The 72089-nt window shown below is 41.4% G+C and overlaps 2 protein-coding genes across 4 annotated transcripts; one reads left to right on the top strand and one right to left on the bottom strand.

The window, feature by feature from the left end:
- The first annotated feature begins 13964 nt into the window (after positions 1-13964).
- LOC136679081 (angiopoietin-related protein 4-like) lies at positions 13965-19679 on the top strand. 2 transcript variants are annotated; one of them, XM_066657364.1, is made up of 7 exons: positions 13965-14669; positions 15658-15768; positions 16042-16126; positions 17415-17528; positions 18009-18107; positions 18441-18716; positions 18796-19679. In XM_066657364.1, the coding sequence occupies exons 1-7, from the start codon at positions 14178-14180 to the stop codon at positions 18975-18977; spliced, it is 1359 nt and encodes a 452-aa protein (XP_066513461.1). In that variant the 5' UTR covers positions 13965-14177; the 3' UTR covers positions 18978-19679. The 2 variants fall into 2 exon arrangements, with proteins under 2 accessions (XP_066513461.1, XP_066513462.1); XM_066657365.1 differs by having other exon boundaries at positions 13968-14669; positions 18012-18107.
- A 2545-nt stretch (positions 19680-22224) lies between these two features.
- Positions 22225-45418, bottom strand: LOC136679117 (uncharacterized). 2 transcript variants are annotated; one of them, XM_066657424.1, is made up of 4 exons: positions 44539-45418; positions 44340-44432; positions 43699-43933; positions 22225-23208 (listed from the first exon to the last, which is right to left on the bottom strand). In XM_066657424.1, exons 1-4 carry the CDS (start codon positions 44683-44685, stop codon positions 23123-23125), a joined length of 561 nt encoding a protein of 186 aa, XP_066513521.1. In that variant the 5' UTR covers positions 44686-45418; the 3' UTR covers positions 22225-23122. The 2 variants fall into 2 exon arrangements, with proteins under 2 accessions (XP_066513521.1, XP_066513520.1); XM_066657423.1 differs by lacking the exon at positions 22225-23208 and adding an exon at positions 34281-41008.
- Between the last annotated feature and the right edge of the window lie 26671 nt (positions 45419-72089).

The raw sequence follows: 72089 nt of genomic DNA, 5'->3' as shown, positions 1-72089 counted from the left end.
CTGACTCAGTGATGGGGAAGGGCCCCAGAACATCCACTCCTACCCGCTCCATTGGGGCCCCCACCATGTACCGTTGCAGTGGGGCACGGGACCGCTGAGTTGGTCCCTTCTGGGCTGCACAAGTGTCGCAGCAGTGCACATGTAACTCTACATCTTGTCTGCAACTAGGCCAATAGAACCTTCCCCTCAGGCGGTGAAGGGTCTTAGCATTCCCATAGTGTCCCATCCCCACTGAACCATGGACAAGCTCGAGTACCTGAGGTCGTAGCGATTGGGGCATTAGCAGCTGTAGTATGTCTTTACCCCGCCCTGGGGCATGCCATCTCCGGTACAAGAGGCCATCATGGATCTCCAGGTTGCCCCACTGGGAGTAATAGGCTTTCACCTCGGGTCCTTGTGCTGACACCCCCTTCCACTCGGGGCGCTGTGCACTCTCCAGCCTGCCCCTCACCTGAGCCAATACTGTGTCTGCCTCCTGGTGCTCTCCCAGTTGTTGCGGAGTCAGAGGGAGCCACCCATTCCCACTGGGGGTAACCTGAGCAGCTGCTACCATCATTGCTAATTGGCCCCGCTCTTCTTGCCGTTGGCAGTGACGACACTTTTCCGCTATGCAGGGACGTCTGGAGAGGGCATCAGCATTGCCATGCTGACGACCTGCTCGATGCTGGATCTCAAAATCATATGCCTGGAGTACTTCTAACCAGCGAGCCACTTGGCCCTCTGGATGCTTGAAGTTTAAGAGCCAAGTCAGACAGGCATGATCGGTGCGAAGGAGGAAATGGCTACCCAGCAAGTAGGGACGGAAGTGCCGTACAGCCAATACTACTGCCAAAAGCTCACGTCGAGTGACACAGTAGTTTCTCTCAGCTCTGTCCAAGGTGCGACTGAAATAGGCCACAGCACGTTCCCTACCTCCAGACTGTTGGGACAGGACAGCTCCAACCCCTACGTTGCTGGCATCAGTGTCCAAAATGAAGAGTCGTTGGGGATCCGGATAAGCCAAAACAGGGGCCTTTGTGAGAGCCTCTTTGAGTTGGTCAAAGGCCGTGGCGCACGTGTCGTCCCAACTGAAGGGCTGGCCCTTGTTGGTCATGCAGTGGAGAGGACTGGCTATGGTGGCGAACCCTCTTATGAACCGGCGGTAGTAAGATGCCAGTCCTAGGAAACTCTGAAGCTCCCTGACATTCCTGGGGTACGGCCAGTCCTGAATTGCAGCCACTTTGGCGGGGTCAGTGGCTACCCCATGAGCACTCACCACATGCCCCAAGAAGGTGGTCTCCCTCGCCAACAGCTGACACTTTATCGGGTTCAGCCGCAACCCAGCTTGCAGTATAGCAGTGAAGACCTCACTCAGGTTCGACAGTGCTGTGTCGAAGTCGTTGGCATGCACCAGCAGGTCATCCAGGTACACAACACAGCAGGTTCGGGGAATGTGTGCCAGTACTCTTTCCATCAGTCTTTCAAATGTTGCCGGAGCATTGCAGAGTCCAAATGGCATCACATTGAACTGCCACAGTCCTTGTCCCAGGGTGAAGGCAGTTTTTGGTCTAGCTTCAGGGGCAAGCTCTACCTGCCAGTAGCCACTGCGCAGGTCAAGGGAGCTAAACCAGCTGGAACCTGCAATGTGGTCAAGCGCATCATCTATCCATGGAAGTGGATAGGAGTCCTTCCTGGTGACAGCGTTGAGAGGGCGGTAGTCTACACAGAAACGCCAGCGGCCATCCTTCCTCCTCACCAAGACAACTGGGAATGCCCACGGACTGTCAGAAGGTTCGATCACACCAGCAGCCGCCATCTCGCGGATCATATCCTCTGCCACCTGTCGTTTTGCAAGGGGTAGCCGGTGTGGGCGAAGGCGAATAGGCAGAGCAGAACCAGTGTCAATGGTGTGTTGGACTAGCCCAGTCCGCCTGCAGTCTCTGTCGCTGGCAGCAAAGATGTCTATGTTGTCATCCAGGAGGCACTTTAACTTGTGGAGCTGGTCATGGGTCAGGCCGGCCCCACTGCGTTGCCATAAGTCATGGACAGCCATGATTGTCTCAGCAGATGGGAGGATAGCAGACCCAGTTTTTGGGGCTTGGACGAGAGGCGGCGATGCTGGGTCACAGGCAGTAGTCGATGTAGCACCAGGATCCGGAACTAGCTGGGGCGTGGCTGCATGACAACTTGCTTGCCGGCTTTTGATCTTCTTTTTACTTATTTGGCCACGCTGGAGGGCAAAAGTCTTTGTGCCAAGGGTGATGGCCGGCCTCGACACATCAACACAGGCCTCCCAGCGGCTCAGCAGGTCCAAACCGATGATGCACTGGTCCTGGATGTTGGCGAGCCAGAACTCGTGTGCCAGCTCCATGCCCCCTGCCAGGATTTGCAGTAATTTCCTCCCCTTCATGCCAGTCCTCTCTCCAGTCACTGTCATCAACTGGGTGTCGGTTGGTAGCCACCCACCTGCACGTGAGTCGAGTGTGCTAGGGAGGACACCAGGTCGAATGAGGGAAATAGTAGATCCTGTATCAACGAGGGCTCTGCAAGGTTGGCCATCAACAGTACAAGGCAAGTATAGCCCTTTCTCATGACCTAGCCGGCCTACCAGCGTGCATCGTCCTTGGAGGGGGGTGGTTAGACGGAGTGGTGGTCCCCTCACTAGGCCACTCCGCTGTCGTTTCCCTGTGGCTGGGTAGCCCTGGCCTTCGGAGTTGGTGCAGGGCAGTCGCGTGCCACATGTCCAGGCTCATCACATCGATAGCAACGGTCTATTATTCGCCATGGACGTCTTCGGGCTGTCCTGGGTTGAAGCTGGTAGACCTCTGCTATTTCCTCCGACCCCTCACTGTCAGCTGCTCTTGCATATGGGTGGTGGGCGAGAGCTCTCTGCTGGTTTGGTCATGAAGAGAGCACTAACCCAGCTCGTTCGGCTTTGTGGAGGGCTTCGCTAAGAGACCGGGGCATGGCAAGGCGAACATGTTGGCGCAGCCGCTCCGGGGACAGACCTTGCAGAAAGGCATATAGGCTCAGCTCCTCCTGGCCAGCCGGGGGGAACTCCGGATAGCCACGCCTGGCATACAGCTGCACGTCTGCGGCAAAGGTGCCTAGGTTCTCTCCTTCTTGGCGACAACGTTTGGCTAGTTGTTCTCTGCTCTGGTTGATGGAATGCTGCTTCCCAAACCGCCTCTCCAGTGCCATTGTGAGGGCACGCAGGTTTTGCTGCTCCACTGGGGCCAGATCAAGGAGCACCTGCAGTGCACCCCCTTCCAACGCCAGGGCCAGGTGTGTGGCAGCCTCTTCGTCGCTCCAACCACTGTGCCGTGCCGCTAGTTGGACTTGTGAAAGATAGGGCTAAAGCGGTGTCATCCCATTGTATTTGGGTAGCTTGGCTAGTGTCTTGGGCATAGCTCCTGCCTGATGTGAGCTAAACATAGGCGCTAGCATAGCTGTTTCGCTAGCAGGAGAAGCTGTATCATTAGCTACTAGCTCACCATCTTCTGTGCGTTGCAGGCTTTCACCCCTCCTCCGTGCCTGTGGGGGGTGGTGCCGTCGCGGTGCGCTGGCCCCATCTGGGAAGCCTTGAAACGCTGATCGTTGGCTCGGCTTCTTTGTCGCTGTATCACATCTTCCAGAAGGCGCAGATCCTGCTGTATGGCACGTTGCAGTTCCTCAATCTCTCTCTCCATTCTGGGAGGCACTGTCATCCCACTTCTGACACCAGTGTGACGAGCACCAGAAGAAGAAAGAGACTTCTTTAGCTTTTCTGCTGGTTTCCTGTGCCCACCTGGTGGTGTACCACAGAAACTGCACCTTTATTGACACAACCCAAAGCTTAACAACACAGGAAAATAGCCCAAGGTCATTAATTGCCATACCCATCTCGGTCATGGTGGCCACCCAAAATAACAATGCATAACTGACACCACAACCCATAAACAACAGTAAGAGCAGCACAACATCACTGATTAACTGAAACCATTAATAACTAGAACATCTAAGAATAAACAAAAACAGTCCCATGAGTCTCTGCACCAGTGGCACCTCCCATTGGCTGCCACAATATGTATTTTGGTATCGCCCAAATGTAGTTAACATCGTTAATGTTACGTACGTTATTCTATAAACTGCTATACGTTACATACATAATATTGAACCGTTTTTTTTTTTCAAATGACAAACTTTATAGCTAGCGATAACCTGTTTAACTCTAGCAAGCTCCTTTTTTTCTCTGACAGAAAACATTTAAATGACATGACAATCGCTCATATATGAGTTATTTTAATTTGAGTAATTATGTAGTTTGATGGCGTATTTTACAAGACGATGTGAGCATTTTTGTGGGTTTTTGTGTCACACAGAACCGCATACCTCAGTATAAGAAATAAAACTGCTTAAACACATTAAGATACTAGCTAAGTAGGTTAAAATACATTCTCAATCTCGGTGCTGGTTTTTGGTGTAATGTAATGTTTTAAATATATAATTCCACATACACTAATTCTTTGTTAGGGAGTATCAGTGATTTTGGGCTAGTGATTTATGGGTTGAAGGAGGTTATATTGAAAATGATAGAAGGCTATTTACTGAGAGAAAAACTATGAACATGAACTAATTAATTTTCTTTATGTAATTATGTAAAGATGGACTGCAGTAAGAAAACTAGTGGGGCATTGAAAAATGCAGGTGGCAGGGAGAAAAGCAGATAGGAGGTTAATTCAAGTTTAGATGAGATCTTTAGTATTGGTTGTAGCATAATCATTTGTATAATCGTTTGTAATATAACCTGATAATCTGTTACATTTGAAGTTCTGTAGTTAATGAATCTGCATGCATAAGCAGTTCAGTTTTTCATTAAATATTTTTATAGAAAATATATTGAAGAGAACAGAACATGTACATAATCTCTATATGTTTAATTATAAGCTGGAATTCAACAAGGAGTACAACTGAGGTGACTACACTTGAGCGTTCTTTCACTTCACTGCATGTCCTGTAGATCCCTGTTTTCCAGGCTGCTAGAGATGAGGATACAGCTGATATTTCCATCATTCCTGAGGGCAGTGAGGTATTGACAAAGTGTGACACAGCAAAGGCTTGCAAACTGTTGATCAAACTGATGTGTGCCATGAATAAGTGTCAAATGTGTACTTCCACACATTTGAGGAAACTCAAACTGTTTTAAAGTACCTTTCTGCATTTTGTTTTTTACTTTCCCAAACCTACTGGAGAACTTTAAGCGATTTGTTATATGGCCTTAGCATAGTATATTTTTAAAGAAAAGTCTGAATTTAAATGGCAGTTCTTAGGGTGTAAAACCAATTGTTTTTTTGAAAAAGAGTTTTTGAATGTTAATTGGATTTAGGAAATCATGACACTGCCAATTTCAAATTTCAATGCCAATTACAAATGTATTTTCTATTTATTGATTTTATGTACTGTTTGTATACATTGCAATTGCTGTATGTTTACACTGTTTCAAGGTTGTATGAAAAGCACACTTACTAATATTACATTGTCAGATATGTTGTCATTGTGGTGGTACCCTCAATTGTACATATTTGTACATTTAATTAGGAAACATGATTATATTATAATTGTAGATTTTAAAATGTGTTGATTTCATACACCGTTTCATCTTCAGGACTTTTATTATGTTTTTTTGTTATATGACATTTCCATAATGAAATACTACAAACATGTATGTCTCCCTCTGGAGAAGAGAACGCAATGTACCTATAAGAAACAAAACTGGACTTTTAAACACTTGTACCTTTAGTGACCAATAATGTACCTTTTTTCCTGAGTGTAAAAGTTATTTAATAAAGCAGTTATTTCACCATGAACCTGATTGTACCGTTTTCTGAGGGAAGGGAGGGGTGTGTGTGTGTGTGTGTGTGTGTGTGTGTGTGTGTGTGTGTGAACTATTACAACCGATAATGAGCCAGATCTGGGCCGAGTCTGGCACTAATGGCGTGCTTCTGGCTCAAACTCGGCCGTGGTCCGGTTATCGCGATTTAGTTATGGCTTGCCGGACTAGGGCCGAGTCATTTGAGCCGCGCCTCAGCCACAACACTTGGCCGAGTCTGCGCCGAGAGTTTCCCAGCCTCGGGCCAGAACTATCGGCCCACTTTACGGCCGTATATCACGGCCGAGACAATGCCGACTCCGCGTGCCGGCATCGGGCCGGGTGTTTTTGTTCCGGCGTGTGTGATTCGGCCCGAGTGTGGGCCGATACAATTTTGCTAGCTGGGACAGCTCTTATTTTGGTCAGTTTAACCATTACTGGCTCATGGTTATAGATTTTTCATTAAAAAGTTCAATAGCTTTTCAACCTTTGATGATATTGTTTCAAAACAAATTGTATTTGATAAAGTGCCACCCACATGACATACTAGGGCCGATACAATTTTGCTAGCTGGGACAGCTCTTATTTTGGTCAATTTAACCATTACTGGCCCATGGTGATACATTGTTCATTATAAATTTCAATAGCTTTTGAACCATCATCAAAAACCCATCACCACGGGCCAGTAATGGTTAAATTTGACAAAATAAGAGGTGTAGTGGTGGCACTAGATCAAATACAATTTGTTTTGAAACAATATCATCAAAGGTTGAAAGGCTATTGAAATTTTTAATGAAAAATCTATCACCATAAGCCAGTAATGGTTAAATTGACCAAAATAAGAGATGTAGAATGTCCTGTGGGTTGCACTTGATCAAATACAACTTGTTTAGAAACAAAAACTTTATCGGAGTAACAAAGAGGGGGTTCTGCTCCATTGAAACAGGCGGACGGTGAAAGGACAGGTCAGTCGTAGCATTAATATTTAGCGCAGTAGAGACCACCAGGTAGAGAACAATAATTTCTCTCTTACAAGAGCCGGCTCTTTGAACTGGTTCGTTCGCGACCGACACATCACTACTGGTTATTGACGTTGGTCAGTTGTAGGCGTTGGTAAAGTTAGCTACGTTCATTATAATACAGAATAGTAAATGTAGAACATGTAATGTTAGCTACAGAATTACAAACTGCATTCCAGTTTATGAATACTTATTTGGAGTGTCAGGTGTGAGTGAGGGGCAAGAAGGCGGGAAAAAGATGGGGAAAGGCTTTGCTGTGAAATAAGGGTCCATTTTTTTGTTTTACTTTGTGCAGTACTGAGAATTGTAGGTTACTGTATTTTGCTGCAGAATTATGAGCGCCATTCCAAATCTGATTTGGGACTCATTTTTGTTATTTAGTTTATAGTCAGATTTTGAAGGGAAGAACCTATTTGCTAGCCAGGTATGCAAAACTAGTAAATGAATTAGCTTGGCTTAATGTGTGTGCATTTTAATTATTTATCTGTGTTTAGTTAAAATATTGCTTTCAAAGTGTTTAAAAACAAAATGTTGAGCTACCGGTTCTGTGATCACAAATGCAGTGTGTTGGTTTATGTAATGCATGTACTATATGTTTTAAGTGTGTAGAGGCTTGTCGTGCCATGACTTTCATGAAGTTTGGTGCATTTAAGGCTCACATTTATAGGTATCATTAAAAACAGCAAAACTGAAACTAGACCTAGGCTATATCATGTAGATTTTAATTTGATATGTCATTGAAAACTGCAATGGTAAATGTGAAGACTTATATTCTCATCATTTAGGCAAGTGCCACAGCTGCTGATTTGAAACCCTTAACCTGTCTATGAGTCCTCACATGATTATTCTGGGTAAATTGCAATATTTGTCAAAGTACTCCAGAAAGACAAAAGTTTAAGACATATTTGAATTATAATTACAGTGAAATTTTTGACCAATGCAAGATGGTTGCTGACAGCGGAAGGACAAGTGGCCTGTGTTTGCTCAAGCCTCCATTAGTCTCTGGAAAGGCAGCCCTATTCTTCTTGTACTACCATTTTAATCTCCAATATCGACAGGAAACTTCATGTATAATTCAGTTAATCTAGAGGTAAAAATTTTCATTCTTTGTATTTTTCTTTCTTTTTCTCTCTCTACTTGTGTTTACTTCCTTCTCTGCATTAAACTAGTCTCTATTTCATGTTATCTTACCTGTAGTTAAATGTATTACTAAATATAAAAACCTTGAAATATGATAACTTTACAGATGTAGAAACCCCATGTATGAAAATGGATAAAAAATTCTAAAATTAACTGAAGGTAACTGCTTAGAAATTTTGACCCGTTTCTGTTGGATAATTCTTTATGAAATTTTTATGAAGAGTAGTTACTGTTTATTCATTCATTCATCTGCTGCAACCATTTAATTCTAATCAGGCTCATTATGGGGATCATTTGATGCAGTTTAAATTTGTGCTTTTAATATATGAAATTAAAGGTCAAATACAGGATTTCCTGATCACTATGATATATTGACAGAAGTGCATAGCATATCAATCTACACTGTGAATTAATACTGTTTGTATTAATATCTTTCCCTGTTCACTGCAAAAAGCGTGAGCAAGTGACAACTAGGGCTGGGCAAAATCTCATATCTCATATCTCAATATGCCTAAAAGAAATGAAGCTATACGATATGATATGGCATTATGAAAGCCTTAACAAAATACAGTGTCAAAGTATTAGTGTTCATTTTTAACAACAAATTGGACATGCTGCATTATCTAACCCGAATTATCAATATAATTCACGCTTTATCTCATTAATTTCCTCTAATTACTTGCAGAGAATTAAACATAGCACAAAAAGTAAGGAAATTTGTGTTTGGTATATTATTTCTTTGTCGTAACAGTAAGGAACATGCATTTGTGAGATGAGCAGTAGAGTTGAGTATGTGGGTTGTGCCCATGAAAAATTTGTCAAATCTTGTCTGCCAATGCAAAACAGCTTAATTTGTGTGATGGTGTAAGGCGGCAACTCCCTCACTGGAAAAATGAGGCAATCTCAATGCAGAAAGATATCGAGATGAAATTCTGCAACCAGTGGCAATCCCATATCTCCACAGTCTGGGACCGAACTCTATCCTCCAAAATGACGTTTGCCCCCACAGAGCAGTGTTTATCAGACTACCTACCTCCAGAATTTGGGAGTGGAGAGGATGGAATGGCCTGCCAGTTCCTGACTTCAACGCCACTGAACACTTGTAGGATCAGTTTGGGTGTGCTGTTCGTGCCACAGTGACAAACACAACCACGTGTGTGACCAGGCTGCTGAGCTGCATGAAGAGGAGGTGCCAGGCTGTTGTGGTTGTGTATGGTTCTTCTACATGCTACTGAGACTCCTTTTTGTTAAAGGAATAAATTGTTAAATTGCCAATAGGTTTTGTTTCTTCAACCTTCAATCAGCCAGTCACAACCCACCAAACAAGTCAATGGCAGAATAAGCTGTTTGGCATTGGCAGAGAGGATCTGGCTAATTTTTCATGGACACAAGCCACATACTCGGCTCTACTGCTTATCCCACAAATGCATGTTCTTTACAAATGTGGCACCATTTAAAAGGGAAATTAACAGGCTTCCAACAGTATAAGATTTATCGCTGAGAAGCATTGTTACAACAAATAAATAATCTACCAAGCAACATTTCCTTACTTTTTGTGCCATGTTTAGTTTTAAAAATTGTCCTGCCCTTGATGCCATCTGATCTTCCCTTACTGTATCCTCTAAGCTTTGTGTACACAATTTTCATTGCAACTTTTTTGTTCCTTTATTTTCACATGCTATGTTACTAATTATGGAATTTTTTTCTATAGATTCCTCATTGGTATAAATCCCGAGGGGTGGTCAACGTCAAGAGCAACCAAGAAGTCCTGAACCATGCATCCGTGTTTATCCTCACTTTTAAAGAGACTGATGGACTTTGAATATAATATTATTTAAAGGGTCATGTTCAACGCAAAACAGACTCTGTGTCTTGGCTGATCAGTAAATATAATTGATAGTTGAAATACGAAGTTTTAGTAATCCTTTAGTAGGTTTTTATAAAAATTTTCATGATGTATTACGGTCACAATTAGTGTGATCTGGTAAGATCAAAAGTCATGTAATATAATGTAATATTTTACTATAAAGATTTGGGCACCTTTCTTGTAATCCATCAAGGGCAATAATGTAATTTGATATTGTGAAGTATTTTGGTTATAAAAAAATTAAAATATCACAAGGGGCAAAAATATTAATTCCAGTAAAAATGTAAATGATTTGAACATGTTATGTAGTACCTGAAATTTGTCCTCATTTTGCATATATTTGGTTTTAATTAAGTGCATTAATTAGTAGTTTTGGACTTTTTTGTGTATGTAATAGTTATATTTTTACAGTATTCATGCTTGGCAGTTTTTGGATTGCTTTTCTTATTTAATAGTAACACTATAATCTTATTACAAAAATATTACATGCTGGTATTGTTCAGTATACATAAAGAATTGAATGTAATTTAGATAAAGTTTCTAATTAGTGTTTATTTGTAAAAAAGTACTGTTTCTATAAAAAGGCAATCAATGGCTGGCAAATCTGCTGAATTTAAATTTAAACATTTAAATATTTACAGTAAAAATGTATTATGCAATTACAGTAGTATTCTGTAAAGTTGAAATAAAGTAGTGTTCTTGTAAAAATGCAGTAAATGGCTGGGAACTCTGCTGCCAGGTATTTACTGTAAATCCCAATATTTACAGTAAAGTCTTGTATTATTCAATTACAGTATTATTCTGTAAATTTGAAATACAGTTGTGTTCCTGTAAAAATACGGTAAATGGCTGGGAACTCTGATGCCAGTATTTTACTGTAAAAGTTACAAGAAATTTTTTACAGGCTACAGGTGAAAACAGCATTGGGGCAGGTGCTCACAGTGGCTCTCTGCACTTGTAGCAGGTGAAGGATGGGCGGTGCTTAGTTAAACCTTGTTTTAGGGCTGTAATGTTGTGAAGAACAGCCACGTTTTCCTTCAGCCGAGTGTTTTCTTCTTTATTGCCTTCACATGTACAGAATTCTTATTTTTATATTTTTGACTCTGGATTTAGTCCTTCTGGGCTCAGGTCTATTTACACACACACACATACCATTCCCTTACATTCATACCATCTTCATACAAAGCTAAAAAAATAAAGCACCATGACCCAACAAGATAACATTTACATTTTTGAACATTTCTAAAACCAAGCACCTTCAAATTTTATCAACCAAATAATCTATACGAGATACAGGGCATCGCTGGGAACTAGATATTTACGTTATTACCTATATTTCTATAAGGGTCCGACTGATAAAACGAAGCCTCGTTTATTTTTGAGTAACACCTCCCTCTGTTGTTCTGGCTTTAATAATGCAGAAATTTTTCGTCCCCGCCGAATGGTTCCAAATTTATTTCAAGAACTGTAATGTGAAATACAGCTAAATTAACAGTTCCTTGCACATGTACATTTCAACATTACGTGTCAATCAGTCAGAAATGGCATATGCCTCTTTTAGGCTTGCCTGGCAGGTGGTCCAGCAAAAAGAACTGTTAATTTGGCATCACACACTCACCCAGACACTCACACTCATTCACACACTAACCCAGCCAATCACACACTTAGCATGTGAACAGCTTAACTGATTAAAATAAAAAATCCCAGAAAAAGAAACACTTTTCAGACCTGTTTAGAAACAGGAATGGGGTGTTATCAAAAACCCCAAAAAACAGCAGAACGTCATCAGTGCAGCTCAAAACAAACAGAGACAGAATTCCAGCAGCAGACAGAAAGGACTCAGACATTATTTCAGCTCCATTCAAAAACTTCCATCCCATGGTTTAAAGACAACAGGGTCAGGACTGAAGATGTGTTTAGGAGAGAGGTCAGATGGGAAGAAGAGAAATGGAGTCATAACTGAGGTTCATCTTCTTTTTCTAATTTTCTCTTCTGCCATAAACAGAGCAGTAATTGTGGTGCCTCGATGTATCCAAATGTTACAGCTGCACTGTTTAAGGTGGAATAGAAGGTTTTTACCATGAGCCTCCTGCACAGACTTTATAGGCTGCTATAAATTTTAAGCCTTTGGTGTTACAGGATGGAAAATAAAAAAGAGAGAGAGAGAAAGCCTGGTTCAGATGTTTTACTAAATGTAGGTGAAAGGTTGTGTTTGAATTTTAGGGGGAATGCAGGTGTTCCAGTCATTCAGCTCAAAAAGAACAATAAAAACAGAGAGAGAGAAAGCATGAGAATCAGAGAGTGACACAAACAGATTGAGACAGGAACAGAGACAGTGAGAGAGAGACAGGGTTCAGAGACAGAGAGCATGCGAAAGAAAGTGAAAAAGAGACAGAAAGAAAGACAGGGACAGAGAGAAAGGATGAGAAAGAGAGAGAGAGAGAGAGACAGAGACAGACAGAGAGAGAAAGTGAGACTGGAACAGAGACAGAGTGAAAAAGACGGACAGAAACAGAGAGTGAGACAGAGTCTGACAGAGAGCGAAAGTGAGACAGTGACAGAGACTGAGAGCATGACAAGGAGAGAGAGTGAGTCAGACAGAGTGAGACAGAAACAGGGACAGAGACAGAGGGTTAGACAGGGACAGATACAGGAACTGAGAGTGAAACAGACAGGGAGAGAGAGAGAGAGAAAGGCACTAAAAAATCTATAAAAACTATAAAGCACTGACCTGCCAGGAGCTGAACATGGAGTAGTCCCCTAGCCTTACTGGTCCTGAGCCTCAGTGATCTTCAACACACTGGCATCACACACACCGTACCTCAACACACACTTTCCCAAAGAATCAGACTCAAACACATTATAGACAAACAACAGCAGAAGTACATCACACACTGGACAGAGACCATCAGCCACTAATACACACTGCAGTGTTACACAGCCCTCAGCTGAGAGTATGCTCCGGCTCTGTACCTCACCCACATCAAAGACCAGACACTGAAGAAAGTGTTGACTATGTACAGACTCAGTGAGCACACAGACAGAGCTAAAGACCCAGAAACGCCCGGTTGTGCTCTCAGTGTGTTCATGCAGTGGTGGACACAGAGCTGCAATTCCTCACAGTGTCCACTCTACCACTCCATCAGGAGTTTATTCTACAGGAAAATCAGCAGGATCTCTCCTGAGTTCCTGCATTGCACAGACACACAGAAACTGCCCTTCCTCCTGGAGGGAGAGTAGGGGACTAATCACATTCGCTGCACGTTATGTAGCAGCCTGTCCCAGTAAACATTTAGCCGTTGATTCAACGTTGAAATAACGTAATGACTGCCGTCTAATCAACGTTCTCTTAAGGTTGAAAATGTTTTTAAAGTTGTAAAGACGTCCAAACACAGACATTGAAAAGACAACTATTAGACGTATTTTGGACGTCCACAGACGTTATTAATTGGTCCCGAAATAAATTACTAGTATAATACGCATTTTGGACGTCCACTGACGTTATTGATTGCTCACCACTTAACTAACTTATTAAGATGGATTAAGACGTCCATTGACGTTTAAAATATGTCCTTGACGGACAGACTACTTTTTGACCTATTTTGAACGTCCAGGGACGTTCCTTGTTTACTGGGGTTGCTTCTTTGTTTTCTTTTTCCTTCTTTGTTGATCATAATTAATCTTGTAAACAATCTGTGATATCTTTTTTTGTGATTATTTGTGACCCACCCCTAATTTCTTTGAAATGTTCATTTTTTGTTCTTTGTTAATTGCTTTGGCAACAGTGTATCTCACTACATTCATGCCAATAAAGCACCACTGAACTGAACTTGACTCAAAGAGAGAGAGAGAGAGAGAGAGAGAGAGAGAGAGAGAGGGAGGGTAAGACAGACAGTTAGACAGGAACAGAGACACCGCTCTTCTCTGACCTTTCCCTTACTTCCCCCCACCCCAACCAAACACTCCGTACCACCACCTCCCCTACCCCGCCCACTTTTTCCTCGTGGCACGTTTTCCTCGTCCGTTCCGACACAGACCGGAGTCCGAAATCACTGCCTTTAGAACGGATCTTTCTTCAGGAATTCTCCCTTCGATACAGCCACAGCTTGTTCCCAGCGCCGGGGTCCGCCCCCACCACACAGAGAGACCTGAGTGGAAACCCAGCGTCCAATCAGAGCATCAAATTACAACGTCCAACCAGAGCGTCCGAAGCGCGCTGAGAGAATATAAATACGGCGTGCTTCGCTACACGCTTTGATCCTGGAGAGAAATTGAGACAGAAAGAGCAGACAGACAGACAGAGAGGCCGTCAGAACAAGTGGACATGCAGCTACTGCAGGTCATGTGCGCGTGTCTGGCGCTGAGCTCCGCGCTCAGTTTCCCGTTCGAGAGTACATCCGAGCGAAAAGGGAAGCGGGTCCAGTTTGCGGCGTGGGATGATGTGAATGTCTTGGCTCATGGTCTCCTGCAACTCGGACAGGGTCTGAAAGAGCACGTGGACAAGACCAAGGGCCAAATGAGGGACGTGTTTGTGAAGCTGAGGCTGATGAACAGCTCCGTGTCCGAAGCGTCTCGAATGACGCAGCGTCTGCAGGAGAACAACGAGCTTCTGAAATTAAAAACTCAGAACCTTGAAGAGCGCGAGTCTCAGATTCACAACGTCTCTAAAGTCCTTCAGGAGAGAACAGAGGTACTGCTGGTAGACAAGCAGAACGTCCACGAGAGGATGAGCAGACTGGAGGAGAAAGTGGACGGACTGATTCAGGGCGAGGGACTGAACGCTGCCGGGAATTACAGCGACATCCGCGTCGTCCAGGTATCATCAGAACCGAGCTGGGTTTAACTGGTTCCGACTATGTTTAATTCGGTTCTAAACTGATTCCACTAACGCAGGAGGTCCTGTCTGTGTTTTGTGTTTGACAGGTGAAGTTAATAACTGTAATAATAGTAAAGACGTGTTATGAATGTGTTATTAATGATAATGGGGCTGCAGCTGTTAGGCGTGTTGTACGTGCAGCACAAAAGAACATCTGTCCCGTCCTGTGCCAGAACTGAACCGACCTAAAAGCCCGGTGTCTGATTCCGGTTCACAGGATTCAGACGACGGTTCCACTTTCAGAGCTGTGGTAGATTTGATGTTGCTTTTGATGATGTATTCTTGGTGTTGCTGTTTATTCATTTAGAATTTTAAATGCTCACACTTTAGCACTAACCACTCCAGGAGGACCCCGGACCTTGACATTTCTGATTGTTTGCTTTCGTTTGTTAAGTTTTTGTAAGAGAAGAGAACCGAGTCAGAGTCCAGACCATCAGTCAGGGATCAAACATTATTACTTTGTTTCCTGATATTACACATTTATAACTGTTAAACCTTTTTTAAAATCTTTTTGCTCTTTAATATGTAATATTAATCTTCGTCTGTGTCCATCTGTCCTGGGAGACTGTCCACAGCTTGATCATGTCCACAGACCGATCTAAACCCTTTGCCTGAGATCGGAACCACTTACTGAGTCACCACAGGGTTTTTGTAGTTTCTAAAGATAAAAGTTTATGTTCAATTTGTTCGTTAGGGTTTGATCTATACTTGATATGCATCAGGAACAAAATAAGATTTACCTTAACCTACAAACTTAAACAGCAATAATAATTATAAATAATACCAATATTATAATATTAACTCATCAGTAATAACACTGTTATATCAACTCAGAATTCTGCACCTTAACAGCTGGATCTGATATTATAGAAATGTAATGGAGGTTTGGGCACCTTTATTAATGATTGGATATTTGTATTGTTTTTAGTGGATGCTGGAGGCTCAGAATCAGAGGATCGATGAACTCATGGAGCAAATTAAACAACAACAAGAAAAATTGGACAAACAAAACATTCGCCTGCTGACTCTTCAGAACCAGGTGAGAATAAGGTCATGACTCAGACGCTATCAGTCATCAAAGGGGTTAATTGATAATGCTGATCAATAGAAATAATTGATAATGATGAACATAAAGCATGTTGAAAATACTGATCAATATCCCATACAGATATTATTGACCAATAAAACAGATAGATTATGCTGATCAATAACCCTGATTGATAATGCTGATCGATAACCCTGATAGAAAATTCTAATAATGCTGATCATTAACCCTGATTGATTCTGACCTCTGTCTGTTCTTCGTTTTTAGATTAATTCACGAAATGAGCACAGATTTCTCCAAACAGATGATGAAACTCTGAACAGAAACACAGAACAGAGAGATTCTCCACAAGGTGAGACTGACTCAGCCCACACTAAACAAAAACACATCTCACACTCAACCAGACAGAGAAGCAGAGAAACACAAAGGAGGGAAACACAGAGCAAGATGTTCTAATGGGTTCTAGATTACTGTCCACTTCTGCACAAAGAGGTTTGTTTTAAAGACAAAATAGGACTGAGAGTTTTACAAACAGCAAAGATTTCAAACACCTGGAGAAACATGATTACTATCAATGTCCTATTCATAATCAAAATAATCAATATTATAAAGATAATTTGTTTCTTATTTTACATTCATACTTACATTTTTTCTTCTGTAAAAAGACATGTTCCTGGTTTAAACATCTAGCTAAAACCACAGTTAACCACTCTGGGTAAGAGCTAAGAATTAGTCGGGAGTTGTGTGTTTTTCTAAAAGCGGGTAAAATGTGGAATAAACAGAATTAAATGAAAGCTTTGAGTCACTGGAGCTGGGCATGAAGCCCAGCGTCCGTGGCACAGGTCCAGGTCGGTGAAAGGGGAACAGGGGTGTTCTGAATATGATTAGTATCTTAGGTTCTGAGTAAAACAGAGACCCTGTGGCGGAGTGGGGGGTGGAGGGGGTTCTCCTGTTGGTGTGTGTGTGTGGGGGGGTATTTTTAGCCACAGACAGTGAACTTTGTACACACTTTCAACAAAACTCTGCTTGTATTTTGTCACAAAGAAAAAAAAGCATTTCCTCCAGGAATGCATGACCTTTCCCCCAGACCTGTCTCTTTATCTCTCTCACACACAAACACACACACACACACACACACACACACACACACACACACACACACACACACACACATTCTCTCTCTCTCTCTTTCTTACTCTGCACACACTGATCACTCACTGTGATGTCAGAGCAGAGCTGCTGCGCACGTGAAGGAGGCATGATGGGGAGGGGGGGATTGGGGAGTTTGTTTGAGTGTGTGTGTATGAGAGAGAGAGAGAGAAAGAAAGAGAGAGAGTTTGTGTGAGAACTAGGGGAAAGGTTGTGTTTACATAAAATTCCAAACATACTCAGCTGGACTCCACTGCTGAATACAACTGAAAAACTATAAATCATAAAACATCTGTATTTAAATAAGTCAACAAACAAACAACAAACATATGACAAACAACTTTTAAACATATGACATTAAAACCAATCAATTTATATTAAACATAAACACATACACACACACAAACTTTTGGCTTGTTTTGTTAATGTTATTAACATGTATGTTGTTGTTTCCAAACCTAACTAAACACTGTATGTGCGTTTGTGTTTAGCCCTGAGTTCTGACTGTTACAATGTGTTTCTGAGTGGAGAACGCTCGAGCGGCATCTACAGTGTCCAACCGCCTGACGCCAACTCACTGCAGGTTTACTGCGAAATTACAGCAGGTACAAACTACACACACACACACATACACAAACACACACACCAGTGAGTTAGTGGTTGAAAGAGGTGAAATGAAAGAAGGAGATGAATATTATTTAACATTTGGCATGACATTAACATGGTGGCACGGTGGTGCAGCAGGTAGTGTCACACAGCATCAGGGACCTGGAGGTTGTGGGTTCAAGTCCCGCTCTTGTTGACTGTATATGAGGAGCTTGGTGTGTTCTCCCCTGTGTCCACGTGGGTTTCCTCCGGGCGCTCTGTTTTCCTCCCATGGTCCAAAAACACACGTTGGTAGATAAATTGGCTACTCAAAAGTGTCTATAGGTGTGTGTGAGTGTTTGTCACCCTGTGAAGGACTGGTGCCCCCTCCAGGGTGTGTCACTGCCTTGCGCCCAATGATTCCTTGACCCTGAACTGGTTAAGCAGTTTCAGACAATGAATGAATGATTTTAACATTTTGGATGTGGTGTGTTTTTGAGCAGAGGGAGGATGGACAGTTATTCAGCGGCGAATGGATGGATCGGTCGATTTCGATCAGCTCTGGGATGCGTATCGAAACGGCTTTGGACATTTGGATGGTAGGAGCTTGTTTCTGTTTCAGTTAAAGCTATGAAACAATGAAAGGAATAAACTGCATGTGATTCAGACTCAGCTTCATGTTTAACACATAGCATTAGCGTGCTGTGAATCATGGGAAATTAGTAAAATGAGGATGATGTGATTAAGTTTAAAGGATTGTGTCACGCCTGACTGAAGAGGTTTGGTAAAGTCCTTTTCTATAATGGACTTAAAGGATTTCTTCACTTCAAGTGACTTAATCTCCTGAGATTGAATTAGTTAATCAGAATTAAACAGCAAAGGTGTTTGGAAGGAAACACAGTTACCTTCAAGTTGACCTTTAACTTTAACAGGTGAGTTCTGGCTTGGTCTGGAAAAAATCTACAGTTTGACCAAAGGCCAAGTTTATATCCTGAAGATTCTAATGACCGACTGGAGAGACGAGCAGCAGATGGTGAAGTACCATTTCCGTTTGGATGGAGAGGACAGTGATTTTACTCTGAGGATCATGGCACCCCCTGCAGGACACCTGGAGAGTGCTCTGTCCTCTGAGTCTGTCCTGGCCTTTTCCACTCGGGACAAAGACCATGATCAGAAGAGTGACCTCAACTGCGCCAAGCAGCTCACAGGTAAGGCTTTAAAGATGTGGTGTCAGGGACCCGAAGCGAGTGTGACCCTGTGTGTAAATGGTGTCTTTTCCTCCTGCAGGCGGCTGGTGGTTCAGTAATTGTGGAAAGTCCAACTTGAACGGAAGGTACTTTGTTAGTGCTCCTCCCAAACAGAGGCACCAGAGGAAACAGGGAATTTTCTGGAAAACTTGGCGTGGTCGTTATTATCCGCTAAAATCCAGCATGATGATGATCACTCCGGCCAAAACTGAGAGCAAGTGAGATTTTCACTGTTCTCTGATGGACCTTTACCAGACACTTCCAGAGTCCAGCTCTACATTGTTAGCCAAAAGAATGAATGGGTGCTAAAGGTCTCTGCGACGTTCTCTAACCAGCGATCTCTGGTTCTAAAGTCCTCATTAGAACTCTGAGCTGAGTGTGAGTGAACTCTGAGGAAACTTCAGCAAGTTAAGACATGTTTAATTAATGCAGGCCACTGGCATGTCAGGACGAAGCCGGGCAGAAGTTTTTAAAAAAAAAAAACTTCTGAAAGAAGATCTTTCTGAGGCCTCAGGCTTTAACAACTAATGGCATAAGCAAGATAGTTTACAAAACCCAGTTTTTAAATAATGGACCAAACAGAAAATGTCAGTAGTTCATGGTTTAAGGCATTATCCACACACAGCTGCAGTATTAATGACAGAAATGATACTAACACCAGTATAAAGCAATATTTTCTATAACCACATCATTACTGGAACCTGCATCGTTCAGGAGTTTTCAAAAGATTAAATATTTTTATTTAGCATTAACGTTGAAATCCTGTGGAGACAGATTTTCTCGGTCACATTGACTGAACCTAATGTATCAAAGCAGTTTCTATGTCTCTGTAAAATACCTGTACATTTTAAGTTTTGTCTTATTATAATTTATGTGAAAAAAATTTTTGGTTATTTCTGCAAAAGAAAAATTTCTGGTCTTAAAAATGGCCAATAAAGCTTATTTTTTAAAATTTCTTTTCCTTGTTTGTTTGAATTTGCACGAGCTTGGAGTAATGAAGAATTTTTATAATACAGTGGTTCTCAAACTGGCAGCAAGAGGTGGTACACCATTCATTCATTCATTATCTTTAGCCGCTTATCCAAGTCAGGGTCGCGGTGGGTCCAGGAGCCTACCTGAAATCATTGGGCGCAAGGCAGGAATACACCCTGGAGGGGGTGCCAGTCCTTCACAGGGCAACAGACACACACACACATTCACTCACACACTCACACCTACGGACACTTTTGAGTCGCCAATCCACCTACCAATGTGTGTTTTTGGACTGTGGGAGGAAACCGGAGCACCCGGAGGAAACCCAAGCGGGTACGGGGAGAACACACCAAACCTTCACAGACAGTCACCCAGAGTGGGAATCGAACCCACAACCTCCAGGTTCCTGGAGCTGTGTGACTGCGACACTACCTGCTGCGCCACCGTGCCGCCGTGGTGGTACACCAAATGACCTCAAAAAAATTTTACTACTTAATAGTATTTTACTACTTACTCCAATAGTATACAGAAACATGCATGCTCTCACATCAAAGGAAACATCAAGGGCAACAAAATTATTGTCCATTTTCAATTTGTCTTTTCTTGTAAGTCAGGTATTTATGAGATAACTTAGAGCAGCTTTTAATTGAAAGTACATTGTATAAGAAAGAGGAGAAGAAAAAAAAACAATGGGGGAAAAAACCCAAAACAGGACAAAAAAAAAAAAAAACAAAAAACACTCATAACAGGAACAAATAAGGTTTTTCTATTTTATCAAAGTCAGCCCAGGTGAATTCCCCAAATGTTCTGAAATAGTGATAGTTTCCCCTTTATAATGTAAGTTATCTTTTCCATAGGTAAAGCTGTGGAAATTTCATTAATCCAATTAATGAATTTCAGTTTGGTACTCTTCCATGAGAGTGGTATGACTCTTTTTGCAAGTAGTAACCATAAATCCATGGCAGTGATTATTTTCCTGGACATACAATGATTCAGAGTATAGACCTAGGATGAACAGCTTGGGGTCAAGAGTTAATTTTATACCTAGTATAGTCTCTAAGGCTTATTTAATCTCTCTCCAGAATTGTTGAATTTTATTGCATTTACAGACACAATGAAAGAACGTTCCCTTTTCCTCTCCACATCTGATACACCAGTCGGGTATGGCGCCATTATACTTATTAAGCCTTTCTGGTGTCACATATGTTCTCATTAGCCAGTTATATTGCAGTACTTTGAGGCGTGTATTGGTAGTTTGTGTTTGTGTTTTAGCACATGCCTCTTCCCAGTCCTCAGAGGACAAATTCTCCTGTAGATCTTCCCTCCAGGCTTTAAGTTAGCATAAAGAAGACTCAGAAGATCCCTCTGCTAACATGCTATATAATTTGGAAATAATTCATTTTCCAAGGCAGTCTTTCTTTATTTAACTTTCCAAAGCGGACAGAGGGGGGACTGACACACACTGATTTTGAGATGATCTGATAAAGTTTCTCACCTGTAGATATTTAAAATAATGTTTCCTTGGAATATCATAACTGGTGATCAGCTCTTCAAATTACACCATAAACCCACCCTCTGATGCCATTAAATCTCCTATTATCTTTAGACATTTTCAGCCCATTTCCTGAAACCAGGGTCTGCCCTGCCTGGAGGGAAAAAATGGTTGCCACATATTGGGCTGTAGCGTGACAGAGAGAAGGGTTTGCCTAAATACCTTTTAACTTGGAACCAAATTGAAATCATATCTTTGACTATAGGGGTTTTTTGTCTTTTTTTTTCAACATTTTGGCTGTTGTTGAGTATATGTACTGTGGGAGAGGAAGAGGGACAGAACAATTTTCAATATTCATCCAAGGTGGGAGGGACTTATCCGTAAAGTAATACATTCATTCATTCATTCATTATCTGTAACTGCTTATCCAGTTCAGGGTCGCGGTGGGTCCAGGGCCTACCTGGAATCATTGGGCGCAAGGCAAGAATACACCCTGGAGGGTGCGCCAGTCCTTGCCACAGGGCAACTGGAGGCACCTGAAGCCTCCTCTATCATATGGAAGGTACAGAAGAGATAAACGTAGCCTCGGTCACCTATTATTCCACAGGAAACGTGTGAAAATATTCTTTAGGGATGGAAATAGGTTGGTAGGAGGTGGCAGTGGGATATTCTGGAACAAATACAGAAGTTTGGGCATTTAATTTAATTTAAGGACATTAATTCTTGCTATAAGCGATAAGGGCATGTGGTTCCATCTATCTATAGAGGAAGTAATCGAGTCTAGCATGGGGATGAAATTGACCCCGACAATGTCGTTTATACATGGTACTAACCTAATACCCAAATATGTGACACAGTCTACCTTTTTGAGTTGGAAACAATTCCCGGCACAGTTTCTTTCTTTTGAGTTGAGTAACATTAATGAAGATTTATCTTTATTTACTTTATATCCTGATATCCTTTGTGGACAAAACTGTCCTGCGTGTTTGTTGATGCAAATAATTGGAACAGAAGAGGTTAACACAGAGTTTGAGTGAACAATCAAAACAGTTTATTATACAGAATTCTGGGAAGAACAGTACAGCATGCTTCTTCTCCCTTAGCTGGTCTGTTCTCTGCCTAAGTGACCTCTGACTCCCTGTATTATAATAATGGTAGTCCTTCCCCCTAGGTATATGCTTCATCCTGATTGGCTCCCAGATAAGTCAGTCGTTGCTAGGGTGTTGCTAAGGCTTTCCAATAACCTAGTGACCTCTCTACTAGAAGACCCTGTTGTTTACTGCTGAGTTCAAGCAGTTAATCACACACCCCCTTCACACACACCTTTTCCTGTTGCCCTGTTGCGCAGATCATAAAGTTAATACTGTTTCTTAAAAATAATAAAAGTATCAAGCTAGCTGAAAAATATAATGATTACTGAATCATTTCCCACAATTCCCCCTTTTGACCTGTCCTAATGACAGGTCAACATTACACATATACTGTGTGAATCAATGGTGATAGCAGGCATTTACACCACCCCATTTTTAAGGGAGAGACAACCTCAGTCCTACATACCACTTCTTTTCTAAATGGTTTTATTGCCCTATATGGGTATGTGTAACGGTGTAAAGTCTTCTGATTTCTTATGCTGAGCAGGTCGGTGCTGTGAGCAAGGGTAGACTGCCCTTGTTGTGCTCCTGCCTCAGGGGATTATTCTGCCCCTATGTTGGTTGAGGCTACCTGATCTGCCTCTTCTGAAGTGTTGTTTTCCTTCAGTGAATATTTGATATTGGGTGCCGGTGCAGCTCCGCACTGTGTGAGGTGGTACCATTGTGAACCTTTACCCCTCAGCCGGACTGCATAGCTGGTTCTCTCCATCACCTGATAAGGCCCTGTCCAGCGAGGTTCGCACCACTTCTGCTTAATGACCTTCAGGAGCACCCAGGGTGAGACTGCCACTTCTGAATCCTTCTCCTCCGGTTCTTCTCCTTCTCTCTTTTCCTGCACCTGTATAGAGAAATCTTTACAAACAGCTTTAAGTTCTTCATATAACTGTCGGTACTCTGCTTGAGATAGTTTCTGGGGGGACGCAAGCGCGGTGGAGGGGCCTGGAAAAGGGATGCCCCTCACTAATTCAAAAGGAGTGAACCCTGTATTTCTGTTCACTGAACTACGGACACTAATTAAAACAATTGGAAGGGCATCAAGCCAATTCATGCCCGTGGCCAGTTTGATTTTTGCTAATTTGGTCTTCAAAGTTTGATTCATCCTCTCCACCTGACCTTGTGATGGTACACACAACCATAGCTATGTTTCAATCCTAGTGATTGTTCTACCCACTGCAGTGCCTTACTAGTAAAATGAGTTCCATTATCGGAGTGAATCTTTTTAGGAAACCCATGTTGAGGGATCCAGTGGTTGATCAACTGATTTGGCATCCTCCTTAATAGTGGGGATTGCCTCGACCCATCCTGAATACCTATCTACTACCACTAGAAGGTACTTATATTTGCGTATAGGATCGATCATATCTGTATAATCAATCTGAATTTCTTCCCCGTGGGTTAATGGCCGTGGAAACCTTCCCTGTGTTATAAATGAGGCAAATGTTACAGTTAGCTAGGAAATCAGACACTAATGATCGCATAAATGGATGCCACCACTGTTTAAGATTTTCCATCATTTGTCTCCTTTCTACATGTGCCATGGTGTGTGCTTCTTCCAACACACTTCTAGCTAAGGACATAGGTAGTACGTACTGATTGTCCTTGTTCATCCATAGTCCTTCCACTACGTGCTTCCTGATTTACCCACATTGATTTTTCTTCTGGACTAGCCTGATCCTGTATTTGTCTGAGTTGTGTTCCCGTGGGAATGGGTTCCCATGGGACGCTAAAGTCTAATACCATCATAGTATTGGGTTCTGTATACCCTGCTGCTTTTTTCGCTGCCTTGTCTGCTGCTTCATTTCCCCTATTCACCAATGTGTCCCCCTTCTGGTGACCTCTGCACTTTACAATGGCAACTCGCTTAGGCTTATGTATGGCTGCTTCTAGCAGTTTCAGTGGCTAGAAATGGATGACCTATGTGTAGCTGATATACCTGTCGATCCTTGTGTGACAATCCGGCCTAGAAAAGTAACTCTGGATCTACAACACTGTAATTTTGACCTAGAGACCTTAAACCAAGCGGCTGCCAAACATTAAAGGACCGCATGGGTGGCTGTTAAACAGGTCTCTGTGGTGTCTGCGGCAATCAGTAAATCATCTACATATTGGATAAGAATAGAACCTATAGGTAACTGGCAATTCTCGAGACTTCTTCTTAAAGCCTGATTGAAAAGTCCCGGGGATAACGCAAACCCCTGTGGAAATCTAGTATACCTGTACTGCTGGCCCCTGTGCGTGAAAGCACATATGTCTCTGCAGGCCGGGTCTAAAGGTACACAAAAAAATGCATTTGCCAAATCAATGCATGTGAACCATTTCATATCTGGGCTTAAATCCGAAAGTGCCGTGTATGGATTGGGGACAGGAATAGTCTGTGTAGCTAATGCTGACTTTATTGCTCTGAGATCATGCGCCATCCTATACTGACCCATGGGAGTGTTCCATTGGGAACAGCATGGTTCCAGCACACCTGCAGTCACCAGTGCTTTTGCTGTCTTATCTAATGATGATATGGCTTCTGGCTTATGTCTATGTCAGGTGTTGACATTTGAAACACAACTGGTGTCTGTTTAACATGTCCTACGTCATCTGATCCTGCTGACCACAGTGTGTTAGGTAGATTACTCAGAACCTTTCCCGTGTCTGGGTGATCAACATCTTCCCTCCCATGGTGTCTAGCTAAGATGTCATAAGTCAATGTAACGGTGTCAGAGCAGCAGCCCTTAATATGATAAATTTGACTAGACGGCGAGTAGATCACGTTAGGCAGTTGAGTCTGAACCCAGTCCGTAGTCTCCGCAGATGTGAGTGTACAAGTGATGCCACCCCCTCAGGTCCCACATAAATACCATTGGACTCAATGGTCCATTCAGTATTCATTAGTTCTGATTCAAACAAGTCAAAGTATGCTAAATCCCCTCCTGTGTCATAGAACAAGATGACATGGGGCGGATCAGGGGGTGGTGCATAGGGCTCCAGTACCATGATCCAGGGCTTCCAAAGGTTGAAAAGAGTCAATAACTGACTACTGGATTCCTGAATTAGTCCCCAGTAGATGTCCACCGATTCAGGGGTAAAAGTTTTCATCAGATACATCCCCTCTCCATGACGTCCTATAGAACATTGGTTGGACCCGTCTGGCCATGTAATAGTTAATCCCTCTGGGGAGTACATAATACATGCCCCCATTTTCACTAATAAGTCTCTGCCACACAAGTTGAGTGGTGCTTGTGGCACAATCAGGAAAGAGTGTAAAACAGTCTGTATACCATTGTTTACACTTAAGGGTTTTGTTTTTGGCAGTGAAATGATTGATCCCGAGAAACCCCTGACCGGCACTGAAATGTCACTCATCATACTCGAGGGTAGACTGCTTGTCAATGCAGAGTGAGTGGCCCCTGTGTCAATCAAAAATGGAATCTTCAGGGTCCCGAGGGTCAGTGACAGCATGGGTTCTGCCAGTGCCATACTGTCTTGATGGTCCTCTGGGCATTGTCACTGTCCCCCCCAGGGCCCCAGACTGTACTGACCTACTGGAGCTGCCTCTGGGTTGGGAGCCTGATAGTAGGCTTGTGGCTGGTGTAACTGTGAAGGATGTTGTTGGGGATGTAACTGGTTCTGCCTGTATCAGTCCCTGGCCCAGTGATCAATCGCTCCACACTGGAAACATCCTTGTGGCCTGGAAGACCCACCGCTACCACGCCCCCTCCCTCTTCCAAGTCCCCTGGATCTAAAAGGTTGAGGAGCATACTGCATTGGACCATAATTATACTGAGGTGTGGGCCATTGCTGGGGTGGCATGTATGGCATGGGTGTCTGTCCCGGAACCGCTGGAGCTGGAAGTGGTGGTGAAGGATTTGGAACTAATACTGGGGCTGATGCTTGTGGCTGTGTAAGAAACATTATTGTTTCCGACTTAATTTTAGGCTCCTTAGGCTCCTTCTTATTTATATTAGCGTTCTTACGGATCTCTTCCAGTTGGGCTTTTAACAGCTCCAATTCCATTTTATCCTTTTCTTTCCCCTTGCTATCTACTCTATCTTTGTGCTTGTTCATATGAAACAAAATATGTCTCAACCAGTCCTCATGAGGCTTATCTGGTCCCATATCTGGATTGTCTTCTACCTTGTCCTTAATAGGAGTAGGTAGACCCTTAAGAACTGCAGTCCTAAACCACACCTGCTGACCCCGAGCTGGGTGAATGCCAGTAGTCATAGTCCAGTGCTCAACCGCCTGACTCAAATGTTCTGCCGGGTTAGTTTTCTCATCCCAGGGATAACTAGGGACAGTGGTCGCCGCTCTGACTGGCCACATATGCCTCATGATATCTGCTAAGTTCTGTGAGTATGCTGCAAATGGAGTATTATCTGCCAGCCTATATGTGTTTGCCTGTCTCTCCAATTCAGCCACCTCCATAGCAGTTGTGGATCTGTTGATAATGTTCCTGAAATCTCCCAGAGCTAAGGTAATTCCCCCCATTAATTTATTTAATTTAGTTAGCCAAAGTCCAGCTCCCCACAGAGAGGGGAGGTAATTGATCAGTAATAATCTGAGCATCTGTTACAGTGAATGAAACATATTTTCTATGACCTGAGGTGGTCTCTAAATGTGGCATCACATGTGCAGGGCCCCTATCAGTAGCCCCTGTACGTGACCTAGTGCTCATGTACGGCCCCTGTTGTGGACTCTGTTGTTCCATTATACTTAGCTGTTCTGTCAGGGGGTGTATCTCCTCATCTATCATTTTCATAAGCTCTCTCCTAGTTATACCACTTTCCCTTTGTTCACGTCTAATCTGCGGAGAGACCTCTTCCTTAAGTACCTGCTCTGTAAATGCAGCCTTAATTCTAACGCCTTGTCCCTCAGTCAAGTCAATCAAGTCCATGTCACACAGATTCCTTATTCTTCGATATGCATATAAGTGTTCTGAGTCAGGGATGGGTGACGGTCACATGTATCCGTGGCCTGAGAGCTGGGAGGGTCTTGTGACCCATTTTCCCTCACCATTCTATCATGGAATGGATTATTCCCTGATGAGGGCGATTGACATTGATCCCCAGTAGGAGCACTTCGCCTTAGTGTTTCCAGGTCATCCTGTGGATATATACAACGTGATGTGGAATGCTGATATGGTGTGTTCATGGATTCCAGTTTAATTGTTCCTATCTTAATACTGATCATGGGCATCATATTACCGACTGGTGTGGGAGACATAGGTGGGGGCAATGTGTTCAAATAACTCACATTGTAGGGCGGAGGTATCTCTAATTCTAGTGCAGGATCACATTTCCTGTCTGGAATGTGTGTGGGGGGAGTCCCTGCCTCCTAGCTGTGCTGAGTGCTCTGCCCCTTCTGGGTCTGCTCACATACATCAATGTCAGCAGCTAGTGAATCAGTACTAGGTGTGGTATGTGTAATCATAGCAAACAAATTACCATTATAAGCAGATTTCAATCTTAACTTAATCCACACAACTTCTGCCTGATCACTTTTACATTTAGCCTTTTTACGTCTTAAAAAGCCTGAGTTTTCCAACTTCTCTTTAGCCTCCTGCGCTGCCTTATTTCTGATTATAGTCATTTCAATTAGCATTCTTCCTAGGGATATCTTCTCCTCCCATTTACCCGCAATAAATTCTTTGACTGCCTCATTCAAATCCCTGTTCACCTCATTTTCTAAATACTCCCTTTTCTTAATATTAGGTTCCAATCCTTTCACTATTTTAGCAAGTAATTCCCATTGTTCTTTTACAGATTTCCATTGCCATTTCCCTTCCCCGAATCTGAAATTTAATTCCTTTTCTAAATACCTCTTATTTGAGTCTGCCATATTGATCAAAGACTGGACTTACCCTCGAATTCTTCCAGTGGGTTCTTCACTCCTACTCACTCAACTCCCGTGCTTTTGTTGTCACCGTTAGGTCTCCACACGGGAGGAGTTATTTTCGGAGAACACGGTTTCCTTTACTGCAGTCCCTGACGTGCAGATCTCGGTCCCTGACTCGAGGCTTTTCCTTTCTCGGTCCCAGACACAAGCCCCAGTCCCTGACTCGGGGTTTAGGGAAGACCACTCCCAAGGAGACACAGTCTCCTAGTCTTTAATCTGAGTGCTCGTCAGCGGCTCAGAGGGGTCCACCACCACCCAGCCAAAACACAATTAGTACACACAGATTCACTCGAAACTCACTTTTCCTTAGGGACTCTAACCCAAAGACCTTGGTCCCTGACCATGAGGCTTTCTAACTCTGGGACTCTAACCCAAAGACCTTGGTCCCTGATCATCAGGCTTTCTAACACTGTTTTATATTGTTCACAACTACTTCCCTACCATATGGTAGGGATTACCTACCATACCCCAGCATTCATCCCTTTTTCACTATATTCAATTTGCAGATTTTATTTAAATAGGCTTCTGCTTACCTTTTGAGGAGGCGCCTGAATGAATGCTAAAGTATTTCAGTCCCTCTGATACCTTCCCAGCTCATTTGCATCACGTCGGGGTCACCAAATTGTGGACAAAACTGTCCTGCGTGTTTGTTGATGCAAATAATTGGAACACAGAGTTTGAGTGAACAATCAAAACAGTTTATTATACAGAATTCTGGGAAGAACAGTACAGCATGCTTCTTCTCCCTTAATTGGTCTGTTCTCCGCCTAAGTGACCTCTGACTCCCTGTATTATAATAATGGTAGTCCTTCCCCCTAGGTATATGCTTCATCCTGATTGGCTCCCAGATAAGTCAGTCATTGCTAGGGTGTTGCTAAGGCTTTCCAATAACCTAGTGACCTCTCTGCTAGAAGCCCCTGTTGTTTACTGCTGAGTTCAAGCAGTTAATCACACACCCCCTTCACACACACCTTTTCCTGTTGCCCTGTTGCGCAGATCATAAAGTTAATACTGTTTCTTAAAAATAATAAAAGTATCAAGCTAGCTGAAAAATATAATGATTACTGAATCATTTCCCACACCTTCCAAATGTGTCTATTATGTCAAGGCTGGGATAGATTTTGTTTTTCCAAAAATGGAATGACATCATCAGCAAATAAAGCAATCTGTGTTCCTGTTGGCCTATTGTCAAACCAGTTATATTTTTATGAGACTGCACCACAATGACAAATGGTTCAATTGCTAAAATAAACAGTAATGGGGACAAGGGACACCTCTGTCTCCTCTTTTTATTTTAAATGACTTAGATATAAGTCCATTTGTTAATATTTCATCATAGGGCTCATTATATAGAAGTTTAACCCACAGACAGATATTGTCCCCACAGCCAAATCTTTTTCCATCCATCCATTATCTGTAACCGCTTATCCAATTTAGGGTCGCGGGGGGTCCAGAGCCTACCTGGAATCATCGGGCGCAAGGCGGGAATACACCCTGGAGGGGACGCCAGTCCTTCACAGGGCAACACAGACACACACACATTCACTCACACACTCACACCTACGGACACTTTTGAGTCGCCAATCCACCTGCAACGTGTGTTTTTGGACTGTGGGAGGAAACCGGAGCACCCGGAGGAAACCCACGCGGACACGGGGAGAACACACCAACTCCTCACAGACAGTCACCCGGAGCGGGAATCGAACCCACAACCTCCAGGCCCCTGGAGCTGTGTGACTGCGACACTACCTGCTGCGCCACCGTGCCGCCCTCCAAATCTTTTTAATATCTCAAATAAATAGGGTCATTCAACTCTATCAAAGGCCTTTTCGGCATCCAATGATAGTATAGCAATGTCTGGTTTTTCTTCCATATTGTAAAGAATATCGATCACTCGTCTCACATTATGAAATCCCTGTCTGCCTATTATAAACCCATTCTTTATTATTTTCATATTTTCTCTAGTCATTGAGCCAAGATTTTGCACAGTATCTAAGTCCACATTAAGAAGGCATATTGGTCTTAGATTTTCACATTTGTTGCAGGGTTTACCAGATTTGGGTAATAAAGTTATCAGCGCTTCTCTTAATATGGCAGGGAGAATTCCCTTTTCAAATGAGTCCGAATACATATCAAAAAGAGTGGGTAGCAGTTTAACTTTAAATACTTTATAAAATTATGTTGGCAGCCCATCTGGGCCTGGGGATTTACTTGTTTTCAAGTGATCTATTGCTGTAGATATTTCCTCCTTAGTTATAGCTACACCAAGGTCTTCACTCATTAATTCTGAGATATTGGTCATTTGGAGGGTATCTAAGAATAGGTTTTGCACTTGTTCCTTATGTGTTATGTCTGGGCTATATAATTTTTCAAAAAAGACCTTAAAGGTTTCATTAATTTCTAGAGGGTCAGTTAGAATCTGTCCCTCACTGTTTTCAAGTGAGATAATATTTTTTTCGCTTTGCAGTTGTCGGAGGCACCAGGCTAGTAGTTTCCCAGGTTTTCCCCCTTGGTCATAAAATGCCTGCTTAAGACGCAAAAGATGTGAAGCTGCTCTAGGGGCAGACAGTTCATTATGCTGTATTCTTAATAGCAAAAGTTTTAGATGGAGGTTGGGGCATAGCGTTTGATAATATTCCGTCTCAAGTAATTCAATCTCTGCTGTCAACTCTTTTGTTTTTTGATAAGTTTGGTTTGCCTTATAACTTGTAAAGCTAATTATCTGACCTCTCATGTAGGCCTTAAAGGTTTCCCACCTTGAAGAGGGTAATGTTTCATCTTTATTGGTTTCAAAAAATATGTCAATTTGGTTATCTATGAAAGATATAAATTTTGAGTCTAGGAGCCATTTCTGTTTCAATCTCCACCTAGGAGGCTCTCTCCTTAGTCTTGGGTCTTCATATATTAATGAATTCGGTGCATGGTAGGATATTAAGATGCTATTGTATTGGCAGTCCTAAATTTTATGTCTCAAATTGCAGAGATTAAAAAGTAGTCAATACACGAATATGATTTATGTGTATTTGAATAACAGAAGTATTTTAGACCCTTGGGATTCATATCCCTCCAAATATCCATCAAATTAAGTTCCTTCATAAAGTGTTGAATTGTTTGTCTACTTTTAGGATGGGGAATGGTCAATACCTGAACTTCTATCTAATGCTGGGTTCATTGTGCAATTAAAACCCCCTGCTACAATATAGCTACCAGACAGAGATGAGATTGTGAGGAGCAGATTCTGAAAAAACTTTGGGTCATCAGTGTTTGGAGCATAAATATTTATCAGATTTATTTTTTCTGTAATCAGTGTACCCTGTAGAATAATATACACCACAATCTTTTCTTTAATAACCCTTGTCACATGAAATAGTATGGATTTATGGATCAAGATCATAACTCCTCTTGCCTGAGAAGTAAAGGGAGCCGAATATATACTGCCCTGCACCTCCTCCCAATCCTTGCCTCTTGACCAGACAAGAGGTGAGTTTCCTGAAATAGCGTAATATCGGAATATATAGATTTCACCCTAGTCATTATCTGTTTGACTTTTTTCAGTTTTTGTAATCCTCTGCAGTTCCTAGACGATATTTTAACTCTTAACCCACCAGACATACTGTATAATATTGAATGGGTTTCCCAGTTCCTTCAAATTATTTACAGGCAAAGAAACCAAAAACACTTTGACGTTAAAAACTTCATCCATAACAATGAACACTGAACAGTATACCCCTATTAACTAGAACTCTGTTACCTACCCTCCCCCCACCTAGTATACTGGTACCTGTCTAACAGCTGGAGGCTGCTCCACACAAAGGTGAGGATCAGCCGAATATTTGTGCCTGAATACTTTTCTCTCCTACCCCACCCGCTACATAATAAACTTGTTACTAAATTCACTCATTTATTCATCATCTGTAACTGCTTATCCAGTTCTGGGTCGCTGTGGGTCCAGAGCCTACCTGGAATCATTGGGCGCAAGGCAGGAATACACCCTGGAGGGGGCGCCAGTCCTTCACAGGGCAACACAGACACATAGATACACATTCACTCACACCTACGGACACTTTTGAGTCACCAATCCACCTACCAATGTGTGTTTTTGGATTGTGGGAGGAAACCGAAGCACCCGGAGTCCTTACAGAGTCCTTACAAAATTCTCTGTTTCAGCTGGTTGGTTAAAGATGCGAGACTGACCATTCTGCGTCATCAGCAGTCGTGCGGGAGGAATCATGCCGTATCGTATCCCCACGGCACAGAGTTGTTGTCTCACGCCGTCAAACTCTTTCTGTTTTGTGTTCATGACGTCCTCATAAAATCTCACTGGTTGGTTCTTGAAAAGAGTCTGTCCCTTTGCCCTGGCGGATCTTATCACGGTTGTTTTGTCCTTGTAGTTTAAGAACTTCAAGATGAGGGTCCTTTGTGCAGCGGCGTTTGATGTACTCTTCTGACCCACCTGATGCGCTCTCTGAAGTGTCAGGGAGGTGCGTAACGGTGCCAAGTTTAGAGCCTCCGGCAGCCCTTTTACCAGGAAGGCACATGCATCCTCTCCCTCCGCACCCTCGGGTAGATTAACCAATCTCAGGTTGGATCGTCGTGATCTGGCCTCCAAGTCCAGCACTTTCCCTTCAAGATCTCTGTTTTTATTTTCCAGGGCTTGAACCCTGGCTTGCAGACTGGTGATGCTATCCTCTGCTGCAGATATCCGGACCTCCGCCTCACTGACCTGCTCGGCACACTCATTAACATCTTTTTTCACATTCTCTATTGCTGACAGAATACCATCAAGTTTAGAAGAGAAGTCGGATTTCAAATTTGCAATTGCAGCCAGTATTGCATCTGAGCCAGCTTCGGCCGTCTTTTCCTTCTTATTCGACTTGCAATGTCCTCCTCCATTGCCTGGTACGTGCTTGTGCTAGCTTCGCTATTGTCACCGCTAGTTTCAGGGCTCACCTTAGAAGTAAAGTTGGATAACTTCAACTAAGTTGGCTTACTGATATTTTTACTGGACTTCCTTTGCCAGAGAGGCATCACAGCTGTCTTTAGACGTTGGTCAAGGTCTCACATAACGAGTCTTATTCAGGATTTTATAGAAAGGTAGCGGAGCTGAAACGAACACGTCCTCTCAGCAAGCCACCATTACCGGAGCCCCAGAAAGCTCAGTTTAAGTTGCTTACTAGATGTAAGCAAAGGCTACAGAAAGACGTGATCAATTTGGATTTTATTATAAAAAGGGCAAAGCGTAAACAAGAAAAACAAGCCGAGACCAAGCCTGAGAAATAGCCCAGAAGGACTAAATCCAGAGGCAAAAATAAAAAAAAAACGAGAATTCTGAATTCTGAAAAAGAAAACACTCGGCTGAAGCAAAACATGGCTGTTTTTTGTATCAAGACCCCACAAAATTGGTTGGAAAAAAGGTTGGAAGCTGTTATGTTAGGAAACTGTGGAGGTTGGTGACTTTGTATATTGGAGGCAGTGATGTTGGTAGACGGCACACTGCAAAAAATTTCTTAAGCAAAACGTCATGACAACATATTTTTGTAATTTACCTTAACTTATCAAATTAAGTTTTGTGATTTCAATGGGATTGTATGAGTTTTCAGCCTTTCAACTCAAATTTGAATTTAAATTTGAAGGAGTGAAATGAACTTAAAACTGTGAGTTATGGTACATTATTGGTATGTCAGGAAGAACTCCCATCATGCACCGCAGGCTCACCTTTTTTCATTTTTTAAGGTTTATTTTCATTCAGTGACTGTAGGTTGGAGACTTTGACTTTGGAGTTTAGAGACTGATGTTAGTAGATTATGCTGGGTGGAGAATGTGGAGGTTGGAAGCTGTGATGTTAGGAGACTGTGGTGGTTGGAGACTTTGCAGTTTGGAGCATGTGATGTTTGAAGACTAGCAGCTGGAGACTGACATTAGCAGACTGTATCACTCTAATCCCGAATTAGTTGAGTATACTAGAAAATTGCCTTAAATTAATTAAGTTTTTAACTAAGGTGAAACTAAAAAAGTTAAGTTGCATTTGTTTCATTCTTTATTTGTGGTTGTAAATAATAACTTCTGGATATCTTTGTGCTGCTTACAAGCTTTTTTATTAATTCTCAATTTCTTTACAGACATAGAATTCCCGCATATGATGTACTACATGGCTAACCCCCTGGCTCCTCCTGGGGTCCTTATTAATTACATTCCAAACCAATCACAATCCATCATTTGCTAGCATCCAGTCACAGTATCCATATAATATTTAGGCAGTATCCAAGCCAACTAAGTAATTATTCTGTGATATTAAACCAAAATATTACATCTCCCTTTAAAATAAAATAAATAAATAAAAAAAACCCTTGGAACTTAATACATATGTGCATTGGACAATTATTCACTGATAATGTAGAACAAGAACATTACAGTGGTTTTCAAACATAAGGGCAGCGATCCTTTTACATCCTTTTACAAATTATAGATCCAGATTAACCCTGGGCTTGACTTGACATCCTGATCTAGTACGATAGAGTGGTGTGTCCGTTTCACATACTTGCTCTGGGTGACTTGGTGTAAGGTCAGTACCCTGGGTATCATTAGTTGATTCAGCAACATCACAAGTGGGGCTTTCATTCAAATGTGATTCTTTTGTGCTGAGCAGGTGACAATGATTCCGATGATATACAGAGCCTTCAGCTGTACGGATGTGGTAGGAACGAAGAGTATCAGCTGGGCTTAGAACAACAGCTGGTTTCCATCTGCCATGCTCTTGGACTCTTATGATTTCACCTGACTGTAAGGGTGACAATGGCTTTGCTTTGTTGTAGTATCTCTTTTGGTGGTCATGTTTGGTGGTCTGCTCTCTTTTCCAGTATCTTGCAGCGGGTAACAACTTTTAGCTGAAGCTGCTTGTCCGTGTTTGGAAGAAAAGAGTGCAGACATTGACTCATTAGCAACTGCACTGGGGATTTGAAATTGTCCACAGGAGCATTGCAGTAATCTAAAAGTCTTAGATATGGGTCTCTTTGATCCATTTTTGCCTTCTCCAACAGTGATTTTGCAACTTGCACAAACTTCTCTGCTAGGCCATTGCTTTGTGGGTAGTGTGGGCTAGTTGTGATGTAGGTGAACTCTCAAGCGCTAGCAAAACCTAGAAATTCTTTGGAACTGTACTGGGGTCCATTGTTGGATATGACTGTATCCAGAATGCCATGCCTTACAAATATAGCTTTGAGCTTATGTACGATTGCTGGAGATGTAGTGGAGCTGAGCTTTTCTAGGTCAGAATACCTGCTGTAATAGTCAACAGCAATTAGGTAGTCTTCATTTTTCCACATGAACAAATCTGTGGCCACTACTTGCCAAGGTCTATCAGGTACCTTGTGGCTGATCATGGGCTCCTTAGCATTTGAGGGACAATGTTCAAGAGAGATTTGGCATTCCCCAACCATCTCCCTGCACATTCCAGGCCAGAACATGATATCACAAGCTCTTTGTTTGCATTTTTCTATTCCCCTGTGTCCTGCATGAATTCTGAATAACATCTCAGCTCTGAGAGAATAAGGAATGACAATCTTCTCACCTTTGAAAATGATTCCTTTTATCTCAGACATTTCATCCCGGTGGTTCCAGAGCACAGTCACATTCTGCGGGCATCTTTTTCTCTCTGCTGGCCACCCATCCTTTATGGTTGTTTTCAAAACAGAGAGCTATGCATCATTCTCTGTTTCTGCCTTGATTCTGCCAAGCTGTGTGCTACTGACAGGTAAGTTGTCATACAACATGTGCACTTGTACATTCATGCCTTTCTGGACAGTGTGTCTGCAACAGGTATTTCCTTGCACGGTCTGTGTATGATTGTGAGGCTGTATCTCTGAAGCTGGAGAATCATCCTTTGTAACCTTGGGGGTGCAAGGGGTTTTTTCATGATTGACTCTAGGGGCTTATGATCACTTTCCACTACAGTATGCTGACTGTATACATATGCATGGAAACGTTTGCAGCCGAATAAGATGGCGTACAGATCTTTTTCAATCTTTGCATAGTTGCTTTCACTCACTGTGAGAGATTTGGATGCATATGCTATAGGCCTGCCCTCTTGCAGCAGAACAGCACCAAGGCCGCTTTGTGACGTGTCCACCTGAAGCCTAAGTTTTTTTTGTGGATCAAAGTAAGCCAAAACCGGACCGGGTTCTGTTGTTACAATATCTTTCATCTGCTGGAATGTCTCATCATGCTGCGTTTCCCAGGTAAACTCATTGGAATCCTTCAGCAGCTGTCTCAGAGGGGCATTAATGGATGATAAACTGGGAGCGAATTTTGCCAGGTAGTTTACCATCCCCAGGCCTGCCTGAAGCTCTTGTCTTGTCTTTTGGGGGCTCCATGTCTTTGACCGCAGCAACTTTTGCAGGATCCAGTTTTATACCAGCACCTAATAGGAGATGTCTGAAATAACTCACTTTGTTGGTGTAAGAGGTCTGCCTGGGGCTGGGGCGAGGCTGCCTGCTAAGCCACCCCCAGTCACTAGAGGGAGACAGAGACACTCTTAATTTGGGGCAATTGATTCCATCTGGGCTACTCCTACTTAAAGGAAGCCAACACACACCTCAGTGCTCAGTCTTGGGTTTCTCTTTTCAGAGTGCCGTGAAAGTTTGGCTGGTAATTTGGTAAAGGCTCTTGAGTTTTCTGCTGGGTCACTCTATCTTCTTCTTCTCCACCAGAGCTTTCCCTCTGGTTTTTCTCTTGGGGTTCAATATTTTCTTTTCTTTACCATTTTTTAGTATAAATAAATAATTAGAAATAAGTTGTGTTCTATCTTTAATTTCTTTTGTCTCACCTTGTCCTTCCCTTTTGTTTTGGGAAGCTCTCTTGCCTTTGTTTTCTTTTGCTCAATTCTGAGCTGATCAGTTTTCCTCTCGTGTTTCATTTTGTCTGTGTTCCTAACTTCCAGAGGGGTTGTTTGTGTGTCTCTGCACTTGAGGCCTATTTCTCTAGTGCTCTGTTGGTGGCTTGCCCTGTTTCAATCCACCCCTGGGTAAGCTGCCACATTACAGCAAGACTGAGCCATTACCATGGACTCAGCAGAGTTGCCCGACATAGAGCAGCTCAAAAATGCTTTGAGTCAGGGTGCTGCCATTGGTAGACATGAACAGACCCTTCAACAAATTCTGTCTCAGCTGCAGGGTCTTATCGCAGTCCTTCAGGCTGAACCATCTGTGGCCACAAGGGCTGCACCTGCCACCACCGGAAAGGTATAATGGGGATCCAGGCCATTGCAGAGGTTTTCTGCTTCAGTGTTCTCTTGCCTTTGAGCAGCAACCCTCTGGCTTCCCCACAGAGAAGTCTAAGGTGGCATTTATCATTTCACTGCTAACAGACCAGGCTCTTGCTTGGGCCACTCCCATATGGGAGAATTGTCCTATTGTGTGTGCCTCCATAAACGAGTTCACAACCACTATGCGTAAAGTTTTTGATCACCCTGTCTGTGGGGGGTGAAGCTGGTCCCCGTATTCTACGCTTAAGTCAGGGAAAGAGATCCGTGGCCAATTATGCAATTGAGTTCTGTACTCTTGCTGCTGAAAGTGGCTGGAATAATTCAGCACTAACAGCAGCCTTTTTGCAGGGGCTGAGTGAGTAACTCAAAGATGAGTTAGCACCAAGAGATCGCCCTACCTCTCTGGAGAGTCTCATTGAGGTAGCCCTCAAATTAGATAACCGGTTATGAGCGCGTCGGCGGAGATGAGAAACCTGGGTTCCTCTTCAAAGGGGCTACGTATACCCCCCCCCCTCTTCTCTGCTTCTTCCAGAGTCACCTGATGAGGGTGAACAACCTATGCAGTTGGGGCATGCTCACCTATCTCGCAAGGAGCGAGAATCCCGTATGCAAGAGGGCCGATGCCTATACTGTGGGCAACCAGGACACTTGCGTCCAACTTGCCCAGGGCTCAGGACAGGAAATCTGTGATGGGCCAAAATCCTTCTCCTGTTATCTCTGGGGTGTTTGTTAATGCAACAGTGTCCTGGGGACAGAACCATGAGAAACATCTTAGAGCATTTATAGATTCCGGGGCAGCTGGCAACTTTAGACTTTGGCTTAGCTACAGCCTTAAAATTGCCACTGGTATCTTTAGAACATCCTCTACCCATTTAAGCAATTGATGGGTGGTCTCTTTAGCCAGGGGTTATTTCACAACAGACACGACCACTCTCTTTGCAAATTGGCCAACACACTGAACTTTGTTCTTAATCAGTGTCCCCCATTTGCAGCTGGTACTGGGGTTTCCCTGGCTGCAGCGTCATAACCCTCGCATTGACTGGGGACCTCAGTGCCAGGGGTCCTGTTTGCAAAAGCACCCCACTTGTCCTGGATTCGCTTCATCACTCTCGGACATTCCAGGTCCATCTCGAGTTCCTTATGCATACCTCAACTTAAAGGAAGTATTTAGCAAGCAAAAGGCCCAGATTCTGCCCGCTCATCGGTCATATGATTGTGCCATTAACCTTCTCCCAGGTAACACCTACAGTTTTTACTAAACTGGATTTGCGCAGTGCCTACAACCTCATCCGCATTAGAGAAGGTGATGAGTGGAAAATGGCTTTCATCACTCCATCAGGCCACTACGAGTACCTTGTTATGCCATTTGAATTGATGAATGCTCTGGCTGTCTTCCAACGCTACATCAATGAGGTCTTGAGGGAGGCATTAGACCACTATGCTTTTGTGTACCTGGATGACATTCTTATCTATAGCCAATCTATGGAAGAACACATACTTCATGTGAGAAGAGTCCTTCAGCTACTCCTAGAGAACCATTTCTATGTAAAACTCGAAGTCTTTGTTCCATGCTTCATCTGTGTCCTTCCTTGGATTTGTTGTATCCAAGGGCCAACTATGCATGGATCCAGCTAAGATCAAAGCAGTTGCTGAATGCCCACCACTTCTCTCAAACAAGCTCAGCGCTTTCTGGGCTTCACTAATTTCTTTCGCCGCTTCATCAGAAATTTTAGCACTGTGGCTGCTCCATTAACCTCCCTAACAAGAAAAGACATAGGGAGGTATCTATGGACTGAAGCAGCACAGAAGGCTTTTGAGGAGCTTAAACATCGCCTGGTCACTGCTCCAGTATTACAACTACCAGATCCTGATCTCCCTTTTTTGGTTGAAGTAGATGCTTTGGATATTGGAGTTGGGGCAGTGTTATCACAGCATTTTGGAGCTGACCAAAAACTACACCCTTGCGCATTCTTTTCTCATCGCCTTATGCCTGCTGAGCGGAATTATGCTGTGGGTGAGGGGGAACTCTTGTGTAAAGTTGGCCTTGGAGGAATGGAGGCATTGGCTGGAGGGAGCAAAGTATCAATTTCTAGTCTGGACAGATCACAAAAACTTGGCCTACATCCAACAAGCCAAGCGTCTGAAATCCTATCAGGCCAGATGGACATTTTTTTTTGTTGCCATATTTGATTTTGTTTTGTCATATCAACCAGGTTCTAAAAACACTAAGCCTGATGCCCTCTCTCGCCAGTGGGATCCTCCATCCACTGTCCCACCAACTGAACCAATGATCCCTGAGACTCGCATCATTGCTCCCCTATGCTGGGGACTGGAGACAGCTATACAAAATGCCCTCCAGAATGAACCAGATTCAGGTGAGGGGCCCCCAGAGCGGCTCTGTCCCCACTTCTGTCCGGCCGGAAATTCTACAATGGGGACATGCGTCTCCTTTTACTGCACATCCAGGGGTTATCTGTACCCTAAAGTTTTTGCAGAGACGATTTTGGTGGCCTAACATGGAACGAGATATCCGGTCCTATGTGGCCGCCTGTCAGACGTGTGCCTGAAATGGAGCCCAGAACACGACCGACAGGCTTACTCCACCTACTTCCTATACCTTCACGTCCATGGTCCCACCTCTCCTTGGACTTATCACAGGTTTGCCTAAATCCCAGGGCAACACTGTGATATTAGTCATAGTCGACAGGTTCTCTAAGGCCTGTAAATTTGTGGCACTCCCCAAGCTCCCATCAGCCAAGGAAACTGCTGCTACAGCACGTGGTCAGGGTCCATGGGTTCCTCACGGGTTTGGTCTCTGATCGGTGCCCCCAGTTTGCTAGCAGGTTTTGGAAGGCCTTTTGCCAACTACTAAGAGCCTCGGTGAGTCTATAATCGGGTTTTCATCCGCAGTCTAACGGCCAAGCAGAAAGGGTCAATCAAGACCTAGAACATACCCTCCGGTGCCTTGTCTCTTCCTGGGCTGATCACCTGATCTGGGCGGAGTACGCCCACAATATTTTATGGCACTCTTCCCTGTGTATGTCTCCTTTTGAGTGCCAGTTTGGTTATGACCCTCCAATGTTTCCAGAGCAGGAGGTTGATGCAGGGGTCCCAGCTGCTGAGCAATTTGTTCGACAATGCCGTCGGGCATGGCGGAAAGCCAAAATTGCCCTCCGGGCCGCCTCAACAGTCCAAAAGAAAGCAGCAGACAAGAGAAGACAACTTGGGCCCACCTTCCGGCCAGGCCAGCAGGTCTGATTATCCACCAAAGATTTACCCCTCCATGTTGAATCTCGGAAGCTGGCTCCGCGTTATGTGGGTCCTTTCAAGATCCTCCGCAGAGTGAACCCGGTCTCTTATCGTTTGCTCCTCCCTTGTTCCATGCGTATCAACCCCACATGCCATGTTTCACGCTTGAAGCCTGTACTTTGCAGTACCCTTGCCTCTACCGCTAATCCCCCGGCTCCACGCATGGTAGCTGGTAGCAGCGACCCTGAAATGTAAACGCGGAAAAAATTCTATATATATATATATATATATATATATATATATATATAATGTAAAGTAAGTTCAGAGCCAACACTAAGTAACTTTTCTCTCACTTTCGGCAAATGTATTCCAAACTCTTTCCGGTCTCTCACCATTTCTTCACTGTCTGTATAGTTAGTCTTTCACAATTAAATGCAACTTGGTCAGGAATTGCTCAAATGGCTCATTAGCTTCCTGTACCTTCTGGTGAAACTTGTAGTGAGCGAAAATTGCGTTCATTTTGGGTGAGACCAATTAATTAATTCTCAATTTCTTTATAGATATAGAATTCCCACATATGATGTACTACATGGCTAACCCCTGGCTCCTCCTGGGGTCCTTATTCATTACATTCCAAACCAATCACAGTATCCATATAATATTTACGCAGTATCCAAACCAACTAAGTAATTCATTCATTCATTATCTGTAACCGCTTGTCCAGTTCAGGGTCGCGGTGGGTCCAGAGCCTACCTGGAATCATTGAGCGCAAGGCAGGTATACACCCTGGAGGGGGTGCCAGTCCTTCACAGGGCAACACACACACATTCACTCACACTCACATACATAGTACGTAAATAGCAATAAAAAGTTTACATAAGTAACCTTTACTTGAAATATTTAGTTCACATAAATATTTTGTCTCAATTCTACAATGTATAAAGTAATTATTTTTAAGTTTAACCTACAATTTTTTAATTTTTTTAATTATTTCTACTTAAAATGATTAGTTATGGGCGGCACGGTGGCGCAGCAGGTAGTGTCGCAGTCACACAGCTCCAGAGGCCTGGAGGTTGTGGGTTTGATTCCCGCTCCGGGTGACTGTCTGTGAGGAATTGGTGTGTTCACCCCGTGTCTGCGTGGGTTTTCTCCGGGTGCTCCGGTTTCCTCCCACAGTCCAAAAACACATGTTGGTAGGTGGATTGGCAACTCAAGTGTGAGTGAATGTGTGTCTGTGTTGCCCTGTGAAGGACTGGTGCCCCCTCCAGGGTGTATTCTTGCCTTACACCCAATGATTCCAGGTAGGCTCTGGACCCACCACAACCCTGAATTGGATAAGCGGTTACAGATAATGAATGAATGAATGATTAGTTTTATATATATATATATATATATATATATATATATATATATATATATATATATATAGAGAATATATTTCAATATTGTATTTTAATGTAAAAACCTTTCAAAAGTAACATTTCTAAAGTTTTACTGCAGCAATAACAAACCTGTCAACCAAATGACAAGTTAAAAACAGGCATTTAAATGGTTTCCTTGACAATTCCAACTATGAGAATGAATATATTCAACAATTTCTGCTGTATACTTGTAAAACATTGAACACAAAGACATGCTTTAAAACTTGATACTAGTATTTAAAACTTCTAATTGACTGAGGAACTCCATGTTATTATCTGAGCACTGTCATGCAGATACACTATTATATATGTACAAAAATGGTTCTTCATGAATTCTTTAGGAAATGGTTCTATATAGAACTATTCTACCATTTATAGAGTGATGAGATTATTCTTCAGCATGATGGCATATGTGCTGAATATATAGACATTTTTGAAAAGGGTTCTATAACACCTGTCACGGTTGGGCAGGAGATAAAGAGGCAGACGTAAAAGCAAGGAATTAATTAACAAAACAAACAATATACTAACAAAAAAAAAACATGGGCAGAAAAGATGGAATACAGACAGGATTAAACTCAACCGAACTAAACAAAGACAGACAGGGAAGAGCCATGAACTAGGGTAGATACGTGTTAACAGAAAAACACAGAGGCACAGAAACACACATCTATGCACACAAGAACTGACAGCAAACAAAGGGGTATATATACAAACACTGACAAGGAACTGCTGGGACTGATAATGAGAGGGCAGGACTACAAAGGAGACACTGACGAGAGGGCGGAACTAAGGCGGTACTAGGGTGGAGACAAGAACAACAACAAACAGCCATGTGCCAAATGTGCAAAACAGACACAGGACAGGGCATGACAGCACTAAAAATTGTTCTGGTATTGTTATAATAACAGCTTATAATAAAGACCTATTATATAATATAAAAAATACAGAACCATTTTCTTTTAAGAACCCTTGAAAAAACATCTGTAGAATACATGGTTGGACAGTCATTTCTCATGAATTATTTTCTTACATAATACAAAATAAGCCATATGTATTGTAATTATAAAATGAGGAAAATTTTGGAATGGCTATTCATGTTCAAGTGGAAGACAATATGATGAATACAGATTTTTTTTTTTTTTTTTTTTGGTTGGGGCAAAAAAAAGGAAAAGGAGGGGGTATGCTTTCTAGGTAAAATAAACAGCACTGAACTGGAATGTGTTCTTCATAGATTTGGAATAGCTGAGACGCAGTGTGCAAGTTAGCTAGACAAGTCATTTGTCATTAAACAATGTCTTATGCAAAACAATATAAGACATCTCTATTGTAAATATCAAACAACAAATTTTTGGAAGGGCTTTTGGGGTCAAAAGGGAGACACATTCTATGTATTCATCATATGGTGAATTATATGGTTAAAATAATAGCATTTCTTCAGAGTGTAAACTGGTTTCTCAGTGTTTGTAATCTGGGTTTCAGTTCACCGTGACCCAATGTTAGAAATGTTCACCTGTTTGATGAAGTGGAACGTGTTCTTCATAGACTTGGGATGGTTCAGATGAAGTGCATATAAGTCCAAACAGAATGCATACAGCTTTATGGATGTTGTCCACAATAACTTCTCCTTCAATGACAATCTTCAGTGAGGCTGGACTGAGATGGAGGGAATATGAGAACACAGCACCTTCTTGTTCAACAAGCAGGATCCCAACATCAAGGTGATGGAAGGAGTCGTCAGAGTCATCCTAAAAGCATAAGAACACAATTAATTAATTAATTAATCATATATGTTAAGCAAAAAGTCTACTCTCAGGAGAGTCAGATACATGAGGGAAATGGTCCTTACTGAGGGAGTACAATATACAAGCAGATCACACTGAAGTGGTCAGAAAAGTGTTTCTATGAAGTATCTGTTTTTACATGAAGTATATGAAGTGTCTGTTTTTAATGGTTTGAGCTGTAATTGGGTACTGGAAGATCAGGAGACTTGAAACCTTGGAAAATCCCACATCAACTAACTGGGTGAACAGACTGAAATTACATCTTATTCTTTGATTGTATTAAACTATGCTTTCAGTGTTTATCAAGCAAAAATAATGGTGAATGTTAAAAATTATGCCGCTGTGGTCCTTTTTAATACAGTTTACTTACAAAGCATGCTTTGTAGAAGTCTGTGGGGTTGTCACCAAGGATAATGGGAAGCCCTGTGAGCACTAGAGTCTGAATATCAGTTGGCTCTTTAGTCTTTTGGAGAGAAAAATGACAATGACAAGAAATTAACTGTCTATTAAAAAAACGTCTATAATCAAGCATGACTTTGATTGTAAAAGTATAATGGATATGGGCCAACCTTGGTCTGTTGTGATAGTTGTGTCAACAGCTGCCCGATGTTCCCTCTCTTAGATTGAAATATCTCAATAAGACGAAGACTGTGCTGATCAATTCTTTTGTAGAAGCCCTGCTTAAGGTTGCTGCCTACAATCCTATTGAACTCCATGTACACCTTTCTTTTAATGACCAGTAGGGGAAGGCAAGATGGCGCCGGTGTGTGTGGCTGGCCGTCTGCTACTTACAATTTGTTTTGTGTTTTTACTGTTGTTAAGCGTCGAAATTTCACAAAGTAATTCTCTACGGGTGTACGACCGTAAATCCCTCCTGGATATTAAAAATATAGTCACCAATCTAGGTGCATTTGATTACAACGGACAGAAAACCCGATCCACTTTACTCTCCCATCGTATCCCATCTTACCTGTGCCGGGTGTCAGCTCAAACGTCCCGTCAAAAGCGCCGCCGCAGTAAATTTAGTGGTCGGCTTGTGAAGCTGAAAATCTGCTTGTTAAGCTCTTTGTCCAGTCATTGGACGAAAAAGGGATTATATATTCCATCTGCTGTGATCAGACGTTTTATGGAACCCATCGGCACTTTCCTGATACCTGTCACCGGCTTTAACGGGGACTTCCCCCGTTAAAGTAACCGGTAACAGCGTCTAGTAAACTGAGACGCTGGTGCTGTCGTCCCGCCGCTTCTCGCGATCACTCAGGTTTGTTGACGGTGGAGCGGAGGGATGCCAGTGTTTCAGGATGCTCCCGTGTCTGTGTGTCCTCCTGGTTCTCTCCTTTTAGTTAAAGCTGTCATAGTCAGATCTGCCGGAGTCATTAGCCACACTCTGGAAATTTTCATATTTTCTACTTTACAAACACAAAACAGTTCAAAACTAATTCCATCCCTTTACATCTTTCCGAGTAAACAACTGCCCACCTGTCTGTCTGGACACCGATGGATGACTGTCGAGACCCTCCTCCACGCTTCAGACCAGCTGCCCACGCTCCAGCAACCACCAAGTGCCTTGAAGCTGTTCCTACACTGAAGTTCTCACGGAATACTAACTATCATCACCAGTAGATTGACCAGAGGAGGATGGGTCACCCCTTGTGAGCCTTGGTTCCTCCCAAGGTTTCTTCCTCAGCTGGGGGAATTTTTCCTTGCCACTGTCTCCCCTGGCTTGCTCACTTGAGGGTTTTACATTTGTTTTACATTTCATGTCAAATCTTTGTCTTACTGGAATTCTGAGAAGCTGCTTTGTGACAACATCAGTTGTGAAAAGTGCTATATAAATAAATTTGATTTGATTTGACTTCCACCCCCACCCCACCTGCTTTCCTCGGCTCCGCCAGCACGGGGTGAATCACAGAAACCGAGCCCCAAGACTCGCAGAACCACAGGCCAAAACCCCGACCAGGATTGCCCTGGTAAACGCCAGATCATTGGTAAACAAAACTTTTATCCTGATGGACTTTTTCTCTGAACTTTTACTGACTGGCTGTAATTATTTTAATTCGCCATGGACGTCCGGACAAGGTGGAGGAACGCCGACTATGTACAAAAAGATTTTAAATGTAGACAGTGCGCTACGCCATCCTCATTTTCTAGTTTTGAAGTGACTATATATAAGGTGGGTCGCACTGACCCGGTGCTGTGCGCTGCTGCTCAGCTCTGTTGGAGTTTTAACCCCTTCATTGCGGCTCAGTTCTCTGCTGCTTTCAATCTGCTTAGAGACAGTCTGGACTCAGTACCTGTTGATACGGAGGAGCTTAGCTCTACATTTCACTCCTCCTGCCAAACCATACTGGACTCTGTGGCTCCATTAAAGAGGTTTTTCCCAGTATAGGGCAGCAGGTTTTAACCATTATCAACAGCAGTTTGTCCTCTGGTGTTGTTCCGATGAGTTTTAAACATGCAGTAGTGCATCCCCTGCTTAAAAAGCCTGGTCTTGATCCAATAGTTCTGGCTAATTATAGGCCCATTTCCAAGCTGCCTTTTATTTAAAAAATATTGGAAAAAAATGTCTATGGCCAGTTGAAGTCTTATTTGGATGAACAAAATGTCCTGGAGGTTTTTCAGTCTGGTTTTAAAACCCGTCATAGTACAGAATCAGCGCTAATTAGGGTTTTTAATGACATCCTCCTGTCCAATGACTCTGGTGATCATGTGATGCTTCTGTTGTTAGCAGCATTTGACACAGTGGATCACAACATTTTAATTTCCAGGTTGCAGCATTTAGTGGGAATTTGCGGGGGGGCTTTGGAATGGTTTAAATCATATTTGACAGACAGAACCCTGTGTGTGAATCTTGCGAATTCAAAATCCTACTGTTCTCTCTCTATTTGCTTCCACTGGGTTCCATTTGAAGAAAACATGGCATCGCCTTCCATTGTTATGCTGATGACACCCAGATTTATGTCTCATTGTAGAAGAAAGATGACTTTTCTATTAAATCTCTTCTCTTATGTCTTGAGGACATTAAAGCCTGGATGTCTGTAAGCTTAAATTTTAATGAAGATAAAACAGAAGTGATGGTGGTCCCAGTGGTTTCTGTGGAGCCCACCCCCCCTGCTGAATTGGGCCCCCTTAAGCAGTCTGAGAGGACAGTAATCTCTAACTTGGGTTTTAAAATGGACAGTGATTTTAAACTGGATTATCAGATTGGCGCAGTAGTGAGGTCCTGCTTTTATCATCTAAGGCAGGTGGCAAATGTGAAGTCCATTTTAGCACATGAGCATTTTGAAACAGTAATCCGTAAGAGGGAGCACATAACTCCCATTCTGGCCTCCCTCCACTGGCTGCCTGTGCATTTTAGAGTTTGCTTTAAGATTCTCTTATTTGTTTTTAAATCCTTAAATGGCCTCGCCTCGCCTTACCTCTCTGAGCTCCTCCATCTGCATGTGCCCGCACGGTGCCTCCGGTCAGCTGATCAGCTGCTCCTGGAGGTACCGAGGTCCAGGCTTAAGCTCAGAGGGGATCGAGCCTTTTCGTTTGCAGCTCCGAAATTATGGAATGAACTGCCAGTTTTTTATTAGACAGTCCACTTTTAAAACCAGCCTCAAAACCCACTTTTATTCCTTGGCTTTTAATTTAACATCATTTTTATTTTTGCACCTTATTTGTGTATGGTTTTATTTAAATTTACTTTTTACGGTTTATTGCTTATTGTTTTATTGGTATGTTGTTTTATTGTTCTACTGTTCTGTGTTTTATACCTGCAGTGTTCAGCACTTAGTTGCAGCCTCTGTTGTTTTTAAAGTGCTTTACAAATAAAGTTGAGTTGAGCTGAAAAATTGAGAAAAAAATGTTTACAATACTTAGACTAATGGTGCCAATGTCTTGTTCCATTCAAAACCAACTACACTTGCTCACCATAAAGACTCACATTGTCCTTGAAGTATCAGTGATGTAGCGTGGTATGATGAATGTGTATTAATTTCTAATAAGAAATTTGCCTTTTAGGATTTGACTTTAATATTCAGATTTTCGACTGTTCTATCCGAGACATTTCGTCTCCTAGCACAGCCCAGATTGGAATGTATGATAACCAGCAAAGAAGGATCGTAAACCTCACTACAGAACCGTTTATGACTCAAGGTCACACACGGTCAAGAGAAGAACCTTTGCAGAATGCAGGGAGACACACAGACCCACCTTTATTCCATGTCCTCTTACAAATTTGAAAGACTGTTAAAACTAAAAGAAACACACATTCCTTAATTCCTAAGTTTACCTGGTGAACAAGTTGTACATGGGTACAACTGTGTGAAATTAATTCCATTTGGACAATCAAAATGGGTGGAATTAATTTACATGTGTTTAAAGTCATTTTTTATATGAACTTATGTAGGAACCAAGGTAGCCACATACTTTGTGTTATTTGGTTAAGAATTATGTAAACATGGTTTGTATCACGCCCTCATCCTGTCATGTCTGTTTTCACGGCCATGTGCTCTCTCAGCACAAGGCTCCGTTTGTTGTTACTCTAGTCCTGCCTTTGTTCCGCCTCCTCGTCTGTGTCTCATTTGTTACCCTGCCCTCTCTTTATCAGTTCCAGTTGCGTCTCGTCTGTGTTTAGTATTTAAGTCCCCTTGTATTACTTCCTGTTATCGTTCATTTGTATTGTTTGTTTCCAAGTCATGTCGTTTTGTGTCGTTCTCTTACTCGTTTCATCCCCCAAGTCAAGTTGTGTTGTGGTGTGTTTCACTCTCCAAGTCTGCCTGTCTTTATTTTGTTATCTTTAGTTGAAATAAAGTATTCTGTGTTTTAGCGAGTGCGTCCACTTCCGTCAGTCCGCTCCGTGATCCCTGACAGAATGACCGACCCATTTAAGTACGCAGCTAGCACAAAGAGTCTGTATGACAGGGCTGTGAAATGGAATAGCCGGCTCCAGCTCATGCCCGGCACGGTTCCTTATCCCCTACAAGAGGAGTCGACTCTTAAATCGAGTGATTGCTCCAGCGCGAGTCGAAGGAGTCGGCGAAAGGAGCGGGCTGGAGTCTCCCCCTCGCTGGAGGATTACCCGCTCAGGTCTGGGGAAATATTTGGAGGGGGGTTAAGGGTAGGGGCTGTTAGCCTCCAACCTCAGGACAACGGAGTTTACTTTATTTGGAAAGGAGCAAGAACCATATAGATCGGGGTCATAGCCAGAAGGGGGAGAGAGAATTTGAGCGCTGAATTTAACACTCCTCTCACGGGATCCTTAAGAACCCGTAAGACCCTGTTTTGGTAAATAAAGATGTATTTACCCCTTTAACAGTGTCTGCGGAGATTCTTTTCCATCACCTGTCTTCACAACACAGCAAAGTTAACAACAAAGATGGCGACGAGGATAGGATGCTGAGTTGTGGCCTTCCTGCTTCAGACGACTCCTGCATTCGAACTCCTGCTTAAAGCCGGCAAATAGAAGGTGAGATTTTCACAAATTTGAGCGCTGGTTGGGAGTTTGGGCTGTCTGATGCAGAAAGAGTTGCACCGAGATAGACTCATTAGTGTATGCAGTGTTGTGTTGATGATGGTGTTGGATAAAGTTTCTCCGTTCTAAATTTTTAACTATCAAATCAAATCAAATCAAATTTATTTATATAGCGCTTTTCACAACTGATGTTGTCACAAAGCAGCTTCACAGAATTCCAGTAAGACAAGATTTGACATGAAATGTAAAGACAAATGTAAAACCCTCAAGTGAGCAAGCCAGGGGCGACAGTGGCAAGGAAAAACTCCCCCAGCTGAGGAAGAAACCTTGGGAGGAACCAAGGCTCACAAGGGGTGACCCATCCTCCTCTGGTCAATCTACTGGTGATGATAGTTAGTAGTCCATGAGAACTTCAGTGTAGGGACAGCTTCAAGGCACTTGGTGGTTGCTGGAGCGTGGGCAGCTGGTCTGAAGCGTGGAGGAGGATCTCGACAGTCATCCATCAGTGTCCAGACAGACAGGTGGGCAGTCGTTTACTCGGAAAGATGTAAAGGGATGGAATTAGTTTTGAACTGTTTTGTGTTTGTAAAGTAGAAAATATGAAAATTTCCAGAGTGTGGCTAATGACTCCGGCAGATCTGACTATGACAGCATTAACTAAAAGGAGAGAACCAGGAGGACACACAGACACGGGAGCATCCTGAAACACTGGCATCCCTCCGCTCCACCGTCAACAAACCTGAGTGATCGCGAGAAGCGGCGGGACGACAGCACCAGCGTCTCAGTTTACTATAATTCCCTGTGTCCATGGACCCCCCGGATCTGCCGCCTTTATCTATGGGGGAGCATTAGCTACCAAATGATAAACTAAACAAATGAGTTTTTAGCCTACATTTGAAGATTGCGACTGTGTCTGAGTCCCGAACATTTTCTGGAAGATCATTCCAGAGTTGGGGGGCTTTATAAGAAAAGGCTCTTCCCCCAGCTGAGGCCTTCTGAATTCTGGGAACATTTAAAAATCCAGTATTCTGTGATCTGAGTGAACGTGGGGGCTCATAATAGGAAATTGTATCTTGAAGATATTCAGGAGCAAGCCCATGTAGAGCTTTATATGTTAATAACAAAATTTTGTAGTCAATGCGGAATTTAACAGGCAGCCAATGAAGTGATGATAAAACTGGGCTGATATGTTCAAATTTTCTAGTTTTAGTGAGGACCCTAGCTGCAGCATTTTGAACTAGTTGAAGTTTTCTTAAATTGCTGCTGGTGCATCCTGACAGTAGTGCGTTACAGTAGTCAAGCCTTGAAGTAATAAAGGCATGTACTAATGTTTCTGCGTCCTGGAGGGATAAGGCATTTCTAATCTTAGCAATATTGCGAAGATGTAAAAAAGCTGTCCTAGTGATACTACCTATGTGTTGATCAAATGATAAATCCGGGTCAATTATGACACCAAGATTTTTTGCTGCTGAACCAGGTTTAACTGGAAAGTTAGCTAGATTTAAAATTAAGTCTGATAATTTATTTCTTGTCACTTTTGGACCCAAAAGCAGGACCTCTGTTTTGTTGCTGTTTAGGAGGAGGAAATTACGCAACATCCAGCCTTTCACGTCTTTTACACAGTCCTCTATTTTCTTTAATCTGTGTTTGTCATCGGGCTTGGCTGAAATATACAATTGTGTGTCGTCTGCGTAACAGTGAAAGTTAATGTCATGGTTTCTTATAACTGTGCCTAGCGGTAACATGTATAATGTAAATAATAATGGTCCTAAAATAGAGCCTTGTGGAATTCCAAATCTTACTTTAGAATGATTTGAATTTAGATTGTTTACTTTTACGAATTGATAACGTTCCGTTAAGTAAGATTTAAACCATAATAGGGCTGTCCCTGTGATTCCAACCATGTTTTCTAACCTTTCTATGAGAATATTGTGGTCTATTGTATCGAAGGCTGCGCTTAGGTCAAGAAGCACCAACAGGGATACGTGGCCTTGATCAGAGGCAAGAAGAAGATCATTTGTTATCTTGACTAGAGCTGTCTCTGTACTATGATGTTGCCTGAATCCAGATTGGAATTTTTCATATATATGATTCTTATGTAGATATGAACTAAGTTGTTGGGCCACAGCTTTTTCTAAGATCTTAGACAGAAATGGCAAATTAGAAATAGGCCTGTAATTAGACAGTGTACTAGCATCAAGATTTGGTTTCTTGATCATATGTTTAATAACTGCTAGTTTAAAAGCTTTGGGTACATGGCCCAGATTAAGGGATGAGTTTACTATAGTTAAAAGAGGATCAATAATAGCTGGTAGTACTTCTTTGAGCAACTTTGTGGGAATTGCATCAAGTGTGCAGGTTGTACAGTTTGCGGAGGTGATAATCTTCTCTAGTTCTAATTGTGGGATTGGGCAAAAGGTTTCAAGTCTTTCTTTTACAGTTATATTATGTTTTATTTCATTCACATCAGGTGGCAGCCAGGATGGATTTGATCCTGTGGCTAGAGTTTGTTGTCTAATATTCTCAATTTTATTATTAAAAAAGTCCATAAAATCTTTACTGGTGAGAGTTGCTGGAATTAGTTGTTCAGAACCTGCTTGATTTTTTGTAATTCTAGAAAACACACTAAACAGTGCTCTCGGATTATTTTTATTATGGGAGATCAGCGAGGCCAGATATGCTGAGCGAGCTTTAGTGAGGGCATTTCTATACTCTATAAGGCTGTCCTTCCAGGCAGAATGGAACACTTCAAGCTTGGTTGATCGCCATTTCCGCTCTAGTTTTCGTAATGTTTGTTTTAAAGTACGGGTCTTATCGTTATACCATGGTGCGAGCTTTTTCTGTCTTATACTTTTATGTTTAAGTGGTGCTACCTTTTCTAAAGTAGATCGACAGGTATTTTCTAGGTAATCAGTTAGTACATCTAGGTCCATTGGGTCTGATGGGGTTGGAACTGGGGTCGATAGTTCTGGTAGGTTTTCTATAAATTGTAGGGCGGTAGATGGTTTTATTATACGCCTTGTAGAATAGCGAGGGTTCTTACATATATTATGGATAAAACGTAGCTCATATGAAATTAAGTAATGATCAGAGATTGCTGAGGATTGCGGTAAGATATTAATTTTGTCAATGTTAAGACCTAGTGTCAGAACTAAGTCTAAAGTGTGGCTGCAGTAGTGTGTAGGCCCTGTTACATTTTGAGTAATACCAATAGAGTCTAAGATTGAGGTAAATGCCTTTTTTAGTGGGTCACTTTCCTTCTCAAAATGGATATTGAAATCTCCTACAATTATAACTTTATGATTGCACACCGCTAGGTTTGTAGCAAAATCGCTGAATTCTTTCAGAAATTCTAAGTAAGGCCCTGGTGGTCTGTAAATGTTGCATAATAAAAATGCGTCCTTTTTTGTGACCGGATTTGTAATAATAGTGGAGAGAACCTCAAAAGAAGAGAAGGTGTCACATTGTTTAAGACTAATTTCTAGGGTATTTTGGTAAATTACACATACTCCACCTCCTTTGCCTGATATTCTTGGGCTATGTGCATAATTATAGCCTAGGGGGGTGGCTTCATTTAGTGCTAAATATTCATTTGGTTTAACCCACGTTTCCGTGAGACAGAAAACATTGAATTTATGATCACTTATAATATCATTTACGATGAGTGCTTTTGAGTTTAGTGATCTTATGTTGAGTAACCCAAATTTTAGTTCTGAGGTGTTGCTGCTAGGTGTTGTGTATGATTTAATATTGATTAGGTTGCTGAAACAGGCTGATTTTGTTTTTCTACTTTTACATTTAGTTCGGGGGAAAGACACAGTCTCAATACAGTTGAACCTGGGTGACGTCTCAAGACAGTTCGCAGACGGTCGGTTTAGCCTGTCTGTCTGCGGCCTGGTCCCGGCTCTGGATTGTCAGCAGCTATCTACACTACTCTGCTGACTAACTAAAAGACTATGTGCTATACTGCAAGAAAGTAAGGCAGCACCCTCCCGCGTGGGGTGGATACCATCCCTACCTATAAGACCAGGCTTGCCCTCAAAACGTAACCAATTGTCTATAAAGCCCACTTGATTTTCGGAACACCACTTGGACATCCAGCAGTTTAACGCCCAAAGTCTGCTGTAAGCTTCGTCGCCACGCCGCATTGGTATGGGGCCAGAGCAGATTACGGCATCGGACATCGTCTGGGCCAGTTTAATCACCTCTCTAATATTACCCTTAGTTACCTCAGACTGCCGCAGACGAATATCATTGGCCCCTACATGAATGACTACCCTCGAATATCTCCTATTAGCTAACAGTCTAAGGTTGCCACTAATATCCAACTCTGGCTCCCGATAAACAGCTAACTGTTACTGCCGGCGCCCCTAAAGGAGTAGCTAATTTCACGTGCCGAACAATAGAGTCTCCTATAACCAGAGCACTCTTAACAGGCTCCTCAGCGGGTGCTTCGCTGAGCAGGGCAAACCTGTTTGACACGCGAATCGGAGGAGCGTGGTGTCCCGGTGGGCTAGCTTTGGCCTCAGCGTTAGCATCAGCCTTAGCTTTCCGGCTATGACGCCGAGACGTCACCCATTCACCCCGCTGTGAGGGCTCTAACGCCGGAGTCGTGGGGGTGCTAACTCTCCCTAAGGCACCCGGAGTTGCTAACACTGAATCTCGCTGTTTATCCCTCAACAATAATAAGCTCCGGATGCGCACTTCTAGCTGGTCCACTTTATCCACCAGAGAGCTAACTAGCTGACACTTACTACAAATACAACCACTATATTTATCGCTAGAGGTGGAAAAGGGCGTTAAACTAAACATGCCACACTCTGAGCAGGCAAAACAGCCAGTAGTAGCCATGGAATTGCAGGTACTTACCGCTTTTAGTGAATTTTAGTAACTTACACCAAGAACGTTACTCCAGGGTCCGGTGGCAGTTTTAGTGCCTCTGTAATGAATATTCCTGCGGAGACAATCTAAAAGATAGATCTATGGATGGTTAGTAGGTTATAAAAACAGATATAAATATAGAAATAACAATGGAAACGAGTAAACAGGAAAACCCGAGCGATCAAAACAGCTTCCAAACGGGTACAGAAACAGCCAAACGGGCTGCCCTAACTATAGTAATAGAAAATTAGAAATGAAGGAAATAAAAGGGAACAATGAAGTAAAAGTAAAAAGGAATAGATGTAATGGAAAAAGAAAAGGAAAGGAAAAGCTGAAGTGTAAATGTAGAATAGCTTAATTAGAAACGATGAGGTGAGATGATGATGATGACATGCGAGTTTGGGTAAACAGGGCCCTATTTTTGCTTAAAACTGTAAGAAATGAATCACAGTCATTGCGTGAAAGTAAGCTTTGAGGTATTGTGGAATTGGGTTATATTGAAATAATGAGAAGCCCTGGGCCCAGTGGCATTTGGTTAAAATTTACTTAAGGTTAAAAGGTAAAGGAATATAAGAGGAATATATGGGGAAAAAAGAGGAAAAGAAATAATAGAGTTAAATAAAGAGAGGATGCCGCTGATTCGGATTTAAGCCCTCTTGTTGAGGCTGGATGAGCCCGGCTGTAAACCCTGAAAAATTCACTAGGTGATTTTTTGGGTCAGTTTGATGAGAAACTGGAGGTGTGATACAGAGATTTAATTAGGGGTGCCCACTCGAAACACTGTTGACGAACACTGTATTGATGCTGCCTCTTTTTGAATTATTACACCTCATAAGGTACCATAAATTAAAAATAAGGAAATAAAGGAATAAGGGCGGCACAAAGCATGCTGTTAATCTGTGAATGAGTCGACTATGAGAATTGTGTTGAAAGTGATGGGTGTGTGTAAGCGCTGTTAGGGGGATGTTGGATACTGTGTGTGTGTGCTTAGTGAGTTAAGAAAAAAGGGGTGTCTTGCTGTGTGTGTGTGTCAGCTGAACATTTTTTTGGGGAGTATTAGAGAAAGTGGGGGAATGATCAACCCCCCTCCCTTCTTTGGTCACTCATGAGTGTGTGTGGGGAGAACTGATCTCTCCCTTGCGCTGTTAAGAACCAGAAATTTTCTGTGGGTTTGTTTAGAGAAAGTGGGGGAAAGGACACCTCGGCCCAGAGAGTTTCAGAGAGAAAGAGTGTCAGAAAGTGGGGAAATGTGATGAAGAATGAGAGATTTAGAAATCAATAGGGAAAGAAATTTGTAATGGTAAAAATTATGAGCTTCGTTCAAGGACAGTTATTTTAAATGATTATGGACCTCAATAAAATGAGAGGTTTGTTTATTTATGAAAATGAGCCTTGAACAGAAGACAGTTTTAAATTAAAAAATATAAAGTAAAAATAAATGAGCTTCCTGGGAGACCGTAAATTAAAGAAAAGAGTAGAAAATGAGTTCCAGAAAGACGATTTTATGAGCTTTCTTGGAGACTATAAATTAAGAAAACTATAGACAATGAGCTACAGAAAGATGTATTTAGATGCTGAGAATAGGAAAAAGGAGAGCAAGGTGTTAAAGCTGAGTAATTAATAGGGTAAATTGGGGAAACTAAGGTTTAATCATGGGAATTAAAGGTAAATTGTTATTGGGGAAAAGGAGAAAATTGGAAATCTCCATATATTGGCTTTTATTGGGAGAAAAAGAGATCACGGGTTTAAGTTCCTCTCAATTTCGCTGAAGCTTTGAGATCTTACACTTTGATTGTTCTTCTCTTGAAAAAGAGAGAGATGGCAGGATTTTGATTTGTGACATACTGATAAAAGCCACGTTGATTTGGTTTAAATAGAAACTAATAGTTATTTGGGCAAATTAAAAATATAAATGTATGGAAAATATTGATGTATATTGCTGTGCAGGGGTTTGGAGCTCTTGAGAATGGGTGCGTTTGAACTGAGTTTTTCTATGGGTGTGGTGCTTGTGTTGTGCTTATGATCTAAAATAAAAGGGAAATAGAGGATAAATCTAACATAATGGGTGAGAGTGAATTGGTGGAGCAATAATTTGGTTGGGTTCTCTTTGAATGCAATGGTTTGATGAAATTGAGACACATTGTATGAGGTAATTGTTTTTGGCCAGTGGAACTGGGTGATGGTCTTATATGGAGAGAGCTGCCACAAGATGAAATTTGGATTGAATTAATAGAATGGTGTTGTTTAGTTGGATGTTTAGCTCTAATGTTGCTCATTTGGGTTTAAGGAATTAACAATTGTTGCTCAGAAAAAGGGGTTGAATCTTATAGTCTCTGGTGTTTAGATCTCTGTGAAATACTGTTACTTTATATAAACATTTAATTAGCTGCCAACGGATAAATGAAAAAGTACTGCCAATGTGTGAATATTGGAGAAAACTGAGTGTTTGACAGTGGTACTTTCTGGGGTTTAAACATACCAATGCAATGTTTTATATGTTAAAATTACAACATAATACATCAATCTTATCTTAGTATATAAGTTTTAAGAACCAAGATGCAGGGTTGAAAATTTACTATCAGGAGGTCATAAAATAATATGTGACATGTTTATGTTTGACTGGTTAAGCCAAACCAGATGTTAAAAGAAACTGTATTGAGGATGGCTTAGCTTTTGCCATCAATCATTTTAGACCCTTTCTAGGGGGGTTGAGAAAAAGGTCATTCAGGCATTAAGCCAATGAAAAGATTTGTTGGAGGTGTTTACAATTTTGAATGAAAGGTAAAAAATGTTATGAATGAATAAATGTTGGTAAATAAAATACAAATAATCATATTGAATGTTTAATTACCAAAAAGTAAGCTGAATGTATTAAATTTCTATTTGCCTGTTTCTCTTATCCTGTGGGGTGTGTGTGTGTGAGTCTGTTTCTCTCATCCCGTAGGGGTGCGTGAGACGAGGAGATGAGGAGCTGGCTGGAAAAAGGGGGGGTCGAAGTTACCCAGAGCAGAGCTTCACAAAGGCCAGTTATTTTATCCACAAACTTCTTTCACAAACACCTGCATTGATACATTTAGATTTAATCATTAATAGGTCTCATTATTAAAAAGCAATAATTGGAAATTCATTGATTTGTTTATCTATTTGCATTTAGTCCATTATTTGTGCTATAGTACATGACATAGACTTTTTCAAAGAAGGCTTGGCAACAGGTTGTTCATTTTTTAAGATAATGCTTTGCTTATAATTCCATTAAGAATTAACAATGAGGTTTATGAAGAAAAATTATTATTTGGAAAGGGGTTTCTGATTTAAGCTTTGTTATAGGTGTAATGGGGTTGCAAATATTTAGAAGTGCTTGTTGAGCCTTAAATAAGTTTGTATATTCTTTAATTACAAGGTAGTTATTGAATGTTTGTTACGACCCAGTCTAGGGTTGAGCCGTAACAGAATGAGGAATGGGTTGAAATTAATATATGTGAAGGAATAACTGTAACAGAGATGTAAATGGTGAATCAAAAGGACACAAACAGAAACACATAATGGATAATGAATAGAATATATATTGTGGTTGGGATATGTACAATGAAACCAAACACCAGTGAACTTCAGGATGTCCTTTAGCCGACAAAAACAACAAACAAACACCCCTCCTAACTGACCCACAAACAGCTCTAACTTACCTAAGTGTAAACAAAAGGAAACAAAAGACAACACCTTACCTTCCTCCCTGTCTATACACAAAAACACACACAAAACCCACTCCCAAAACAAACGGCAGCCAACCCTACTCTGGTGGAATATATACACGGTGTTACAATAATTTACAAAAGATAGATCTAGCATCAGTTAACCAAAAAGTGGCAAACACAAACTCGTAGTCGAAATAGGAATGGATCAAAGTCAAAACCAGGCAAACAGAATTCAAGATACACAATACAAATCACAGCACAAAACAAAGCTTACTAACAGTGTACACAGAGACGTATTTATGATTCCCGCCGGGATGACGTAGACGGAAATGGTGACAGACAACACATGGACTGGATGGTGGACCGGACTCAGGACGGTGAACAAACACACGAACTGGAACATAAAATGAAGTCTAGACGAGTGAACAAACATGGACTGGAACAGCTTGCAGAACCTATACATTTACAGAGATAGTGTGAGAGAGAGAAAACACACAAATACACAGCGCAGCGTAACACCCCCTCCCACAAATACAAACCCATAGTAGGAACAAAACATTAACACCTAGACAGAGCATCTGCAACAACATTATCTAAGAACACGCTGATACGTTTTACGAATGCCGAGATGTCCAGAACAGGGGTGGTCATGAGCTAGGGACAAAACTTGAGATCTAAAGGGCTGGGGAACAACTATTTGACACACATCAGCACAACCATGCAACGAAGAAGGGGGAGACCATTTTCCTCATTGAGACATCATTGTCAACATGGGGACTAAAGGGTTTATCAGGACAAATATCAAGTGCAAAATCAAAACAGCGTTTAATTGTGGGATCTGATTTCTGAGCAGCAGCAAGCTCCGTACGAGTAATTCGCGTATCGGTGTAATTAATGTTACAAATATCTGTCCCTTTATCACCAGTAGTTGGAACAGAAGCATCACAGAATGGGTCATCTTTACTTAAAAATAAGTCTGATAACCCCACTACATCCCCAAACTTTCTCTTTTGAGCTCGAGTGAGAACACAGGATGGAAAAATAGATGAGTTCTCCACAGCAGAGAGGGGTTCAGAAACCACCTCAGGTAGTGTAAACAATTTATCACCAGCTAGGTCATTACCTAAAATAAACGATACTCCATTTACTGGAAGTTGTGAACGAACTGCAACTTTAACGACACCTGAAAACTCAGGCGTTACCAAATAAACTCTATGGAGCGGCACACGGACAACTCCTAACTCAATCCCTTGGATTAACACGTCACTACCACAATAACTAGAGCCAGAAAAAGGTAAAACGCTGTCTAAAATAAGAGACTGTGCAGCACCAGTGTCTCTTAAAATCCGAATAGACTTTTTATCTCCAGTATCACCAAAAGAAACAAATCCAGAAAATGTAAACGGTTTAAACAGTGCTTCTACCGAGGACTGATCAGACGAACTGTCACTATCACGGGTCTGCAACAAACTAACAGCGTTAACTTTCTTTGGGGCTAAATTGCGGGCTTCTTTACGTTTTAAAACGGGACAAGCAGCAATTAAATGACCAACAGCATGGCAATAGAAACATTCTCTATTTTCAGAAACATTAGACTAAGAGGAACTAACAGCAGGTTGTGAAGTGGGGGTGCGGCGAGACATGTCACGCTGAGAACTCGGGACAAAGTTTGTTTTATGTGTGAGAACGAATTCATCAGACAAAGTAGCTGCAACAGACAGATTAGTGACTTTTTGTTCATTGATGTATACCACAATTTTATCAGGAAGATTGTTTTTAAAATCCTCCAGGAGCACCAGCTCCTTAAACTGCTCGAATGTCGTGACATTACTAGCCACACACCATCGATCAAACAACAGAGACTTTTCTCTGGCAAATTCCACATACGCCTGGCTGGGGGTTTTTGTAAGACGTCTAAAATTCTGCCTGTAGGCTTCTGGAACTAACTCATACGCCCGAAGAATTGTGCTTTTCACGACGTCATAATCCAAGCTCTGCTCCAGCGACAGAGAGGAACAAACCTCCTGAGCCTTGCCCACTAACTTACACTGAAGCAGCAGAGACCACAAGCCTTTAGGCCAACTAAGAGTGGTAGCGATCCGCTCAAAAATCAGAAAATAAGTGTCCACCTCATTTTCCCTGAAAGCAGGAACCAGACCGATCTGCCGACTCACATCAAAATCCCGCGCTGTACTTACGGCCGATGAGCGAGCTGGAGAGCGGGGCTTGGGAACCGGTGGTGTGGCCGGTGCCTGAACGCTACCAGGAGCAGTAGAGTGCGCCGTGGGAGAGGCCGCACTGCGAGGGAGAGGGACAGGCTTATAATCCCCCAGATTCAACCGCGGTAAAGTTGGCTCAGCGTTCGATATTCGCCAGACATTCACCCACGAATATCCTGGTTATTAATAAAAACAAAATGTACTCGCCAAATGACTACTTCAGTGCAATTACTACATATTGTGAACTTATTCACACACACTGGCGTTCAATGTTTTTACTGCTGTAAGATGTGAAAATATCATTATGTGATTTACAGATGAGTTCTTTCTGGCGGAGAAGCGCTTTAGCGACGCAACTTCTTTTCAAAATAAAAGTCTTGGGTATGAGCCATTTAAATATCAGCATTTAAATACGTAAACCCTGTAACACACTTTTGAAAGCTGATTGAACATCAGCTTCCCTATGTGTTGTATGTAAACCTTGTAACAAATTTGTGAAAACAGATTCTGTGTCAGATTTTCTATATTTTCTGTTTCTGAACTAGGAAAAATGAGTTTCACAATTAAACGACATGACCCCTGGACCCAATTTCAGGCCTATGATGTAGTACACCCAAGGACCAATAAATTTTATACTCATTTGGACTTGTGAACCTTGTAACAAATTTGTGAAAACACATTCTATCCGAGATTTCCTATATTTTCTGTCTCTGGACTAGGAAAGTTGGGTTTCACAATTAAATGACATGACTCACAGCCCAAATTTAAGGCCTATGATGTAGTACACCCAAGGACCAATACATTTCATACTCATTTGGACATGTGAACCTTGTAACAAATTTGTGAAATCAGATTTTATATGAGATTTTCTATATTTTCTGTTTTCGGACTAGGAAAGATGGGTTTCACAATTCAATGACATGACTCACAGCCCAAATTTCAGGCCTATGATGTAGTACACCCAAGGACCAATAAATTTTATACTCATTTGGACTTGTGAACCTTGTAACAAATTTGTGAAAACACATTCTATCCGAGATTTCCTATATTTTCTGTCTCTGGACTAGGAAAGTTGGGTTTCACAATTAAATGACATGACTCACAGCCCAAATTTAAGGCCTATGATGTAGTACACCCAAGGACCAATACATTTCATACTCATTTGGACATGTGAACCTTGTAACAAATTTGTGAAATCAGATTTTATATGAGATTTTCTATATTTTCTGTTTTCGGACTAGGAAAGATGGGTTTCACAATTCAATGACATGACTCACAGCCCAAATTTAAGGCCTATGATGTAGTACACCCAAGGACCAATAAATTTTATACTCATTTGGACTTGTGAACCTTGTAACAAATTTGTGAAAACACATTCTATCCGAGATTTCCTATATTTTCTGTTTCTGAACTAGGAAAGATGGGTTTCACAATTAAATGACATGACTCACAGACCTAATTTCGGGCCTATGATGAAGTACACCCAAGGACCAATAAATGTCATACTCATTTGGACATGTGAACCTTGTAACAAATTTGTGAAAACACATTCTATCCGAGATTTCCTATATTTTCTGTTTTCGGACTAGGAAAGATGGGTTTCACAATTCAATGACATGACTCACAGACCTAATTTCAGGCCTATGATGTAGTACACCCAAGGACCAATAAATTTTATACTCATTTGGACTTGTGAACCTTGTAACAAATTTGTGAAAACACATTCTATCCGAGATTTCCTATATTTTCTGTTTCTGAACTAGGAAAAATGAGTTTCACAATTAAACGACATGACCCCTGGACCCAATTTCAGTCCTATGATGTAGTACACCCAAGGACCAATACATTTCATGCTCATTTGGACATGTGAACCTTTTAAAAAATTTGTGAAATCAAATTCTATGTCAGATTTCCTATATTTTCTATGGGTTGATGGGTGTCACAATTCAATGACATGACCCACAGCCCCAATTTCAGTCCTGTGATGAAGTACACCCAAGGACCAATACATTCCATGCTCATATGGACATGTGAACCTTGTAACAAATTTGTGAAATCAGATTTTATATGAGATTTTCTATATTTTCTGTTTCTGGACTAGGAAAGATGGGGATCACAATTAAGTCTTCGAACTGCACATTTTATTTAGGTTGGTTGTAGATGCTCTAAAATATATATTTTTGAACATAAAATTATGCATTATCCTGCTGAACTACAGGAACTGTTATTTAACTATTTACATCAACACACACAGGGACATATTACACATCAGTGCAGTGTGGACAGTGCAGGTCCTGTCCAGTTTGAGAGAATGTCTCCCATTCTTCTGGTGTCATTGCCAGACATTTGTGGTGGAACCAGAAATTGCACACATTACACTGTATCAGCAGAGTAAAAAGAAAAAAAGAGAGAAAAAGAAACATGTAATTGACTGTGATTTAGAGACTGACAAACGTTGATCTATTACAACAAACTGGAATACTGACCCACTGTGTATAACAGGGATAAGATCTCCGTGCGCACATGTGGCATAATTCATCCAGATTATCTGAAATAGGTAGTTTTGGAGAAAATTCAATTAATATGACATTTTAACTGATTTCTATATCTTTATCCTGAGTTTTTATTTTAATATATATTATAAATTGCTGTTCACTCCCAGTGTTTTTGATTATTTGTAGGATTCAAGCAAATTATTTTGTACATTTTCATACATCACACTAACCTTGGGTTTCCCAAACTGTATATTTATTTTTAAATCAAATATTTCAAATAACATTTTTTATAGCATGAAGAACTTCGCAAGTAAGTACCTTTCCTCCTATTCCTAATGTAACACATTGTGCAGCAATGAATGTAAGTTATTGGAACCTCTACTTGCAAAGTTCATCACAAACTGAAGCAGCTGTATTACAACAGGATCATTAGAGTTGGGAATTTATGGAAACTATTCATCAAGAGAAAAAATGTTATTTGAAATATTTGATTTAAAAATAAATATACAGTTTGGGAAACCCAAGGTTAGTGTGATGTATGAAAATGTACAAAATAATTTGCTTGAATCCTACAAATAATCAAAAACACTGGGAGTGAACAGCAATTTATAATATATATTAAAATAAAAACTCAGGATAAAGATATAGAAATCAGTTAAAATGTCATATTAATTGAATTTTCTCCAAAACTACCTATTTCAGATAATCTGGATGAATTATGCCACATGTGCGCACGGAGATCTTATCCCTGTTATACACAGTGGGTCAGTATTCCAGTTTGTTGTAATAGATCAACGTTTGTCAGTCTCTAAATCACAGTCAATTACATGTTTCTTTTTCTCTCTTTTTTTCTTTTTACTCTGCTGATACAGTGTAATGTGTGCAATTTCTGGTTCCACCACAAATGTCTGGCAATGACACCAGAAGAATGGGAGACATTCTCTCAAACTGGACAGGACCTGCACTGTCCACACTGCACTGATGTGTAATATGTCCCTGTGTGTGTTGATGTAAATAGTTAAATAACAGTTCCTGTAGTTCAGCAGGATAATGCATAATTTTATGTTCAAAAATATATATTTTAGAGCATCTACAACCAACCTAAATAAAATGTGCAGTTCGAAGACTTAATTGTGATCCCCATCTTTCCTAGTCCAGAAACAGAAAATATAGAAAATCTCATATAAAATCTGATTTCACAAATTTGTTACAAGGTTCACATGTCCATATGAGCATGGAATGTATTGGTCCTTGGGTGTACTTCATCACAGGACTGAAATTGGGGCTGTGGGTCATGTCATTGAATTGTGACACCCATCAACCCATAGAAAATATAGGAAATCTGACATAGAATTTGATTTCACAAATTTTTTAAAAGGTTCACATGTCCAAATGAGCATGAAATGTATTGGTCCTTGGGTGTACTACATCATAGGACTGAAATTGGGTCCAGGGGTCATGTCGTTTAATTGTGAAACTCATTTTTCCTAGTTCAGAAACAGAAAATATAGGAAATCTCGGATAGAATGTGTTTTCACAAATTTGTTACAAGGTTCACAAGTCCAAATGAGTATAAAATTTATTGGTCCTTGGGTGTACTACATCATAGGCCTGAAATTAGGTCTGTGAGTCATGTCATTGAATTGTGAAACCCATCTTTCCTAGTCCGAAAACAGAAAATATAGGAAATCTCGGATAGAATGTGTTTTCACAAATTTGTTACAAGGTTCACATGTCCAAATGAGTATGACATTTATTGGTCCTTGGGTGTACTTCATCATAGGCCCGAAATTAGGTCTGTGAGTCATGTCATTTAATTGTGAAACCCATCTTTCCTAGTTCAGAAACAGAAAATATAGGAAATCTCGGATAGAATGTGTTTTCACAAATTTGTTACAAGGTTCACAAGTCCAAATGAGTATAAAATTTATTGGTCCTTGGGTGTACTACATCATAGGCCTTAAATTTGGGCTGTGAGTCATGTCATTGAATTGTGAAACCCATCTTTCCTAGTCCGAAAACAGAAAATATAGAAAATCTCATATAAAATCTGATTTCACAAATTTGTTACAAGGTTCACATGTCCAAATGAGTATGAAATGTATTGGTCCTTGGGTGTACTACATCATAGGCCTTAAATTTGGGCTGTGAGTCATGTCATTTAATTGTGAAACCCAACTTTCCTAGTCCAGAGACAGAAAATATAGGAAATCTCGGATAGAATGTGTTTTCACAAATTTGTTACAAGGTTCACAAGTCCAAATGAGTATAAAATTTATTGGTCCTTGGGTGTACTACATCATAGGCCTGAAATTTGGGCTGTGAGTCATGTCATTGAATTGTGAAACCCATCTTTCCTAGTCCGAAAACAGAAAATATAGAAAATCTCATATAAAATCTGATTTCACAAATTTGTTACAAGGTTCACATGTCCAAATGAGTATGAAATGTATTGGTCCTTGGGTGTACTACATCATAGGCCTTAAATTTGGGCTGTGAGTCATGTCATTTAATTGTGAAACCCAACTTTCCTAGTCCAGAGACAGAAAATATAGGAAATCTCGGATAGAATGTGTTTTCACAAATTTGTTACAAGGTTCACAAGTCCAAATGAGTATAAAATTTATTGGTCCTTGGGTGTACTACATCATAGGCCTGAAATTGGGTCCAGGGGTCATGTCGTTTAATTGTGAAACTCATTTTTCCTAGTTCAGAAACAGAAAATATAGAAAATCTGACACAGAATCTGTTTTCACAAATTTGTTACAAGGTTTACATACAACACATAGGGAAGCTGATGTTCAATCAGCTTTCAAAAGTGTGTTACAGGGTTTACGTATTTAAATGCTGATATTTAAATGGCTCATACCCAAGACTTTTATTTTGAAAAGAAGTTGCGTCGCTAAAGCGCTTCTCCGCCAGAAAGAACTCATCTGTAAATCACATAATGATATTTTCACATCTTACAGCAGTAAAAACATTGAACGCCAGTGTGTGTGAATAAGTTCACAATATGTAGTAATTGCACTGAAGTAGTCATTTGGCGAGTACATTTTGTTTTTATTAATAACCAGGATATTCGTGGGTGAATGTCTGGCGAATATCGAACGCTGAGCCAACTTTACCGCGGTCCAGAACCGTTCGTTTTAGCGCAAGCTCCTTCTCAGCTTCAACTTGCACTGCCTTAAACCGGAGTAACTCTGCCTCACGCTCCTGAATCTTTATTTCCAGCTCTAGCTCTTTAAGTCGAATGGCCAAGCGCGGATCTAACACAGGAGAGAGGGAAACACCGGGATCTATGCGCGGCAGAAACTCAGAGTCGTCCACGGCCTCCGTCGCGTCCGTACTCCGAGCTGGACTCAAAGCAACACCCGGAGAACCCCCCTCTCAGGCAAAATTCCCCTGCTAACTAACTGGGCCTCCAACGCCTCCTTAATCTCCCGTTTTGGAGCAGAGCGAGGGACACTTACGGAAAAGAAATCCGCTATCAAAAGCAGATCGACAACACGACATGTATCAAACACCTCCAAAGTGGGGCAAAGAGCAAACGCGGACAAATCAAAACTAGCCATCCTCACCCCCCCACAAAAAAGAAAACCACCAGCCAGAAAAAACAACAAAAAACAACCAGAAAATGAAAATAGGACGAGCCCCCCAAATCTGTTACGACCCAGTCTAGGGTTGAGCCGTAACAGAATGAGGTGATGGGTTGGATTAATATATGTGAAGGAATAACTGTAACAGAGATGTAAATGGTGAATCAAAAGGACACAAACGGAAACACAGAATGGATAATGAATAGAATATATATTGTGGTTGGGATATGTACAATGAAACCAAACACCAGTGAACTTCAGGATGGCCTTTAGCCGACAAAAACAACAAACAAACACCCCTCCTAACTGACCCACAAACAGCTCTAACTTACCTAAGTGTAAACAAAAGGAAACAAAAGACAACGGCAGCCAACCCTACTCTGGTGAAATATATACACAGTGTTACAATAATTTACAAAAGATAGATCTAGCATCAGTTAACCAAAAAGGGGTAAACACAAACTCGTAGTCGAAATAGGAATGGATCAAAGTCAAAACCAGGCAAACAGAATTCAAGATACACAATACAAATCACAGCACAAAACAAAGCTTACTATCAGTGTACACAGAGACGTATTTATGATTCCCGCCGGGATGACGTAGACGGAAATGGTGACAGACAACACATGGACTGGATGGTGGACCGGACTCTGGACGGTGAACAAACACACGAACTGGAACATGGAATGAACTCTAGACGGGTGAACAAACATGGACTGGAACAGATTGCAGAACCTATACATTTACAGAGATAGTGAGAGAGAGAGAAAACACACAAATACACAGCGCAGCGTAACAGTTTAATAAATCTAAGTTTGTGGTGCACTTAGTAGTTATATCACTTAGTAAAGGGGATTTAGTCGTGTAACTTGTATTGCATATTAACTCGATGGACCCTATATATATATAGCTATTTTGCTATTCCGTTTTTTTGTCAGTGCCTCTTTCAGTTGCTTTTAAACAGTAATTATGTGACATAGCCATATTCAATATGTTGTTTTATTTTCTAAAGAACCTTTGCTATTCAAATATGTAATCACTTGAGGTTTTCATGCTGACCGATAAATCAATTTTTCTATAAATTTGTCATGTTTTGACCAAAATTTTACCTAACGCCTGCTTTTTTTTTTTTTCATATTTCTCAATGTACAACCTTGAAATCATATTCCCACATCGGATATCTTCACACAGATTTTTAGTGTGAGGTGTCTGCTAGTTGAAAACATAAGCATTTTTGATGCTAATTTATTACATGTCATATTACTGTGACAAAATAAATTTGTAGCATCAGACAGACATATTTTTCTTGATATTCTAAGCTCTGGGATGTATGACTGATAAAGTTCTGACAGTCACAGCAGGCCCAGACTTTCAGGAATTTAGTTCAGGGCAAATATGGACAATATCTCAACAAATAAAAAACATTTTGGTACTTTGGCAGTTTTCTCAGATGCTGATAATATTTACAATTATTATTATTATTATTATAATCTTTAAAAAAAATGATGAAATAATACTTGTTTATTTAGAAAACACAAAATAAAGAATTATTTAAGCTTTTTAGTTTATATTTATTGATCTAATGCAGTGTTATTTGATGTGAAACCTACAAAAACCTTGAAAAACTATAAATCAATAATAGGAATATGTTTTTGCTGATGATTCATATTTTTCTGCCCAGAGACAGCGTGGGTTGACGTTATGTGAGTCAAAATGAAACTGAAAGTAAACACCGTCTTTCTTGTCTCTTTGCAGCGTCTTTATTTCTGATTTTAGCAAATATCATAAGAAGCTTTCATGACAAGGACATAAGACAAAAATTTTGAAGGAGCGCCTTGATTTTTAGGTGGTTTTTCACACTGGATTACTCCCAGATGCTTCACAGCACCGCGATGAGAGCACTATTTTTAGAAACAGTAGGATCTGCGCTTTCTAACGGTATACGGAGCTCACAGACGCATTCAGACATTCAAGACTTACAAAGCTGATTATATAAGGTGTGTTTTTCACCCCGCAAAATGCGGGATTCGGGTCAAATTCAATTGGGGTTTAATTTTTATTGATTGTGGTATTATAGTGGCCTATAAACCGAGGAAAAAGGAAAAATAATTAATAAGTGTAAGTTGGGAACATATTTAGTCATTATTATTCCAAAAATGGGCACTAATGTTTCAAAAGGGGTTACTCCTGTTGATATAGTTAAGAAAAATAATCCTTTAATAAAAGGCATTGCAAGAATATCAGAAAAATTTTATAAGCGATGGCCTGACATAGACCAACCATGGCCAGTAGAGGGGACACTTAACCCAGATGTAATTAAAACAATAGAGGTACTTGTATCAACATACAAAGCAGGACAGAAGAAAGGGCATCAAGGAGAAAAGCGAAAGGAAAAAAGAGAAATAGAGCTTGGCATTCTCCAGTTATTTGAACAAGAGAGTCAAAAACTGATAAAGGCGGCAAAGAAAAAGAGGGAGAAAGGTGCAGAAGCAATAAATCGGCGTACACAGGCAATTGAAAAACAAATGGCAGAAGTTAATGTGTCTTTTTCACATGTGGACTCAGTTAAGACACCACCACCTTATGAGAAGGAAGTGAAAACTGAGAAAGTCTACCCTCAGCTTCCAGTGATCAGTCAAGGCGGAAGTTATCACATTGAAGACGAAGATGAATGCATCATTGAAACAGGACAAGCAGAGACAACAATAAAACTGTATCCGAGTTCCAAAAGCAAGAAGAAAACTCGACGTCTGCAGACTAGAGGTGAACTGAGAATGAGAAGGAGGACCATTGGAGATGAGGATCTGAGTGACCAGGAGAAGGCCATGGGTGGATAGGACCAACCATTTGAGTAGAAGGAAAGAGGACTCAAGAGATGGAAGTTCTGATGAAACAGAGAATGAAGACAGCGATGATGGATGAAAGAGTAAGGGACCTCCCCAGGTCTGGTCAGATGATTCGGACAATTGGGTTTGAGGGAGTAAAACAGCTGATTCCTCTCACAGAACCAATTGAGCTCTGCTATAAACATCTGAAGACTACAATACCCATACTGGTATCAGAACATACACCTATTGCACTTTTGGGAAGAGATGCTTTGTGCAGACTGAACTGTACAATAAAATGCACACCAGACGGCTGCCTGGTGAAAGTGCCGAGTGAAATGATTGATCAATTGATGATGAAAACGGAGACTGAAGCTTCTTCAGTATTTTGGATTGGAAATCTTAGTGAAGAATTCTTGGAACCAGCCAAGATGTGGGAGAAGTTTATTGTAGCAAACATGCCTGATGCAAAGACTCCAGAGTATCCATTTCATTGTACACTGAAATACTTTAAGGATGCTGAGCAATCAGATGCAGAACAATGGCTGAGTCATCAACCAAAGCAAGTTGAATTACGCTCTTGTTGCATAATTTTGGGACCACAAGGAGCTGCTATGAAGATAGACAAAAATGATTACTTACATAAAGAGTTTGATGTGGGAAAATGTGTACCACATGTGACTTTGCTGGTGTCTGAAGATTGTGAGCAGAAACAAATAGATAAAATGATGGCAGAAGCAGAAGAAGCTATCTTTTAACCGCTAAAAGAGAATCTTTCCATCTGGAGGAGTGAAGATCAGCGATTTATTAAGATTATGATTACTGCTCAAGGACAAGGACAGCCACAAGTCGTCAGGATGACACATGAATCACTTTGCAATGAGAAAATGGATTGAAACTCTTTGAAAGAGGAAATGCTGTGATATGTTCCAAAATGTTTATGGTCACAACATAGCACTGACATTGGATTTGTGAAGTCAGCTCAACCAGTGAAAGTTGAACTCCGACCAGGAACAAAACCTCCATGGAAGCCTCAGTATCCTTTGAATGAAGGAGCAATCAAAGGGATCGAACCACAAATTGAAGGTCTTGTGAAAGCAGATGTTCTGAAGATAACACAGAATTCGCAGAGTAATACACCTTTGTTGCCTGTGAAGAAGCCAGATAATTCTTATCGTTTAGTACATGATTTGAGAGCAGTAAATGAAGTAGTAGCAGACTTACCAGCAGAAGTGCCAGATCCACATGTTTTGTTAGCCCAAACTCCTCCGGATGCAAAGTATTTCACAGTATTAGATTTATGTGGTGCATTTTTTAGTGTTCCACTAAGTATAGAAAGTCAGGGTTTATTTGGGTTTACATACAAGGGGCAATTCTATGAGTATAAAAGATTACCACAGGGATATAAACATAGTCCTCACATTTTCAATAAAGTATTGAAAGATGATCTAGTTGGGGTAGACCAGAAGTTAAAAAGTACTGTCATTAAATACATGGATGATATACTTCATTGTGCACCAGATGAGGAAACAGGTCATAAACTAAGCGTAAAGATGCACAAACTGTTGACAAGTTTTAGTGTGGAGAATCCATAAGCAGGTGGGTACTTCCAGATCGAATATCCTCAGATAATGGCAAAGAGTTTGTGGATAAAACAGTGAAATTAATTTTGCAAAAATTGGGAATTAAACAGCGTCTGGGAGCTGTGTACCATCTGCAACGTCAAGGGATTTGTGAAAAAATGAATGGTGTCTTGAAAAATCGGATTGTTAAAATCTGTCAGCACACGGGTTTAAATTGGATAGCAGCACTTCCATTAGCATTAATGGTGTGTCGCTCAAGTGAGCTGCATGATTTACACATGACTCCTCATGAGTTGATGACAGGCAGACGAATGCCAACACTATGTTTGCGTACAAGTGGGAAAGGTCCAAGTTTAGCCCTTTTAGAAGATGACATGCGAGCATATGTTTCATACTTAGCTAATTTACATAAAATAATATCCACATACGTTTCAGAAAAGCAAAGAAAAGAGGAGGAGCAGGAGAGGCTGGATGAGCAAAGGAAGAAAACAATGCTGCCTGGAGACAAGGTGTTTGTAAAGAAGAAAATGGTATAATGAACGCAGAGAAGGACCTTTTGAAGTTGTTCGCAGTACTGGAACGGCAGTTCAAGTTAAGGGGTCTCCAACATGGTATCATTTATCTGTGTTAAAGCACCAAGTGAAGAGAAGCCTTTCTCAAAGGAAGGAGAGGTTGCAGGTTCAGGAGAACCAAAAGAACATGAGGGAGAACAGGTTGAAAATAACATGCAAGAAACAAACCAGAGTAAATCTCCTGAAGAGGAGCTTGTCCCTGGTTTGGATGATGCTGATGACTCTGTGTATATTTCTGATGATGCCAGACATGACACAGCAGATTGTAATCAAGACAAAAAGTTTGGAGAAATTGAATATCAATAAGTTCTAGAAATAGCAAGTCCCATTCCAGAAAGCAGTAATTCCATTTCAAAACAGTTCAGAGACTTGGATCAAGAAAAGAGTCCAAGACCAGTTCGAAAAAAAAGGATAGACCTAAACGGTATGAGAACTAAAGAGAATGAAACTTTAGAGAATTTTACTTTTCTAGTGTCGAAAGTTAGTGAGGGGGTAAATGGATCACATCTAACTACACTAGTGCCTTTGATAATTTCAACAACGCCATCCACTTTGAAGACTGTAATTAAAGTTAAATTAGGTAAAACAGTTCATCTTCCCTGTACATGTGGAAGATTTAATACAGGGAGTAATAGTCCTCCTAAGTGGAAAAATAGTCGTGGTGAAGAAGTGGTGTTAACAGGACCTGAAGTTGATCATTTGCCTCGTTACCAGAGAAAGTATCTATTGTTTAATGCCTTTAGGTGGTTTAAAGTTAGAGATGATTGTTCAATTCTTTTACGTAACGTTACATGGGAAG

Source organism: Hoplias malabaricus, chromosome Y, assembly GCF_029633855.1.
Source record: "Hoplias malabaricus isolate fHopMal1 chromosome Y, fHopMal1.hap1, whole genome shotgun sequence".
Lineage (NCBI taxonomy): Eukaryota > Metazoa > Chordata > Actinopteri > Characiformes > Erythrinidae > Hoplias > Hoplias malabaricus.
This window is presented reverse-complemented; position numbering and strand designations above follow the sequence as displayed.

What these genes read in the sequence shown, in the direction of transcription:
- LOC136679081 (XM_066657364.1), top strand. Translation starts at nt 14,178, where the DNA reads ATGCAGCTACTGCAGGTCATGTGCGCGTGTCTGGCGCTGAGCTCCGCG. An exon ending in ACAGAGAGATTCTCCACAAG is followed by an intron (nt 16,127 to 17,414) that starts GTGAGACTGACT and finishes GTTTGTGTTTAG; the next exon opens with CCCTGAGTTCTGACTGTTAC. An exon ending in TTACTGCGAAATTACAGCAG is followed by an intron (nt 17,529 to 18,008) that starts GTACAAACTACA and finishes TGTGTTTTTGAG; the next exon opens with CAGAGGGAGGATGGACAGTT.
- LOC136679117 (XM_066657423.1), bottom strand. Translation starts at nt 44,685, where the DNA reads ATGGAGTTCAATAGGATTGTAGGCAGCAACCTTAAGCAGGGCTTCTAC. An exon ending in AACTATCACAACAGACCAAG is followed by an intron (nt 44,433 to 44,538) that starts GTTGGCCCATAT and finishes TCTCTCCAAAAG; the next exon opens with ACTAAAGAGCCAACTGATAT. An exon ending in CGTTCCACTTCATCAAACAG is followed by an intron (nt 41,009 to 43,698) that starts GTGAACATTTCT and finishes TTTACATTTCAG; the next exon opens with GGTCGCTGCTACCAGCTACC.